This window comes from Tachyglossus aculeatus, chromosome 4 (genome assembly GCF_015852505.1).
Source record: "Tachyglossus aculeatus isolate mTacAcu1 chromosome 4, mTacAcu1.pri, whole genome shotgun sequence".
NCBI classification, from domain to species: Eukaryota; Metazoa; Chordata; class Mammalia; order Monotremata; family Tachyglossidae; genus Tachyglossus; species Tachyglossus aculeatus.
The window spans coordinates 132,589,036-132,660,946 of NC_052069.1; the positions used below are offsets into that span (position 1 = coordinate 132,589,036).

Sequence of the window (71,911 nt, forward strand, 5' to 3'; positions counted from 1 at the left end):
CTCAGTAGGGCTTTAAATGGAGGAAGAGAGCTGGCTTGGCCGATGTGTGGAGGGAGGGCATTCCAGGCCAGAAGGAGGACGTGGGCAGGGGGTCGCTGGCGCGACAAGCGAGAACGAGGTACAGTGAGGAGGTTAGCGGCAGAGGAGCAGAGGGTGCGGTTTGGGCTGTAGAAAGAAAGAAGGGAGGTGAGGTAGGAGGGGGCGAGGTGATGGAGAGCCTTGAAGCCGAGAGTGAGGAGTTTTTGCCTGATGCGTAGGTTGCCTGGTAGCCACTGGAGATTTTTGAGGAGGGGAGTAACATGCCCAGAGCATTTCTGCAGAAAGGTGATCCAGGCAGCAGCGTGAAGTATAGATTGAAGTGGGGTGAAACAGGAGGATGGGAGATCAGAGAGGAAGCTGATGCAGTAATCCAGTCGGGACAGGATAAGAGATTGAACCAACAAGGTAGCGGTTTGGATGGAGAGGAAAGGGTGGATCTTGGCGATGTTGCAGAGGTGAGACCGGCAGGTTTTGGTGACGGTTGGATGTGAGGGGTGAACAAGAATGCAGAGTCGAGGATGACACAGAGGCTGCGGGCTTGTGAGACGGGAAGGATGGTCATGCTGTCTACAGTGACAGGAAAGTCAGGGAGAGGGCAGGGATTGGGAGGGAAGATAAGGAGTTCAGTCTTGGACATATTGAGTTTTCGATGGCGGACAGACATCCAGATGGAGATGTCCTGAAGGCAGGAGGGGACCCGAGCCTGAAGGGAGGGAGAGAGTGCAGGGGCAGAGATGTAGATTTGTGTTTCATCAGAGTAGAGATGATAGTTGAAGCCGTGGAAGCGAATGAGTTCACCAAGGGAGTTAGCTTGGATAGAGAACAGAAGGTGACCAAGAACTGACCCTTGAGGAACTCCTACAGTAAGGGGTTGGGAGGGGGAGGAGGAGCCCGCAAAGGAGACTGCGAATTAAAGGCCAGAGAGATAAGAGGAGAACCAGGAGAGAACAGAGTCTGTGAAGTCAAGGTTGGATAGCGTGTTGAGTAGAGGGGAGTGGTCCACAGTGTCGAAGGCAGCTGAGAGGTCAAGGAGGATTAGAATAGAGTAGGAGCCGTTGAATTTGGCAAGCAGGAGGTCATTGGTGACCTTTGAGAGGGCAGATTCGGTGGAATGTAGTGGACGGAAGCCAGATTGGAGGGGTTCAAGGAGAGAGTTTGCATTGAGGGATTTGAGGCAGTGGGTATAGACGACTCGTTCAAGGAGTTTGGAAAGTGACGGTAGGAGGGAGATAGGGCGATAACTAGAAGGGGAGGTGGGGTCAAGAGAGGGTTTTTTTAGGATGGGAGATACATGGGCATGTCTGAAGGCAGAGGGGAAGGTACCAGTGGAGATTGAGCGGTTGAAGATTGAAGTTAAGGAGGGGAGGAGGGAAGGGGCGAGAGATTTCATAAGATGAAATCATACTCCTTCCACCTGTGCTTCGGACCTCATTCTCTGTCATCTAATGAAAACTTTTTCCCCTTCCCCTTGGATGGAATACTTAACACTCAGTAGGCCCTCAATCAATGCTATTGGATTGACTGATGGATTTCTTTGCACTCAGCAAGTGTTCAATAAATACCATTTCATTAATTGATGGATTGCGTTGGCTTTCAGAAAATACCCTGAGATGGATGGATTTGCACTCAGCAGGTGCTCAATAAATACCACTGATAGACTAAAGGAGCGACGAATTGACTAATTGGTTGACAGATTGACATTTGATTGATGTATTTTGGGCCTGGAATCCCAGTTCGTATGGTGGAGAGTATGTTGATATGAGACCACAGGTCCTAGAAGGGGTCTGAGTTTTCGAGGAGAACTGCAGGGATCATTGGGATTGAGCAAACAACAATAAACGACCGGCTGAGGGAAGCTGTGTAACACCTGGTCTGCTATCCTTGTCGTTGTTCCTGGAAATGTTACGAAGTGGAGAGGCAGATCCCAGCCCTATCCTTCGCTGGTCACCTGAGGACAGGGCAAAGGAGCGTGACCAGCAGGCCCGGGAGGTCCTAGAAGGGAGCGTTAAATTGATTGATTAATTATTGATTGATTGATTGGGAGGGGAGGGCCGACGAAGACCCCGGACGTCAGGGGAGACACCTCAGATTGGAACACCCTCCTCACACGGCGGAGCTCAACATAGGACACCGTTTGAAGCAGGGAAAAGGAAGCCACAGGAGCCCGGAGACTGTCTCCTTGTCAACAGAGCTCCGCGCTCGGGGATCACCTCTCTGCCACGGAGCCAGAGCCTGAGAAAGTTGAGAAAACGAAGGGAAGGAGAAGACACCGCGTATCAAAACTTCAATCAATGGCATTTACTCAACACCTGCTGTGTGCAGAACAACTTTCTGAGTATTTCGGAAAGCCCAATAGATCTAGGAGATGCGATCTATCAGTAATTTTTTATCATTCTCTATCTGCCCTCCTCTCGCTTCTCTTGGTTAAGTAGACAGACTCAGGTGATATAATAATCATAATAGTGGCATTTATTAAGCGCTTACTATGAGCAAGGCACTGTTCTAAGCGCTGCAGAGGTAACAAGGTGATCAGTTTGTCCCACGGGGGGCTCACAATCTTAATCCCCATTTTACAGATGAGGTAACCGAGGCACAGAGAAGTCAAGTGACTTGCCCAAAGTCACATAGCTGACAATTAGCGGAGCCGGGATTTGAACCCATGACCTCTGACTCCAAAGCCCAGGCTCTTTCCACTGAGCCACGCCGCTTTCCTCGATCTTATGGGTAACGAGAACCTGGTTAAAGAAGAGACTGACAGTGGCAGAAAGGGATAGGACGATGAGTGAGGGCGCTGACAAAAGCTCCGCGAAAGGAGAATGACTCTGTCCCACCTTCTGAGGGTGTAAAGTGCTAGTGATGAGTTCCTTTGAAACAGGAGGAGAGGAAGAACCCTGGATCCAAAGCAGGAAATACTTCAATAAATGTTAAGCTAGTTTAAGGTAGGGATCATATCTATTTTTTATGGTACTTGCCTACTATGTACCAAGCATTGTACTAACCGTTGGTGCAGGTACAAGATAGTACGGAAACAGTCCCTGTCCTGCTTGGAGAACATAATCTGAGTGGGAGAGTGTAGAATTCAATCCCCATTTTTCATGATATTTGTTAAGCACTTAATATGTATCAAACACTGTTCTAGGCCCTGGGGTAGATAAAAACTAGGTTGGACACAGTCCCTGCCCCGCCTGGGGCTCATTATAAATAGGAGAGAGTACAAGAGAACTGAGGCACAGAGAAGTCAAGTGTCTTGTCCATGGTTAGGCAGCAGGGAAATGGCAAAGCCAAGATTAGTATCCAGGTTCTCTGGCTCTCAGACCCGTGACCTTTTCCACTTGGCCACGCTGTTTCTCAGCTATATTTTCCATTGTCCTCTCCCAAGCTCTTAGTGCAGAGCTGGGCCCCGAGTGGGAGCTCGGGAATTGCGACAGATGGATTAATTGGAATAACTGGATTAATTAAGTAGTAGGTTCCATCTCCAAAAGAGCCCAATATTTCAACCACCCCTGGGCCCAGCCACTATTTGTAGAAGGAAGATACACTTTTTTCCATTTCACTTGCTGTCCTCTTGGTCTGCCCTCTTCTTTTCCTCTTCTCCTACACCGTTCTGCGTCGACTTGATTTACTCCGTTTATTCATCCTGTCTCCCAGCCCCACAGCACTTACGTACTGTGTCTAATTTTATTTATTTATATTGATGTCTGTCTTCCCCTCTACACATATAAACTCGCTGTGTGCAGGGAATGTGTCCGTTACATTGTTTTCTCCCATGCGCTTAATACAGTGCTCTACACATGGTCAGCACTCAATAAATACAATTGAGTAACTTCAGGATTTGGTCACTTGGATTGGGGATTAATGGTTTTGAATGGCCCTCTGAATGGGGCCCCAATCCTTGTATTAAATGTTCACAGCCAGAGCCACCAAGCACCTACCATTCATTAGTATCTCTCGACTCACCCCTGGGGAGACATTCATTGTTCTCATAATTGGTCCCCGTGCAGCCATCAGGAACCAAAGATAATAAAACTCCACCTCTTGCTCCTGAAGTTTTTAGAGAAGCCCATCTCCTTCCTGAAGAGTACAGAATGACTCTTCCGCTTTGAGCAGATAAAGCTCCTGGTGCCTTCGTTCCATCCCCATTCCCAGAGGATGCCAAAATTTTGACCTCGTGGCTAGTCGTGGTGACGGGAAGGCGAGGAAATGAGCGTGGTTTGGGGAGGTGCATGAAAGCCTGGAACAGGGTAGCAGGTGGAAAATTCTACGAGTGCTAGGGAAGTGAGGATCTGTCAAGGTCAACTTGGTCTGTTTCCTTCCCGTTGTGGATTTCAGAGCCTGATTTCATTGACGACTGCATCCACCTTTCCTCCTTCCCAGAGCCCCGGCTTCCCAGACCCTGTGATCCCGCCCTGGAGCGGGATCAGAACTGGCAATTTTCAGGCAATCAATCAATCGATCAATCAATGATATTTACTGAAGACGTGCTCAAAGAACTTTACGAATTAATTAATTAATGATGGCATTTGTTAAGTGCTTACTATGTGTCAAGCACTGTTCTAAGCTCTGGGGTAGTTACAAGTTAATTAGGCTGCCCCACGTGGGGCTCACAGTCTTAATCCCCACTATACAGATGAGGTAACTGAGGCACAGACAGACTGAGAGAAGTTAAGTGACTTGCCCAAAGTCACACAACTGACATGTGGAGGAGTCAGGACTAGAACTCATGACCTCTGACTCCCAAACCCATATTCTTTCCATTAAGCCATGCTGCTTCTCTCAAGCGCTTGGGATACTTCAACGGAGTTGGTAGAGATGTTACCTGACCACAAGAAGCTTACAGAATAGAGGGAGAGGCAGAAATACATATAAATCCAGAAGTAAACGGAGATATACGTTAGTGCTGTAGTGCGAAAGCTGGGGTAAATCGCAACTGCTTAAAACGTAAGCATCCAAGTGTATACGTGACGCAGAAAAGGGAGAGGGAGTAGGGGAAAAGAGGGCTTCACCCGGAAAGGCCTCTGGGAGGCACACACACACACAAACACACACGCACACATACACACACACAGACACCCCCTACCTCCACCCCCAGAACAAAATCCCCAGTCTGATTTTTGTTATCCTTACTGTCCCAAGCAGAGTCGCTTTGATCCAAGGCGGCTCCCTGATAGCTGGTTAGTATCTGAGCACCCCAGCTGCAACACATATCCACATCCTCTAATCTTCAGTAGCTGTGACACCTAGTGGACCCTAGTGGACCTAGTGACCCCTTTAGGGGTCAGAGGACCTGAGTTCTAATCTCTACTCCACAATTTGCTTCCTGTCTGACCTTGGCTAGTCACTTAATTTCTCTGGGCTTCAGGTCCCTCATCTGCAAAATGGGGATTCAGTTCTTGTTCTCCTTCCTATTTAGATTACGATACCCAAGTGTGACCTGATTATCTTTGATCCACCCCAGTACTAACTATAGTGCTTGGTACACAGTAAAGGACTGACGACATAACTTTTATTATTCACCCAGGGTGTCTACACTGGACCTGTCTCCGGAGGGTCTTCTCCCTTTTCTGGCAGCATCTCCAGCGAATGACGGGGAAATGAGCTCCTTAACACTCACTGGGTACTATGCTTATGGCCCCAATCACTCCTTCTCCCTAAAGGCACCTGACAACCTCAGTTATCCAGGTATTGAGAATTGATGGGTTGGGGGACTGAATTCAGGTGAAACCTTGACATTCTTGGGCTCGGACAAAGGGCACATTTCCCCCCTCTGGCTTAGTAGATACAGAACAGGCTTTGTAGTCCGAAACTCATGGTTCCTAATCCCGCTAGACCACCTATCTGCTGTGTGGCCTTGGGCAAGTCTCTTCCCTTCTCCCTTGCCTCAATTACTTCATCTGTAAAATGGGGATGGAAACTATGAGCCCCACGTGGGACAGGGACTGTGTCCAGCACGATTTGCTTGTCTCCACCCCATCGTTTTGTGCAGTTCCTGGAACATGTAAGCGCTTGACAAATGACACAATTACCGTTATGATTATTACGATTATTATTACTACATAAGGCATTCGTGGACCCATGCTCCAAGTGGACAATCTGAACCCATTGTCAACAATCATGTATATATGCTATTCAAGTTCTCATTTTGAATACGTTATTAGTAGGTACATTTACGTTTGCCTCCCCATGAGAAGTATATATGTTTGTACATATCTATTACTCTATTTATTTATTTATCTTACTTGTACATATCTATTCTATTTATTTTATTTTGTTAGTATGTTTGGTTTTGTTCTCTGTCTCCCCCTTCTAGACTGTGAGCCCACTGTTGGGTAGGGACTGTCTCTATATGTTGCCAACTTGTACTTCCCAAGCGCTTAGTACAGTGCTGTGCACACAGTAAGCGCTCAATAAATATGATTGACTGATTGATTGATGTGAGCAGGAAATGTGTCACCTGTTTGTTGTGTACTTTCCCTCGCGACTAGAGAAGTGCATCAATCAAAATATATTCTTAGTAAACGTAATCTATTCTCCTTCACGCAGGGTTTCGTTAATAAAGCCTGAGGGTCGTGGCTGGGACCTTCAGACTCCCTTTGCCCAGCGGGGAGGTGTCAACCATAAACCCAAGAAGGCATCTCAAGGACTGGGTCCTGACCCTGCATTGCCCGAAGTCTCGCGCACCCTGCCCGGAGTGGAGGCCTCTAGTAACCACAGGGCTGTCCCTGTCCACCTAGTCAGGTGACTGAGTTTATCCTCCTGGGACTCACGGACGACCCGAATTTACACGCTGTGATTCTCCTCTACATACATTCTCCTCTATGTACTGAATATGACCGGAAACCTGACCATTGTCATCTTCACTTTGCTAGACTCCCGCCTCCATACCTCCATTCATTCATTCATTCATTCATTCATTCAATTGTATTTATTGAGCGCTTACTGTGTGCAGAACACTGTACTAAGCACTTGGGAAGTACAAGTTGGAAATGGTAAGCCAATGGTAAAGCCAATGGTAAGGAGTTTCTGTTTGATATGGATTTGGATGAGCAATCACTGCAGGTTTTTGAGGTGTGGGGAAACATGGACTGAACAGTTTTGTAGGAAAATGTCACTTATCATGACAGGTTGCTGAATCCCCTACTAGTTTTAAGACTATTTCTTGTTCCACACATTTGTTTTGTCACGATTTGTTCAATGGCACATTCGACATTCACCCACAACAATGCCAGAGCCCATGAGAAGCTTCTTGGCTCAGTGGAAAGAGCACAGGCTGTGGAGTCAGAGGTCATGTGTTCAAACCCCAGCTCCGCCAATTGTCAGCTGTGTGATTTTGGGCAAATCACTTCACTTCTCTGTGCCTCAGTTCCCTCATCTGTAAAATGGGGATTAAGAGTGTGAGCCCCCCCGGGACAACCTGATCACCTTGTAACCTCCCCAGCGCTTAGAACAGTGCTTTTCACATAGTAAGCTCTTAATAAATTCCATCATTATTATTATTATTGTTATTTTCAGAATCATCAGGAAGGCTTTGAGAGTTTAGAACATCTATTTATAGCTTTGGAAGAGTCTTTGACCTGGTAGCCATTCCTAGTCCAGAACTGGCACTAAGAATGATTTCCCTGAGGCTACTCTGACCCGCTTGTAGGAGCAGAGGTGGCTTTGGAGTGGCGATGGGGACAATCACAGTACATGCCAAAACCCTGCTAACGGGTTGGCTGACAGCAAAAAATCATGTCCGTTCTATCTCCAAAGCATCTGCAGAATTTGCTCTTTCCCCTCCGTCTAAACTGCTACATTGGTTCAAGAACTTGACATGTACTTCTTCCTGCGCTGCTTCTCCTTCCTGGAGAACTGCTTCACCTCCGCCTGCATTCCTAGATTCCTGGCTACCATTGTCACCGGGGATAGGACGATTTCCTACAACTGCAGTGCAACTCAGGTATTTTTTGTCATCCTCTTGATATTGACCTAGTTCTTCCTCCTGGCCGCCATGTCTTATGACCGCTACGTAGCCATCTGCCGGCCTCTGCATTCCACGACCGTGATGAGCCCGAAAGTCTGCACCCTGCTAGTCCTCTGCTCCTGTCTGACCGGGTTCCTGGTCATCTTTCTTCCTGTCATCCCTGGCCTCCAACAGGACTTCTGTGGCTCCGTAGCCATTGACCACTTCTGTGACGTCTCTCCTATGCTCCTGTATTCCTGCTCGGACACCGGGTTCCTGGAGCTGATGGTTTTCACCTTGGCCTTGGGGACACAATTGGTCACCTTGGTGTTAGTGGCCATGTCTTACACAGTCATCGCCAGCACCATCCTGAGATTGCTCCCCTCACGTGATCGTGGTCTCCAACACGTTTATGTACATAAAACTGTCTGCCAAGGACAGGGTGGACCTGCCCAAGAGGGTGGTCGTGCTGAACCATTCTGTAACCCCCATTTTGAACCCTTTCATTTACTCCCTGCGGAATGAGCAGGCCAAGAATTCCTTCAAAGACGTGATGCACTTCATTGGATTTTCCTCCAGGAGGTGAGGGCTCCTTGGCGACGAAATCCACCAGGAAAATGTGCAGGAGATGCAAAGGCTCGACCACAGAGACTCGGTGCCGGGACATTAGCTTAATTCTTCATCTGCATTGGTTCTCCATCACTCTGTGTGCCCCCGCACCCGCCCTTCTGGAAATCCCTCCCCTGGCCATGTCCTCCTGCTACCTCAGTCCTTTGTCCTCATCCACTCAGGGGGGAGTCATGCCTTTTCATTCTGCACGGGAGAGATATTCCGAGATTTGTTAAGCAGGTCCGTGCCTAAGCCAATAGAAATAACCAGATTCACGGTGTTTTTTGCAAATCTCTTTCAGTATCCACCTACGTGAGGCCCTGCAGCTGGAGGAGTGACGTCATTGACCATTACGGGGAGGGGAAGCCAAAGGTTCACACTTTTTACTCACATCCTCTAACTCCCCTCTCACAACTCCACTCTATCACTCCCATCTCTTAGTCCCATCCTCCCAATCCCCAGCTCCCCCCAATCTCTCACTCCCCCTCTCACAACAATCTTCAGCATATTTGCATATTTGTCTGTTATACTGTAATTTCACTGATTTAATCTGATTTGGGCAGGCATTCCCATCTGTCTTATTTGTTCTGCTCCCTAGCTGATTCATATTTGACTCTGGCTCCCACTCTTTGGAAATCATCTCTATGTACCTCCTCCATTCGAATGGAAACTATTGGATGGCAGGAAACAAGTCACTTTCGTCAAATGTGCTCTTTCAAGCGCTTAGTATAGTGCCTAGAACTCAGTAGGCAGTCATTAGATGCCGTTTGATTGATTTGATTTGACTGACTGATGGATTGCTCAGTAAACCCTCAATAAATACTTCCCGATTGAGAGGTAGATTTCTTTGCACCCCACACCCATAACCCAGACTGCAGGGGCGACAACGCGGCTCGTATCTCCCTTCCCACATGGCGGGGTTCAACCCAGACCACGGTTTGGAGCGGGGAGAAAATGGCCACGACAGCCCTGAGATGCCCCACGGCAAGAGAGACTCCGCGCGCGGGACTCCATTGTGGAAGCACCCTGGGGCTGACCTCTCTGCCACGGAGCTAGGGCCTGAGGAAGGCGAAATATTGAAGAGAAGAAGGAGCTGCTGCCTACCAGTTTGTCAATCAATGGTATTTCCTGAATGCCTACTGTGTGCAGAACAGCATGCTGAGTGCTTCGGAAAGCCCAATAGATGTAGGAGAAATGATATATCAGTCATCTGTATCATTCTCTATCTCCCTCCTCTCTCTCCTCATGGTTAAATTAGACATACACCGTGACCTCGCGGGTGATGGAATGAAACGACTGGCAGTGGGAGGAAGGGACAGGGTGACGGGTAAATGCGGTGATAGGGGCTCCTGGAAAGGGGAATAACTCTCCTACCTTCTAATGGAGGACGTTGCTAGTGATGAGTTCCACTGAGACAAGAGGAGAGGCAGGACTCTGGGGATAAAAGCAGGAAATCCCCCGATAGATGCTAAAGCTCTTTGAAGGCAGGGCTCATGTCTCTTTCTTACGGTACTTGCCTAATATGTGCCAAGCACTGTACTAACGTTGGGTCAGATACAAAATAATCAGTATGGTCATGGTCCCTGTCCCACCTGGAGAACACAATCTAAGGAGGAGGGTGTAGGATTCAATACACATTTTTTATGGTATTTGTCAAACACTGTTCTAAGCGCTGTAGCAGATACACATTAGTTAGGTTGGACACAATCCCTGTCCTGCCTGGGCTCAGTCTAAGCAGGAGGGAGTACAGGGGAACTGAGGCACAGAGAAGCGAACTGGCTTGCCCATGGTCACACAGCAGGCAAATGGCCAAGCCAAGATTAGTACACAGGTTTTCTGACTCCCATGCCCGGAATCTTTTCCACTAGACCATGCTGCTTCCCAGCTATCGTTTCCATTGTCATCTCCCAAGCTCTCAGTACAGTGCTGGGCCCCGATTGGAAGCTCATGAAATACGATTGGTGAATTAATTAAGAGTAGGTTCCATTCCCAAATAGCCATATACGTCAACCCCCTGTGGCCCCATCCACCATTTGAAGAAAGAAGATCCCCATTGTTCCACCTTGTTTACTCTTCTTTTGGTCTGCACTCGTTTACTCTCCTCCCTCTCCCTTCTGCGTCGCCTTGATTTATTCTCTTTATTTCCCCCCCTCCCAGCCCCACAGCACTTATCAATCAATCAATCAATCGTATTTATTGAGCGCTTACTATGTGCAGAGCACTGTACTAAGCGCTTGGGAAGTACAAATTGGCATCACATAGAGACAGTCCCTACCCAACAGTGGGCTCACAGTCTAAAAGGGGGAGACAGAGAACAGAACCAAACATACCAACAAAATAAAATAAGTAGGATAGAAATGTACAAGTAAAATAAATAAATAAATAAATAAATAGAGTAATAAATATGTACAACCATATATACATATATACAGGTGCTGTGGGGAAGGGAAGGAGGTAAGACGGGGGGATGGAGAGGGGGACGAGGGGAGAGGAAAGAAGGGGCTCAGTCTGGGAAGGCCTCCTGGAGGAGGTGAGCTCTCAGCAGGGCCTTGAAGGGAGGAAGAGAGCTAGCTTGGCGGATGGGCAGAGGGAGGGCATTCCAGGCCCGGGGGATGACGTGGGCCGGGGGTCGATGGCGGGACAGGCGAGAGTGAGGTACAGTGAGGAGATTAGTGGTGGAGGAGCGGAGGGTGCGGGCTGGGCAGTAGAAGGAGAGAAGGGAGGTGAGGTAGGAGGGGGCGAGGTGATGGAGAGCCTTGAAGCCCAGGGTGAGGAGTTTCTGCTTGATGCGCAGATTGATCGGTAGCCATTGGAGGTTTTTGAGGAGGGGAGTAATATGTCCAGAGCGTTTCTGGACAAAGATAATCCGGGCAGCAGCATGAAGTATGGATTGAAGTGGAGAGAGACACGAGGATGGGAGATCAGAGAGAAGGCTAGTGCAGTAGTCCAGACGGGATAGGATGAGAGCTTGAATGAGCAGGGTAGCAGTTTGGATGGAGAGGAAAGGGCGGATCTTGGCAATGTTGCGGAGCTGAGACCGGCAGGTTTTGGTGACGGCTTGGATGTGAGGGGTGAATGAGAGAGCGGAGTCGAGGATGACACCGAGGTTGCGGGCTTGTGAGACGGGAAGGATGGTAGTGCCGTCAACAGAGATGGGAAAGTTAGGGAGAGGACAAGGTTTGGGAGGGAAGACAAGGAGCTCAGTCTTCGACATGTTGAGCTTTAGGTGGCGGGCGGACATCCAGATGGCGATGTCCTGAAGGCAGGAGGAGATGCGAGCCTGGAGGGAGGGGGAGAGAGCAGGGGCAGAGATGTAGAGCTGGGTGTCATCAGCGTAGAGATGATAGTTGAAGCCGTGGGAGCGAATGAGGTCACCAAGGGAGTGAGTGTAGATTGAGAACAGAAGGGGACCAAGCACTGAACCTTGGGGAACCCCCACAGTAAGAGGATGGGAGGGGGAGGAGGAGCCTGCAAAAGAGACTGAGAAAGAACGACCGGAGAGATAAGAGGAGAACCAGGAGAGGACGGAGTCAGTGAAGCCAAGGTCAGATAACGTGTTGAGGAGAAGGGGGTGGTCCACAGTGTCAAAGGCAGCTGAGAGGTCGAGGAGGATTAGGACAGAGTATGAGCCGTTGGATTTGGCAAGCAGGAGGTCATTGGTGACCTTTGAGAGCGCAGTTTCCGTGGAATGAAGGGGACGGAAGCCAGACTGGAGGGGGTCGAGGAGAGAGTTGTTGTTGAGGAATTCTAGGCAGCGCGTGTAGACATATGTACATATCTATAATTTTATTTATTTATATTTATATTGAAGTCGTCTCCCTCTCTAAATTTGTAAACTCGTTGTGGGAAGGGAATGTGCCTGTTATATTGTTAAATTGGTCTCTCCGAAGCACTTAATATAGTGTTCTGCACACAGTAAGCACTCAATAAAACGATTGACTGACAGACGGACTGAGTCACGTGGACTGGGAATTAATGACTTGGAATGGCTACAGCTTGTCCTCCCCGCACCCCGCCCCCTCCAAGCCCCCTGAATGGGACCCCAATCCGGGTATTAAACGTTCACAGCCAGAGACACCAAAGCATCTACCATTCATTAGTATCTCCTGACTAACCCTTGGAGAGACTTTCATTGTTCTCGTAATTGTTCCCCTTATGCCCATCAGGAATCTAAGAAAATAAAACCCTCAATCTTGCTCCTGCATTAGGTAGAGTAGCCCATCTCCTGCTCAAAGGTTCCAGACTGCTATGAGCAGAGAAAAATCTGGATGCTTTCCTTCCCACCCACTTGGCCTCGTGTAGATTTGATGGGGTAGCGTGTCCAATGTTGATGGGAGGACACAAACGAACATCATTTCGAGAGGTGCATGAAAGCACGGAACAGGGGAAAAATTGGGAAATTCCACACAGGCATGACATTATTTCAGCTTCACTTCCCTGCCAACTACAAGACGGGCATTTGGGATGACCCCCGGAATCAGGGCAGAGTACTGTGTTAGGGAAGCGATGACCTCTCCAGAACATTTTGGTCCGTTCCCTTTCCATTGTGGATTTCAATGCCTCAATCCATGGACGACTGCAGCCACCTTCCCTTCAGTCCCCGACTCCCAGAGCCCGTGATCCTGCCGTGGAGCCTCCGTTCAGAACTGGTAATTATTATCCAGTAAATCAGTCAGTCAATAGTGTTTAATGAGAGCTAATTCTGCGCAGAGCAGTTCATGAAGTGCTTGGGAGAGTACAACAAATTTGGTAGGCCCGTTCCCTGATCACAGTAACTTCAAGTATAGAGGGAGTGAGAGACATAAATATAAATCCATATATACATATGATTATATGTATATGTAAGTTCTGTAGTATTGAAGGTGGGGTGAATAGAAAAGGTATTTACTTAAAAGGTAAACATACAAGTATATAAGCAGTGCAGAAGGAAGAGGGAGTAGAGAAGCATCATAGACTAGTGGCAAGAACATGGGCTTGGGAGTCAGAAGTCGTGGGTTCTAATCACGACTCCACCACTTGTCTGCTGTGTGACCTTGGGCAAGCCACTTAACCTGTAGGGACCGTATGTATATGTTGCCAACTTGTACTTCCCAAGCCCTTAGTACAGTGCTCTGGACACAGTAAGCGCTCAATTAATACGATTGAATGAATGAATGGGCCTTAGTTATCTCATCTGTAAAGATGGGGATTAAGACTGTGACCCCCACCTGGGACAAGCTGATTATTTTGTATCTACCCCAGCGTTTAGTACAGTGCTTGGCACAAAGTAAGTGCTTAACAAATACCAAAATTATTATTAAAGGAAAAGAGAGCTTCATCCGGAAAGATCTCCGGGAGAGACAAATACAAACACACACACACACACACACACACACACACACACACACACACACACACACACACACACACACACACACACACACACACACACCAGAACTCAATCCGCAATTTTCTCTTTGTCATCCTTATTGTTCCAAGCAGGGTCGGTTTGATCCATTGAGACTTCCTAGTGGCTGGTTAGTATCTGAGTACCTCACCTGTACCATGTATACAGATTCTGTAATTTTCAGAAGCACTGTTGTCTAGTGGAAATGGCACGTCCTGGATGTCAGAGGACCTGGGTTCTCATTCATGCTCCACAACCTACCTGCTAGGTGACCTTTGACCAGTCATTTAACTTGCCCATGCTTCAGTTCCCTCATCTGCAAAATGGGGATTCAATTCTTGCTCTCTCTCCTATTTGGACTATGAACCTAGAGTGAGACCTGATTATCTTGCTTATTAGGTAGCAGCATGATAAGCAGCGTGGCTCAATGGAAAGAGCACGGGCTTGGGAATCAGAGGTCATGGGTTCTAATCCCGGCTCTGCCACTTGTCAGATGTGTGACTTTGGGCAAGGCACTTAACCTTTCTGTGCCTCAGTTCCCTCAACTGTAAAATAGGGATTAAGACTGTGAGCCCCACATAGTACAAACTGGTTACCTTGTATCCCCCCCAGCGCTTAGAACAGTGCTTGGCACATAGTAAGCGTTTAACAAATACCATAATAATAATAATAATAATAATAATAATAATTATTATTATTATTATTATTATTATTATTATTATTATTATTATTATTATTCACCCAGGGCAGGCATCCCGGACTTGTCTTCTGATGGCCACTTCCCTTTTCTGGCAGTAGCTCCAGGGAATGACTGGGCTATGAGCTGCTTAACACTCACTGGGTTATATGCTAATGATCTCAAACACTCTTCCTCCCTCAAGGTTCCTGACAATCTCAGTTATCCAAGTGTTGACAGTTGATGGTTTGGGGGCACAAATTCAGCTGAAACCTTGACATTCATGGGCTTGGCCAAAGATCAATTTTCCCCCCTATTACATGTACACAAGGCATTCACGGGCCCATGCTCCAGGAGGCAATCAGCACCCATTCTCTACAATCAGGTATATATGCTATTCGAATTTTCATTTTGACCATACTATTGGTAAGTGTGTTTACGTTTGCCACCCCATATGAACAGAAGCTCCCCGTGGGCAGGGAATAGTTGTGGTGTATGTCCCCGAGCTCTTATAGCTGGACCCGCCCAATTGGGTGCTTAGTAAAGGTAATCTCTACTCCAAACATCGCGCAGATATTGGGGGATGAAGCCTAAGGGTCACAGCTGGGACAACCACGCTTCCGTTGTCCCTCGTGGAGGTGTCTGCCATCAATCCATGAAGTCATCTCAAGGATTGGGTTGTGACCCTACCATGTCCGATGTCTCCCACAGCCGGCGCTGTTCTTGCCCAGCTCGTCTAGTGGGAGAGGAGTCACAGCCCTCTTCCCGCCTCTAGTGAGTTGGATTGACAGTCCTCTGGTGTTCTCCAACAGGAGGCATAGGTCAGCCATGAGGAATCACACGCAAGTGACTCAGTGCATCCTCCTAGGGCTCACGGACGACCCGGATTTGCAGGCGGTGATTCTCCTGTACATGTCTGTCACCTACGTCCTGAGCATCACTGGCAACCTGACCATCATCATCATCATCATCAATCGTGTCTATTGAGCGCTTACTATGTGCAGAGCACTGTACTAAGCGCTTGGGAAGTACAAATTGGCAACATATAGAGACAGTCCCTACCCAACAGTGGGCTCACAGTCTAAAGGAGTGGGCTCACAGTCTAAAAGAGTGGACCATCATCACCCTCACCCTGCTGTACTCCCACCTTCACACCCCCATGTACTTCTTCCTGCGCTGCTTCTCCATCCTGGAGATCTGCTTCACCTCCACCTACATTCCCAGATTCCTGGCCACCATCGTCACCGGGGATAGGACGATTTCCTACAAGTGCTGTGCAATTCAACTATTTTTCCTAATCCTCTTGGGAGTGACCCAGTTCTTCCTCCTGGCTTCCATGTCCTACGACCGCTATGTCGCCATATGCCGGCCTCTATACTACACGACCGCCATGAGCCAGAAAGTCTGCACCCTGCTGGTTCTCTGCTCCTGTCTGACCGGGTTCCTGGCCAGCTTTCCTCCTGTCATCCTTGGCCTCCATCTGGACATCTGTGGCTCTGTAGCCATTGACCACTTCTTCTGTGACGTCTCCCCTCTGCTCCTACTCTCCTGCTCGGACACCGGGTTCCTGGAGCTGACGGGTTTCATCTTGGCATTGGGGACACTACTGGTCACCTTGGTGTTATTGGCTCTGTCCTACATAGCCATCAGCTGCACCATCCTGAGACTGTCCTCTACGCAGCAGAAGAGAAAAGCCTTTTCCACTTGCTTCTCCCACACAGTCGTGGTCTCCATCACATACGGCAGTTGTATCTTCGTGTACATGAAACCGTCCGCCAAGGACAGGGTGGACATGACCAAGGGGGTGGCCGTGCTCTACACTACCGTGGTCCCCATGCTGAACCCCTTCATCTACACTCTTCGGAACCAGCAGGTCAAGCAGGCCATCAGGGACCTGGTGTACCGAGTTGAATTTTCCACGAAGGGGTGAGGATTCTTCAGCGACAAAATCCCACAGGAAATCTGCAGGAGACGCAGAGAGTCGACCAGAGAGACGTGGCAGTTGTACATTAGTCTTATACTTCATCTGATGTCTAGCAAACAGAAACTGATGGTCCTGCATCCCTCTATGCGCCCCCATACCCCCCATCCTGGAAATCACTCCCGTGGCAAGGTCCCCCTGCTACCTCTGCCCTTTGTCCTCATCCAATCAGGGAGAATCAAGCCTTTTCATTTCACTTAAGAGACGTTCCTAGGTTTGTTCAGCGGGTCTGTGCCGAAGCCAATAGAAATCTCCAGGTATAATGTGTTTATTTCAAATCTCTGCCCGTATCCGAGTTAGTGAGGCCTTTTAGCAAGAGATCTTTTAGCCATGACCCCCTCCTTTTGCTCTTCCCCCGTCTACCCGCCCCGTGGCACTTAGGTATATATCTGTATTTCTCTTCTCCTCCCTTATTGACACCCATGCCCATCATCCCCGTCAACTCCTTCGTACATTTAACTCCCTTCTCAGGCCCCCTGTTCCTCCTCCTCCTCCTTCCCTCGCCCCAAACGAACTGGCCTCCTACTTCATTAGCAAAATTAACTCTATCAAGTCTGAGCTCCCCAAAGTCACTACTCCCTCTTCGCCAACTCCCCGGCTTTCAACACTCTCTGCTACTCTCTCATCCTTCCCAGCAGTATCCTCAGATGAGATCTCCTCCCTCCTCTCAAGTGCTACTCCGGCCACCTGTCCTTCTGACCCCATTCCCTCTCATCTTATGAAGTCTCTCACCCTGTCCTTCTCCTCTCCTTACCGTGCATCTTCAACCGCTCACTCTCCACCGGTTCCTTCCTCTCTGCCTTCAAACATGCCCACGTCTCTCCCATCCTAAAAAAACCCTCTCTTGACCCCACCTCCTCTTCTAGTTATCGCCCTATCTCCTTCCTACCATTCCTTTCCAAACTCCTTGAACAAGTCGTCTACACCCGCTGCTTCGAACTCCTCAACGCAAACTCTCTCCTCGACCCACTCCAATCTGGCTTCCCTCCCCTACATTCCACCGAAACTGCCCTCCCAATGGTCACCAATGACCTCCTGCTTGTCAAATCCAACGGCTCCTACTCTATCCTAATCTTCCTCGACCTCTCAGTTGCCTTCGACACTGTGGACCACCCCCTTCTCCTCAACACGCTATCCAACCTTGGCTTCACAGAATCCATCCCCTCCTGGTTCTCCTCATCTCTCCGGGCATTCATTATCCGTCTTTTTTGCGGGCTCCTCCTCCCCCTTCCATCGCCTTACTGTAGGGGCTCCTCAAGGGTTAGTTCTTGGTTCCCTTCTGTTGTCTATCTACACTCACTCCCTTGGTGAACTCATTCGCTCCCATGGCTTCAACTATCATCTCTACGCTGATGACACCCAAATGTACATCTCTGTCCCTGCTCTCTCTCCCTCCCTTCAGGCTCGGGTCACCTCCTGCCTTCAGGATATCTCCATCTGGATGTCTGCCGCCATTGAAAACTCAATATGTCTAAGACTGAACTCATCTTCCCTCCCAACCCCTGCCCTCTCCCTGACTTTCCCGTCACTGTAGACAGCACTACCATCCTTCCCGTCTCACAAGCCCGCTACCATTGTGTCATCCTCGACTCTGCATTCTTGTTCACCCCTCACATCCAATCCGTCACCAAAACCTGCCGGTCTCACCTCTGCAACATCGCCAACATCAGCCCTTTCCTCTCCATCCAAACCGCTACCTTGTTGGTTCAATCTCTCATCCTATCCCGACTAGATTACTGCATCAGCTTCCTCTCTGATCTCTCATCCTCCTGTTTCTCCCCACTTCAATCTATACTTCACGCTGCTGCCCGGATCATCTTTGTGCAGAAACGCTCTGGGCATTTTACTCCCCTCCTCAAAAATCTCCAGTGGCTACCAGTAAATTTGCACATCAGGCCAAAACACTTCACTCTCGGCTTCCAGGCTCTCCATCACCTCGCCTCCTCCTACCTCACCTCCCTTCTTTCCTTCTACAGCCCAGCCTGCACCCTCCGGTCCTCTGCCGCTAACGTCCTCACTATACCTTGTTTTCGCCTGTCCCGCCGTCGTCCCCCGGCCCACGTCCTTCCCCTGGCCTGGAATGCCCTCCCTCCGCACATCCGCCAAGCTAGCTCTCTTCGCACTTCAAAGCCCTACTGAGAGCTCACCTCCTCCAGAAGGCCTTCCCAAACTGAGCCCCTCCTTCCTCTCCCCCTCCTCCCCCTCCCCATCCCCCCGCCCTACCTCCTTCCCCTCCCCACAGCACCTGTATATATGTTTGTAAAGATTTATTACTCTATTTATTTTACTTGTACATATTTATTATTATATTTATTTTATTTTGTTAATACGTTTTGTTTTGTTGTCTGTCTCCCCCTTCTAGACTGTGAGCCCGTTGTTGGGTAGGGACCGTCTCTATAAGTTGCCAACCTGTACTTCCCAAACGCTTAGTACAGTGCTCTGCGCACAATAAACGCTCAATGAATACGATTGAATGAATGAATATATGGATTGTCTCGGTTATACTGTACTGCACTGATTTCATCTGATTTGGGCAGATGTTCCAGTCTGTCCTATTTGTACTGCTCCCTAGCTAATCCTTGTTTTTACTCTGGCTCCCACTGTTCGGAAATCATCTCTATGACCTCCATTCGATTGGAAAGTTTTGGAAAGTAGTAGTATAGTGCCTAAGACGCACTAGGTAGTCAATATATCCCATTTGTTAAATTGCTTAATACTCAGTACGCCATCAACGTATGCTATCAGCATTCTGTAGGTGATCAACAAATACCATTTCATTGATTGATGGATTGTTTTCCATTCAGTAGGTGCTCAGTAAATATCAGAGTAGACTAAAGGAGTGAGGGATTGACTGACATATTGATTAATTTATAGACCTTGAAGCCCAATTCGTAGGAGGCGGGGTGGGGCTGGGGATGTCCAAGATCTCATCATTTGCAGACGGCCCTGAGCTTTCCCGACGTGGTCAGGCATCGATGAGTACGTCACACGGTACTAATGACTAAACCCTCATTTCCTCTTCTCCAACTCCCTTCTTCATCGCCCTGATTTGCTTCCTTTATTCATTGCCCCCCTCCCGGCCCCACAGCACCTATTTACACATCTGTGATTTTATTTATTTATATTCACGTCTCTCTCCCGCTCTAGACTGTAAGCTCGCTTTGGGCAGGGAATATGTCTGTTTATTGCTATACTGTACTCTCCCAAGCGCATACTACAGTGCTCTACATTCAATAAATACGATGGAATGAGATACGATTGAATGAATGAAGTGGGACTAAGGGCCGGAGCGATATTTTCAACTTTCCTGGAAACAGCAGGAGAAGAAAAACAGAAAACCAGCAGCAGCAGCTACGTCCCAGTACGGCAAGGGGTACAATGGCCACTTTTACCCCACAGGTAGCCCAGGGACCAGGGACCACTGAGTGATGAGGGGATTGGCGAAGCCAACCTCAGCTCCAGGAAAGAACCCTTCAAGATCCCAATCACTACTCCTTCGGGGTCTTCCCTGGCCCTGCCTTTTTCCCACCCAATTTAAAATTCTTTGCTCAGAGGGGATTGAGAGCCGAGCTCATTAGTGCCTTAGAATAAGCATCTCCATAGTATGTCTCCTTTGTTATCTAAAGAGCCCTCCCCATCTGCACTGAGAAGAACTCACAAAAGGTGCTAAATTTTGTCCCTGTAAAATAAGGGCTAGGGAAGAGAGGAATAATGTCAAATCTCCTTTCTGTGACTGTTAGAAAGCAGCTTGCTGTCTCAACTATCCTCTCTTTCCTTCCCTCTAGAACAGAGTTTTCTCTATCCCCGCTGGTAGGCTGACAGGAAGGATGTCTCCCAGGACCCCAATTCCTCTCCCTTCTGCAAACCGATGGAAGTAGCAGAAGTAAAGAAGTAGAGAAGCAGCGTGTCTAGTGGAAAGAGCACGGACTTTGGAGTAAGAGGTCATGTGTTCAACTCCCGGCTCCGCCAATTGTCAACTGTGTGACTTTGGGCAAGTCACTTCACTTCTCTGTGCCTCAGTTACCTCATCTGTAAAATGGGGATTAAGCCTGTAAGCACCCTGTGGGACAACCTGATCACCTTGTATCGTCCCCCCAGCGCTTATAACAGTGCTTCGCACATAATAAGCGCTTAACAAATACCATTATCATTAGTAGTAGTACGTAGCAGCAGCAGAAGGAGGAGGATAAGGGAGATTCCGTCCTGCCTGGCAGGGCACCGCGAAAATGGGAAGAGATTTGCGCTGTCAAAATGGTATGAAATTCTTCCTGAGAACATGGAGAGGGTCGATTCGGATTTTCAAACGAACAAACCAAACTATTCAGGGTGAAAACTGACCACAACCATCGAGACTGTCAAAAAAGTAAGTACACGTTCTTCCTTAAGTACCTCGGCCCTCCCGAAATCTGATCTCTACTGGTTTTTCCTGTCCCATATCTGACCTTTTTGATTTGGGCAGGGAAGGAGATAGCGACAATTGGAAAGGAATCGGCTGGATTGGTATTTTTGCTAACTGGATCGATTTTTAAAGGGTTGGGATTGGCCCGTGCCTCAGATGATCTGTTGCCCCTGGCTACTCTCTCCTTTCAACCAGGCAGATCCTGGCCTGGAGCTCAGATAGGGGTCCATTTGATGGTTCTCAGCTCTGGGATACCTGGGATTCTAGCCCCAGCTCTGCCTGGAGATGGCTGACAAGACTGATGACCTCCCCTGACCCGGGGTTCAAAAATGTGGGTGAATTCCTTGTTAGCTATTTATTACTGCTGATCTCTCCCATTAGATTGTAAACTCTCCACAGGAGGGGTCTGTAGTCTATTGTTGAGCTCTGTAGGCAGTAGGCACTCAATAAATACCACTAATTGATTGATTATACTTCCCTAAGTGTTTATAAGAGTGTTGTGTACCGAAGAGGTGCCTAAAGAACGCTGATGAGGATTGGTTTAATAAAGACTGCCAGTGTGATGATAAGTATTCGGTCCAGTGAAAGGAGAAGCATTCCAACCGGTTTCTTTGAGTTTCCCTTTTCAGCCTCTCTCCTCATTTAATCGTATTTATTGAGTGCTTACTGTTTGCAAAGCACTGTAGTAAGGGCTTGGGAGAGTATAAATATAAAAATAAACAGAAAAATTCCCTGACCAACTACAAGTGCTTCCTCTTCCATACTCATGTGTGACCCCGGAGGAAATCCAGAATCAGCGATGAGAAATCAGACCTCAGTGACCGAGTTCATCCCCTTGGGGCTGACGGACAATCCAGACTGGAAGAACATTATCTTCTTATTCCTGCTACTCAGTTACCTGTTGAGCATCACGGGGAACCTGACTATCCTCACCCCCATCCTACTGGACTCCCATCTCCACACCCCAATGTGGAGAAATTCCTCCAGAATTTCTCCTTCCTAGAAATTTCATTTACATCAGTCACCTTTCCCAAACTGCTGGTGGGTATTTCGACCGGTGACAGGACCATTTCCTATAATGCTTGTGTCATTCAGTTTTTCTTCGTCATCTTCCTGGGGGAGACAGAAATCGTCCTCCTGGATGCCATGTCCTATTACAGCTATTTTGCTATCTGCCGGCCGCTACATTACTTGACCATCATGTGCCAGAGAGTCTGCACCCTGCTGGTTCTCTGCTCCTGGCTGGTCAGCTTGCTGATCATCTTTACAGGTCTCATCCTGGATCTCCAGCTGAACTTCTGTGACTCGAAAGTCATCAACCATTTCACCTGTGACACTGCCCATGCTGGACCTCTCGCGCATTGACACTCAGTTATTTGAGCAGATGAATTTTATATTAGCAGTGGGGACACTCCTGGTAAATGACACTAGTCGCCAGCACCCACACCTGATACTGCACTCAATCCAGCAAAGAAAAAAGGCCTTTTCCACCTGCTCCTCCCACATGATCGTCATCTCCCTTTCTTATAGCATCTGCATATTCATGCACATCAGCCATCCCACAAGGAAGGTTTAGACTTCAACAAGAGGGTGCCGGTGCCAAACATCTCCTTGGCCCTCATGCTGAACCCCTTTATCTACACCCTATGAAACAGGCAGGTGAAGCAGGCCATCAAGCCCACTGTTGGGTAGGGACTGTCTCTATATGTTGCCAACTTGTACTTCCCAAGCGCTTATTACAGTGCTCTGCACACAGTAAATGCTCAATAAACACGATTGAATGAACGAATGAATGAATCAAGGGCGTAGTCAAGAGGGTAATTTTCTTTAAGAAGAAAGAAGAGGCTTTGGACCCTTGTTTGTGATTCTGTAACAGAAAACGAAATTGAATGGCAAAATCTTTCCTTAGTGAGGATGGACTTACAGAGCCCCCCGCAGGTCCTCCTTCTTCATCCTCCTTTTCTGTTTCCACTCCCAAGTCTGAGCCGCCCACCACTAGACCTGCCCCATCCCTTTCTGTAATACCTTTAGAGCTAGTTGTGATCGTATGTGTAGTAGAATAGTAATTGTGGTATTTATTAAGGTCTTACTATCTGTACTAAGCGCTGGGGTGGATACAAGCAGATCGGGTTGGACTGAGTCTCTATACTGCATGGGGGTCAGAATAGTAGTAGTAGTAATACTTTCCCATCACTGTAGACAGCACCCCCACTATCCTTCCTGTCTCACAAGCCCGTTACCTTGGCGTGATCCTTGACTCCTCTCTCTCATTCAACCCACAAATTCAATCTGTCACGAAATCCTGAGGTCCCACCTTCACACCATCGCTAAAATCTGTCCTTTCCTCTCGAGCGGTACTGCTACCATGTTAATACAATCACTCATCGTATCCCGCCTGGATTACTGCATTAGGTTTTCCATGCTGACCTCCAGGCTCCTATCTCTCCCCACTCCAGTCCATACTTCACTCTGCTGCCCGGATCATTTTTCTACCAAAACGCTGTGGACACATCACCCCTCTCCTCAAAAAACTACAGTACTTGCTCATCTACCTCCTTCTTAAACAGTAACTCCTCTCCATTGGCTTTAAACCACTCATCACCTTGCCCCCTCCTCCCTCATCTCGCTTGTCTTCTACTACAATCCAGCCTGCACACTTCACTCCTCCAGTACTTCCCAACTCACTGTGCCTTGATCTCAATCAATCAATCAATCAATTAATCGTATTTATTGGGCGCTTACTGTGTGCAGAGCACTGTACTAAGCGCTGGGGAAGTACATGTTGGCAACATATAGAGACAGTCCCTACCCAACAGTGGGCTCACAGTCTAAAAGGGGGAGACAGAGAACAAAACCAAACATACTAACAAAATAAAATAAATAGAATAGATATGTACAAGAAAAATAAATAAATAAATAGAGTAATAAATATGTACAAACATATATACATATATACAGGTGCTGTGGGGAAGGGAAGCAGGTAAGATGGGGGAATGGAGAGGGGGACGAGGGGGAGAGGAAGGAAGGGGCTCAGTCTGGGAAGGCCTCCTGGAGGAGGTGAACTCTCAGTAGGGTCTTGAAGGGAGGAAGAGAGCTAGTTTGGCGGATGGGCAGAGGGAGGGCATTCCAGGCCCGGGGGATGACGTGGGCCGGGGGTCGATGGCGGGACAGGCGAGAACGAGGTACGGTGAGGAGATTAGCGGCAGAGGAGCGGACGGTGCGGGGTGGGCTGTAGAAGGAGAGACGGGAGGTGAGGTAGGAGGGGGCGAGGTGATGGAGAGCCTTGAAGCCCAGGGTGAGGAGTTTCTGCCTGATGCACAGGTTGATTGGTAGCCATTGGAGATTTTAGAGGAGGGGAGTAACATGCCCAGAGCGATTCTGGACAAAGACAATCCGGGCAGCAGCATGAAGTATGGATTGAAGTGGGGAGAGACACGAGGATGGGAGATCAGAGAGAAGGCTGATGCTGTAGTCCAGACGGGATAGGATGAGAGCTTGAACGAGCAGGGTAGCGGTATGGATGGAGAGGAAAGGGCGGATCTTGGCAATGTTGCGGAGCTGAGACCGGCAGGTTTTGGCGACAGCTTGGATGTGAGGTGTGAATGAGAGAGCGGGGTCGAGGATGACACCAAGGTTGCAGGCTTGTGAGACGGGAAGGATGGTAGTGCCGTCAACAGAGATGGGAAAGTCAGGGAGAGGGCAGGGTTTGGGAGGGAAGACAAGGAGTTCAGTCTTGGACATGTTGAGTTTCAGGTGGCGAGCAGACATTCAGATGGAGATGTCCTGAAGGCAGGAGGAGATGCGAGCCTGGAGACAGGGGGAGAGAGCAGGGGCAGAGATGTAAATCTGAGTGTCATCAGCGTAGAGATGATAGTTGAAGCCGTGGGAGCGAATGAGGTCACCAAGGGAGTGAGTGTAGATCGAGAACAGAAGGGGACCAAGCACTGAACCTTGGGGAACCCCCACAGTAAGGGGATGGGAGGGGGAGGAGGAGCCTGCAAAAGAGACTGAGAATGAACGACCGGAGAGATACGAGGAGAACCAGGAGAGGACAGAGTCTGTGAAGCCAAGGTCCGATAGCGTGTTGAGAAGAAGGAGGTGGTCCAGAGTGTCGAAGGCAGCTGAGAGGTCGAGGAGGATTAGAATGGAGTATGAGCCGTTGGATTTGGCAAGCAGGAGGTCATTGGTGACCTTTGAGAGGGCAGTTTCCGTGGAATATAGGGGACGGAAGCCAGACTGGAGGGGGTCGAGGAGAGAGTTGTTGCTGAGGAATTCGAGGCAGCGCGTGTAGACAACTCGTTCGAGGAGTTTGGAAAGTAATGGTAGGAGGGATATGGGGCGATAACTAGAAGGTGAGGTGGGGTCAAGAGAGAGTTTTTTTAGGGTGGGATAGGTTGATAGATAGAGGCATTTAGATAAATGGCCAACAGTTGGAGGTTCTTTAGGAAAGAGGAGATACGGACTGAGTCTTTTTCAAGAGAAATGATCCGCATAATAGCGTGAAGTATGGACTGAAAATGGGAGAGACAGAGAATCACTATTACTACAATTATTTATTTATTTATTTATTTATTTATTTATTTATTTATTCATTCATTCATTCATTCATTCTCATTCGTTCCTTCAATCGTATTTATTGAACGCTTACTGTGCAGAGAGCACTATACTAAGCGCTTGGGAAAGTACAATAGAACAATAAAGAGTGATAATCCTTGACCACATTGAGCACGCCGTCTGGGGTGGGAGGAGACAGACATCAATACAAATAAACAGACATCAATACAAAAACATAAAATTACGGCTATAATCATAAGTGCTGTGTGGCTGGGAGAGGGGGGAAGAGCCAACGGAACAAGACATAGCAATGTAGAAGGGAATAAAAGTTGAGGAAAAGTGGGACTTAATCTGGGAAGGCCTCTTGGAGAAGATGTGCCATTAGTAAGATTTTGAAGTGGTGGGGGAGAAGAATTGTCTGGGGGATTTGAAGAGGGAGGGAGTTTCAAACCAGAGGCAAGATGTGGGCTAGGGCTCGGCGGTGAGACAGGCGAGATCCTTTCCTGCCTTAACTCAGTCCTCTCCTCTACCAGACAAAACTATTTCTCCTCCCTTATTGGCACCCATGCCCATCACCCCCGCCAGCTCTTCCGTACTTCAACTCCCTTCTCAGACCCCCGGTTCCTCCCCCTCCTCCTTCCCTCACCTCCAGCGATCTGGCCTCCTACTTCATAAACAAAATTAAATCCATCAGGTCCGACCTCCCCAAAGGCACTTCCCCCCCTTCTCCAACCCCCCGGCTCTCGACACTCTCTGCTACTCTCCCATCCTTCCCAGCAGTATCCTCAGAGGAGCTCTCCTCCCTGCTCTCAAGTGCTACTCCGGCCACCTGTGCTTCTGACCCCATTCCCTCTCATCTCATGAAATCTCTCGCTCCATCCCTTCTCCCCTCCTTCACTTCCATCTTCAACCGCTCACTCTCCACTGGTTCCTTCCCCTCTGCCTTCAAACATGCTCATGTCTCTCCCATCCTGAAAAAACCCTCTCTTGACCCCACCTCACCTTCTAGTTATCGCCCCATATCCCTCCTACCATTCCTTTCCAAACTCCTCGAACGAGTTGTCTACACACGCTACCTCGAATTCCTCAGCAACAACTCTCTCCTCGACCCCCTCCAGTCTGGCTTCCGTCCCCTATATTCCACGGAAACTGCCCTCTCAAAGGTCACCAATGACCTCCTGCTTGCCAAATCCAACGGCTCATACTCCATTCTAATCCTCCTCGACCTCTCAGCTGCCTTCGACACTCTGGACCACCTCCTTCTTCTCAACACGCTATCGGACCTTGGCTTCACAGACTCTGTCCTCTCCTGGTTCTCCTCGTATCTCTCCGGTCGTTCATTCTCAGTCTCTTTTGCAGGCTCCTCCTCCCCCTCCCATCCCCTTACTGTGGGGGTTCCCCAAGGTTCAGTGCTTGGTCCCCTTCTGTTCTCGATCTACACTCACTCCCTTGGTGACCTCATTCGCTCCCACGGCTTCAACTATCATCTCTACGCTGATGACACTCAGATTTACATCTCTGCCCCTGCTCTCTCCCCCTGTCTCCAGGCTCGCATCTCCTCCTGCCTTCAGGACATCTCCATCTGAATGTCTGCTCGCCACCTGAAACTCAACATGTCCAAGACTGAACTCCTTGTCTTCCCTCCCAAACCCTGCCCTCTCCCTGACTTTCCCATCTCTGTTGACGGCACTACCATCCTTCCCGTCTCACAAGCCTGCAACCTTGGTGTCATCCTCGACCCCGCTCTCTCATTCACACCTCACATCCAAGCTGTCGCCAAAACCTGCCGGTCTCAGCTCCGCAACATTGCCAAGATCCGCCCTTTCCTCTCCATCCATACCGCTACCCTGCTCGTTCAAGCTCTCATCCTATCCCGTCTGGACTACAGCATCAGCCTTCTCTCTGATCTCCCATCCTCGTGTCTCTCCCCACTTCAATCCATACTTCATGCTGCTGCCCGGATTGTCTTTGTCCAGAATCGCTCTGGGCATGTTACTCCCCTCCTCTAAAATCTCCAATGGCTACCAATCAACCTGTGCATCAGGCAGAAACTCCTCACCCTGGGCTTCAAGGCTCTCCATCACCTCGCCCCCTCCTACCTCACCTCCCGTCTCTCCTTCTACAGCCCACCCCGCACCGTCCGCTCCTCTGCCGCTAATCTCCTCACCGTACCTCGTTCTCGCCTGTCCCGCCATCGACCCCCGGCCCACGTCATCCCCCGGGCCTGGAATGCCCTCCCTCTGCCCATCCGCCAAACTAGCTCTCTTCCTCCCTTCAAGGCCCTACTCAGAGCTCACCTCCTCCAGGAGGCCTTCCCAGACTGAGCCCCTTCCTTCCTCTCCCCCTCGTCCCCCTCTCCATCCCCGCATCTTACCTCCTTCCCTTCCCCACAGCACCTGCATATATGTATATATGTTTGTACGTATTTATTTATTTATTTATTTATTTATTTATTTATTTATTTATTTATTTTTCTTGTACATATCTATTCTATTTATTTTATTTTGTTAGTATGTTTGGTTTTGTTCTCTGTCTCCCCCTTTTAGACTGTGAGCCCACTGTTGGGTAGGGACTGTCTCTATATGTTGCCAACATGTATTTCCCCAGCGCTTAGTACAGTGCTCTGCACACAGTAAACGCTCAGTAAATCAATCGTATTTATTTATTGAGCGCTTACTGTGTGCAGAGCACTGTAGTAGGCGCTTCTACGATTGATTGATTGATTGATTGATTGGACTGAAATATTCTTGAGGAGAGGGGACGTGTTTGTGTATTCTATTGAAGTATCTCAATAATTTAGCACTTAGTAGGCACTCAGTAAATGACACTGATTGGCTGATTGATTGGGTAAGGAATACTACAGTTAACCTTTCTCTGGAGGAGCTCATAACTTTTACTACTTCTATTTCTGCAGCTACTACTACTACTAATACTACTGCTATTACTACTACTGTAGTAGATCTTCTATTTAAGCCCTTACATTCCTATAAATATACCTTTCTATCTTATCCGTAATTCATTTTGGGTCTGTTTCCTGGCGAGATTGTAAACTTCTTGTCTCCTACTCCTACTGTGGGTTTTTTTTGTTTGTTGGTTTTTATTTTCTCAGCGTTTAACACCGAGATCTGCACACAGTTAATGCTCCTAATGGATTGGGTTTGTGTGTTTTCTTCCTGGGAAGGTTTTAGGAAAGAACTGGTGGCTGTGAATTCCTGAGGGCAGTTCCTGGGTGGGACCAGTACTGATATTAACAACTGGAGTCCAGGCGCAAATTCATTAATTCAATCAATCGTATTTACTGAGTGCTTACTGTGTGCAGAGCACAGTTCTAAGCACTTGGAAAGTACAATTCAGCAACAAATGGCTGAAGCCAGAAAGCGGGGCCCAGCCAGAAGGTCCTATTTTAGGGTGGGGCAGCACCGGACTGATGGAAGATCCTCTCCCCTCCCCTAGGCCAAGACCGGTGTAACTGTCCCTCCCCAAGGAAGAACTCAACCAGAGTCCCCAGGCTGCGTCCTTGCAGTTCCCGCTTCATTTTGGGCGCTGAGCCACCGGCTCTGCCCTTCGAGGCCCTACCTGCCCCGTTGTCTTCGGGCCCCGGTCTCCACTGGCTGCCACTGCGGGGAACGGTGTAAGCTCATTACTGCTCCTGACTCCTGGCACCGGTTCACGGAGTACGTCGCGACAGAGTGGATAAAACCAGCCTGGCTCCTGCCACGTTGGTCTTGAGCATCACCAGCCTCTCCGCACGGAGAACCGGGGTCCGTGATTGTGGCTGTTGGAATCCGGGCCAGAAAGAGGCTCTGGCAACCATCCGCTGTTGCTCCTGTCTTATTTGTCATTGCCCTTATGTTTACGGCGCCAGCCCTCTGCCCAATTATGCTTAGATAGGGAGCCTGCCAGATACCGTGTCTAATTCTCCCCTGGATAATTTTCCCAGTTCCTAGTGTAATGTTTGCCCCATTGCTACTCCTTGCTCCATTGCTGGAGGAGGGAGGGAGCCTACTCTCTGTGATCTCTGAAAGCCTTTCGCGTTCCCCGAGGGTCTGTAGCATGGGAAGGTCACTTGGGGTGGGCGCTGACCCTCTGGGGTCTGGATCGGATCTGTTCTTGGAAGTGTGGTGGGGACCAAGGGAGGGAATCTGACCTTCGGACGACCTGGGTGGGGCCCCGAGAGAAGGTCTGCTTGTCGAGGAGTCATAAGGAGAGGGCCGGCTGTGGGGAGGCAGCCCGGATTTGAAGAGGTTAGACAGTGCTCCTTGGTGATGACCCTCTCTTCCTCTGGTGCAGCAACACCATACCGGCTTCAAGGGGGACCAAGTGCGGTCCTCTGGGTTCAGCTTCTGAGGGGCGCCATCAGGGACCTGATCCTCCGGGAAGTGAGTCTGTCACTGTTCTCCTCCCTCCTCTTCCCCCGTCATCATCCTCTCCCCGAAAGGGTATGTGGAGCTCATGGGAGCTGACTCTTGTGCCCTCATGTCTCTGGGACCCACACACGCATTAGTCACGATGACAATGGACATGAATTATCGTTATTATTTTTATCGTTATTATTATTTTTATTTCAGTGGCTGTTGTTATTGTTGTTATGGCACTTAATAAGCACTTTCTGTTTGCTGAGCGCTTGGATAGATACATGGTTATGCTTTTGGACACAGTTGCTGACCCACATGGGCCACACAACTTTATCCCCATTTTACAGAGGAGAAAATGAAGGCCCAGAGAAGTGAAAGGACTTCTCCGAGGTAATGCAGCAGGCCAGGGGCAGAGTTGGAATGAAACCCCAGGTCTCCCAGAATCTAGATACAAGCTGTGATTCTTAAATTAACGAGTCCTCTTCATATCTTCCGGCCCAGGGAAGGCCATCAGCCTAAGTAAAGCGAGTGAGCAGAAGCAATAGGCATCTCCGCGAACAGGGGAAGGGGACGTTTCCTGCGATGATGTCATTCCACATGGAACAAGATAAATTTTTTACCCCCACCCAGGAGATCCCGGGCTCCCTGTTAGAGAAGTTGTCCAGTCAGGTCAGTAATCACATCTTGCCTGAAATGGGGCTGTCTTTACTCTTCGCCAGGAGGCAGGAGGCAGAGCATCCTAGTGAAAACAGCACGGGCTTGGGAGTAAGGAGGCCTGGCTTCTAGACAAAATTCTCACTCGGGCCTACTGGGGGACCCTGGGCAAGAACTTCACCATTCAGCTTCGTCCTCTATAAAATGAAGATAAGATAGACTGTGAGCCTCCAGAGGGACAGAAATTGGGTCCGATCTGACCATTCGAATCTACCTCAGTACCTCAGGCGGTGCTTAGCACATAGGCCGTGCTTTGTTAATGCTGTAACTGATTCATTCATTGCACAGGATAATTCATGAACCGTGTATAACTGCTGCTCAATAGAAAAGGACACCAGAGAAGTGGAGAAGGTGTATGACCAGGAGCAGGAGTAGGAAGGGGAAGAGGGGATAAGGAATACAGAAGAAGGGAAGAAGAGGAAGAAGTGGCATAATGGGAGGAAGAAGGCAAGGGGGAAGAGGAAAACAAGAAGAGGAGAAGAAAGGGGAGGAAGAGAAGGAGTAAGAAATGGGAAGAGGAGATAGAGGAGAAAGTGCAATGAGACGAGGAAAAAGAGAAAGAAGAGTAGGTAAATGAGAAAGAAGGAGGAAAAGGAAAAAGAGAAGGAGGAAGAGGAGGAAGGAGGAGGGAGGTAATGGAAGCTAGTTGTCCACATCTTTGACCCTGTTTCGTAGGGGGCCCCCACCCCTGTCCTAGGCTGTATAAATCTTGGCCTCAGAAAGTCGCTACCAGATCCTGGCAGAAGCAGACAGAAGAGCAGAAGCAGGCAGTCGAAAGAGTGAGAAATAAACTGAGAGGTGGGAGCCAGAGAGAACTAGGCTGCCAAAAGTACGTGGAGTCTTCAGGGGACAGCGGGATCACCTGTACTGTGGGCAGGGGAAGGGCCAGAGGTGGACTAGAAAAGAGGGGTCAAACGGGTGCCCACGAGACTCCAGTGGATCGGCTGGAGTCCAACCGGGGACATTTTCCTACCAAACCCTCTCTGACTACAGTATTCATGGTTGGGTCTTGTGGCAACTGGATCCTGAACCAATGAATGTTCAGGGGAGGGTGAATCGCTTGGTGGTTGGTCCATGGGCTCTTCGCCCCGTTTTAGGCTATTCCTGCACCTGCCCTCAGCTCTCCCATCTCTCCCATTGCTTCTGCAGATTTGACTGACTCCGCCAACCAATCATGGAAAATGGCATGGGGGTAACAGAGCTTATCCTCGTGGGGCTCACAGATGACCCCACCTGCAGGGTCTGATCTTTCCCGTCCTCTTTCTCACCTATGCGGTGAGCAAGACTGGGAACCTGACCATCGTTACTCTGACACTGCTGGACTCCCACCTTCGCACCCCCATGTACTTCTTCCTGCGCAGTTTCTCCTTGCTGGAGATCTCCTTCCTGGTCACCATCGCCACCGGAGAAAAAATCATTTCCTTTTCCAACTGCTTCACTCAGCTGTTCTTCATCTTCCTGGAGGTGACAGAGTTCTTCCTCCTGGCCTCCATGATCTACGACCGCTTCATCGCCATCTGCCGGCCCCTGCATTGCACTACAGTCATGGGCGGGGACATCATGCTGGTCCTCTGACCTTTTCTCGCCAGTTATCTGATCGTGTTCCCCCTGGTTGTGATGATCGTGCAGCTAGACCCCTGCTCCTCCAAAGTCCTCAACCACTTCATCTGTGATTCTTCCCCCATAATGTTGCTTTCGTGCACAGACATCCGCTACCTGGTGCTGATGGGTCCTGGCCTTGGGGACACTCATCACCCTGGTGCTGATGACCATGTCTTATACGGCTATCATCTGCCCCATCCTAAGACTGCTCTCCGCCCAGCACAGGAGAAAAGCCTTTTCCACCTGCTCCTCCAATATGGTCGTGGTCTCCATCACATTTGGCAGTTGTATCTTCACGTACATCACACTGTCCGCCAAGGACAGGGTGGAATTGAACAAGGGGGTGGCGGTTCTCAACACTTCTGTGGCTCCCATTCTGAACTCCTTCATTTACATGCTGCGGAACGAGCAGGTCAAGCAGGCCGTCAGGGACTTGTTCAATGAGTTGGGTTTTCCTCCAGGATGTGAGGGCTCATCTGCGATAAATTACCACGAAAAAAATCCGCAGGAGTCGCAAAGGGCCACAGATACTCGGTACCTGTACGTTAGCCTAATGCTTCATCTGCTTCCCGCTAAACAGGACGTGGCAGTTCTCCATACCTATGTGCACTCCCGCACCCACCCTCCTGGAAATCCCTCTCCTATCCCGGTCCCCTTGCTACCTCAATCCTCCTCCCTGATCCACTCAGAGGAGAATTTAGCCTTTTCATCTGCATAAGAACATTCCGAGGTTGACTTAACGGGTCGGTGTCGAAACCAATAACCAACCCTAGGTGCAATGTGTTTTTTACTGCAAATTTCCCTCCGCGCCAGAGCTAAATTACTGTGTCCAACCTGAATAACTTTTACCTACCCCAGCGCTTACAGCAGTGCTTGGCACATAATAAACACTTAACAATTGCCATTATTATTATGATTATTATTAATAGTCCTTGCTCCTGTAGCAGTGATGTCACGGGTCATCAGGGGGAGGTCACCTGTTCTCCACCTCTCAATCTCATCTTCTCACTCTCACCTCCCACTCCTCCCTCACCCCACCTTCCCGCATTCCCCCTCTCTTTCCCAACTTCTAACATCGATTCTCTGCATTTACCTATATGAATATGTTAAATTATAATTTCAGTGATTTAATATGATTTGGGATGACATTCCAATCTGTCTAATTTTTCTGGTCCTCGTCTGACGCTTGTTCTTACAGAAGTTCCTACTCTTTGGAAATCATCCCTGTCTGTCTCCCCCATTCGATCGGAAACATCAGGATGTTAGGAACCTATGTCCTTCTACACTTGTCTTCTCCAACGCACTCCATACAGTGTCTAAGACTTAGAAGGCTGTCTATAAATTCCATTTGATTGATGGATGGATTGATTAACACTCAGCAACTATTGCCTAGTGGAAAGTACACAGTCTGGGAGTCAGAGGACTTGGGCATTAATCCCAGCTCGGACACTTGTAGACTGTGACCTGGGGTAAATCACTTAATTTTTCTATGCCTCAGTTACCTCATCTGCAACATGGGGATTACGACTGTGAGCCTTACATGGAGCTGATTAGCTGTGTGTAGTCCAGCACTTAGTATAGCGCCTATCACATAGTAAGTGCTTAGCAAATACCAGTAAAAACATTTTTCAAAATGCTATCAGATTGACATTCCTTAGCTGTTCAATAAACGCCGTTGATTGACTAGTGGAGTTACTGATTGACTTGTTTAACTGATTGATTAAATGATAGGCCTAGCATCCCATTTAGTATTGGGACAGTGGAGTACCTCGATAGAAAAGCAGAGGTCCTAAAAGGAGGTTGAGGTTTCGGCAACCATGAAGCATGGGACTCAGGGAAGTATTACCAGATGCCTGACTGAGGGAAGCTGGTCTGCCATCCTTGTTGCTGTTCTGGAAAATTATACCAAGTAGAGAGGCTGATCCCAGCTCACTCCTGGAGGTCCTTGGCGGAGGGGCATAGATTTATTGATTGACTGCTTGGTCAGCACGTGATGCTGTCTCCCACAAGTGGGGTCAGCTCAGGGCAGCCGCAGGAACTCGGCCCGACCCAGGGCCGAGGGTCAGTATGTTTCCCCGTGAGGAATTTAAGCTATCACGCGAGCGGCAGCCAGGGGACAGAACACTGGTAACCTCCATGGAGACTCTCAAGAGAGGCTCTGGTCATACTGAGCTCCCAAAAAACTGAAGAAAAGTGCCAGCTACATCCTCCAGCCCACAACCACCGAGTGGGTTTTATGGGAAGGAATGGACCTGGGGGTGTTGCTCTAGGGGGCCCCCAATAAGAGGAAATGAGTGTGTCTGAATCTCTCAGTCAGGTGTCCCTGTCTCTACCCGAATTTTTCTGAACGGAGGCCTGTGGTACCCCATGCAAAAGAAAGTGGAGAAACAGACTGTAAGAGGTGCTGAGGGACAGGAATTCTGTCCAGAAACTTTCCCCGGTAAGCTGGAGACTCAGAGCTAGAGCTGCCCCGGGATAGAGTCTTCCCCACTTTGGACCAGGATCCCCTAGATATCTTCATAGCCACAGGTGCATCCTGGGTTCCCTCATTCTCAGGGAAGAGAGAAAGTGGATCCCATTTCCTTTCCACTTGATGGACAGAGATGCCTGAACTCCTTTCTGTTTCCTTCTTAAATAAGAGGAAAGAGCACAGAGGTTAAGGAAGGGAGAGCTGAGGAGGGAAAATAGGCAGAGCCTGGGTGGGGAGAACTTCACTCCAGTATAGGTGGGAAAAGGAGGACACATATGGGAAGGGAGGGAGAGAAGGGAAGTAGAGAGGACCTGAAGGATGCTACCTCTCCCATGGGGATATTATTTAGAGACCAGCATCATTATTATTATTAACACAGATTCAACCTTTAGCTCCCAGAAAGGGACCTTATCCCACACCTTCTCAGGTAGTCTCAGTGCATGGCAGATCGTCCAGGTACCGAGAGCGGGCCGCTTACACGGGTGGGGTTTCAACACATCCTTTCATTTTCATGATCCCGCCATGAGATCTATTAGCACAGGAGGAGTGACAGGTCCCCGGGGATTAAAGCAGGAAATCTCCCGATAGATGGTATGCTTTGTGAAGGCAGGGATCATGCCTATTATTTTATGGTACATTCCTATTATGTGCCTAGCACTGTTCTAGGCACTGGGACTGATACAAAATAATCATAACGGACACAGTCCTTGTCCCACATGAGCCTAAGAGGGAGGCATCCATATTAATCCCCATTTTAATGATATTTTGTTAAGCACTTACTATGTATCTAACACTGTTCTAAGTGCTGGGGTAGATACAAAATAAACAGGTTGTATCCAGTCCTTTTCCTGCATGGGGTTCACAGCCTAAGTAGAAGGGAGAACAGGAGAACTGAGGCTCAGAGAAGTTATGGTCATGTAGCAGGCAAGTGGCAGACCCAAGATTAGAACTCAGGTTCTCAGACTTCCAAGTCCGTGTTCTTTTCTACTAGACCATGATGTTTCCCAGCTATTGTCTCAAGATACACAATTAATGGATTAATTGAGAGTAGGTTCGATCTCCAAAAGAGATTCAACCACTCTGGACCTAACCACCTTTTGCAGAAAACAGATCTCCGTTGCTTCACCTCACTTGCTCTCGTCTTGATCACTTGGACAGGGAATTGATGGTTTGGAATGACTGCAGCTGTGCCCTACCCCAAATCTGCAGCCCCTATCTGGGTATTAAAGTTTCACAGCCAAAGCCAACAAATCAACCTCAATCAATTTGTGTCTCCTGACTTACCCTTGGGGAGACTTTCATTGTTCTTATAATTGGTCCCCGTGGGCCTATCAGAACCGAACAGTACAAAACCCCGATCTTGCTTCTGCAATAGGTAGAGAAGCCCGTCTCCTGAACCAGGAAGCCAGATTGCCTCCGCTTCTGTGAACAGAGAAAACTTGATGCCTTCCTTTCCTCATGCTTCCTAGAGGACGCGGAAACCTTGGCCTCGTTGGGAGTAGATGGGGCCACGTGACCAATGGTAATTGGAGGGCGAGGAAGGGAGTAGGGTCTGAGCAGTTTCCCGTCAACACGGGGCAGCGGAACAGGTGGGAAATTCCATGCAGGCATGTCCTATCTCAACACTATTACCCCAGCCCCAGGCCACGACAAGCGTTCGGGGTGACCCTCAGAATCAGGGCAAAGTCCTCGGGAAGTGAGGATCTCTCGGTCGCTTTGGCCCTTTCCTTTCCCATTGTGGATTTCAGAGCCTCAATACATGAATGACTGTGTCCACCTTCCCTCCAACCCTGAATTCCTGTAGCTTGAGACCCTGTCCTGGAGCCCCCGTTCAGAACTGGTAATTATCAGAAAATCAATCAATCATTCAATGGTATTTATTGAGGGTTAACTGTGTGCAGAGCACTTTACGAATGCTTAGGAGAGTACAAAGGAGTTGGTAGACACGTTCCTTGACCACAAGAACCTTACAATATAAAGGAAGAGACAGACATAAATATAAATCCATACGTAAATGACGGATATGTACGTAAGTGCTGTAGTACTGAAGCTGGGGTGAATAGCAAGTGCTTAAAATGTAAATATTCAAGTGTATAAGCTACGCAGAAGGGAGAGGGAGCTTGAGAAAAGAGGGTTTAATAGGGAAAGACATCAGAGAGAAACAAATGCGTGCGCACACACACACACGCACATACACATATACACACACACTACACCCCAGAACTTTATCCCCAGTCTGCCCTTTGTCATCCTTACTGACCCAAGCAGTATCCCTTTGATCCAGGGCGGCTCCCTGGTGACTGGTTAGTCTCTGGGCATCCCACCACTTCCTGTGCCCAGATCCTCTACTCTTCAGAAGCAGTATCGCCTACCGAAAAAAGAAGGCCTGGAATTCAGAGTCCCTGCGTTCTAATCCCAGCTTCGCCACTTACCTGCTTTGTAACCTTGGTCCAGTCATTTATATTCTCTGTTACAGTTCCCTCAACAGGAAACCGGGGATTCAATACTTATTCTCCATCCTACTTAGGTTGTGAGTCCCATTAGAGACCAAACTATCTTCTATCTACTCCCAGCGCTTTATAAACTGCTTGACACATAGAGCTTGACTTCCTCTCTTCCCACTCCTTTTTGTATCGCCCTGACTGACTCCCTATATTCAGCACCATCAACCCCCCTCCTCCGTCCCAGCCCCACAGCACCTATGTACATATCCGTAATTTATTTATTTACATTAATGTCTGTCTCACCCTCTAGACTGTATACTTTTTGTGGACAGGGGATTTGTTATATTGTTGTGTTTTAATCTACCAAGCGCATAGTACAGCTCCCTGCACACAATAAGGGCTCTGTATATACGACTGATGGATTGACAGAAATCCACATTTGTAATTCACTCAAGACAGACATCCCGGACTCGTCTACCCCTAGGGTCTTCTCTTTTTTCTGCCAATATGTCCAGGGAATGGCTGGGCCATGAACTCCTTAACAATCACTGGGTCCTATGCTCATGGTACCAAATTCCCTTCCTTCCTCAAGGCTTCTGAAGGAATCAGTTCCCCACGTATTGGCAGTTGATACGTTGGGTGCATATATTGCGATGAAACCTTGACATTCATGGAGCGGTCAAAAGGCACTTTTCCCCCCTAGTCACATATACACGAGGTATTTATACATCCGTTGTCCAGGGGGCATCTGCACCCATTCTCAGCAATCATGTATACATACTATTCAAATTCTTATTTTGACCATACTACCTTGAAATACGTTTACATTTGCCTACCCATGAGAGCGAAAGCTCTATGTGGGCAGGGTATTTGTCACATGCTTGTGTGTACTTTGATGAGAGATTACAACAGTGTCCTCCTCCAAATGGGTACTCAGTAAATACAATCTCCATTCCAAGTATTATCTCTATTTCGACCTTCACGAAGGTTCCGGTGCTGACACCTACGGATCGCTGCTGGGATCATAATTCTTCTGTTGTCCAGCGGGGAGGTGTCAGCCAACAACCCATGAATTCACCTCAGGGAATGAGTCCTGATACAGCCATGCCCAAGGTCTCATGCACCAGGCCTGGGATGGAGGACCCTGGGCATATCTGGAGCTGCCGCTACCCACTTAGTCTGGAGGGAGAGGAGAAACAGCCCTCCATCCCCGTCCACTAGATCACACTGACGGTCCTCTTGGCGTTATCCAACAGGAGTCACCAGTCAACCATGTGGAACTACAAGCCAGTCACTGACTTCTTCCTCCTGGAGCCCACGACCGACCTGAATTTACAGGCGGTGATTCTCCTTTGTATGTCTGTCACCTATGTAATGAACGTCACCAGCAACTTGACCATCGTCAACTTCACCCTAATGAATTCCCGCCTCCGCACCCCCATGTACTTCTTCCTGCGCTGCTTCTCCTTCCTAGAAATCTGCTTCACGTACACCTGCATCCCCAGCTTCCTGGCCACCACTGTCACCGTGGACAGGACCATTTCTTACAACTGTTGTGCAACTCAGCTATTCTTCTTCATCCTGCTGAGGGCGACCGAGTTCTTCCTCCTTGCCGCCATGTCCTATGACTGCTATGTCTCCACCTGCCGGCCGCAGCACCACACAACTGTTATGAGCCAAAGAGTCGGCACCCTGCTGGCCCTTTGTTCCTGTCTCACCGGGTTCATGGTCATCTTTCCTCTGGTCATCCTTGGTCTCCAACTGGACTTCTGTGGCTCCATAATCATTGACCACTTCTTCTGTGACATCTCCCCTCTGTTCCTGCTCTCGTGCTTGGACACCTGGTTCCTGGAGATGATGGCTCTTGTCTTGGCCGTGGGGACTCTCCTGTTCACCCTGACATTAGTGACCTCGTCCTACATGGCCATGTCCCGTGCCATCCTGAGACTGCCCTCCACCCAGCAGAGGAGAAAGGCCTTTTCCACATGCTCCTCCCACATAGTCGTGATCTCCAACATATACGGCAGCTGCATCTTAATGTATATCAAACCATCTGCCAAGAAAAGGGTGGAACTGATCAAGGGGGTGGCGGTGCTTAACACATCCTTGGCCCCCATGCTGAACTCCTTCATCTACACCTTGTCGAACCAGCTGGTCAGGCAGGCCTTCCAGGGCATGGTGCACCAGGTTGTATTTTCCTCCAGGAGGTGAGGCTCCCTTGGCAACAAGTTCCAGCAGGAAAATTGTGCAGGAGACGCAGGGGCTCGACGACAGAAACTCGGTGCCTGTAAAATAAAACAATTATGGTATTTGTGAAACGATTACTGTGTGACAAGCACTGTTTTAAGCGGTGGTGTAGATACAAGGTAAGCAGATTTTCCTACGTGGGGCTCACAGTCTTAATCCCCATTTTACAGATCAGGTAACTGAGTCACAGAGAAGTTCAATAGCTTGCCCAAGGTCCCACAGCAGACAGGTGGTGGAGCCAGGATTATAACCCATGTCCAGTGACTCCCAGTGCCATGCTCTTTCCACTAAGCGACGCTACCTCTCCGTACATTAGCCTAATGCTTTATCCGTTGCCCAACAAATAGGAGCTGGCATTTATCCAACCCTCTGTCCGCCCCCGCACCCCCGCTTCTGGAAATCCCTCTTCTGGACAGGTCCCTCTGTTCCCTCGTCCCTTTTCTCTCATCCACTCAAAGAAGAGTCAAGCCTTTTCACTCTGAGTGTAAGAGACATTCCAAGGTTTACTCAGCGAGGCTTTGCCGAAGGCAACAGAAATCCCCAGGTGCAATGTGTTTTTGCAAATTTCCTAGCTAATTGAGGGTCTGCAGCTAGAGGATTGACATCAGTGGTCATTATGGGAGGGGAAGCCAAAGGCCCACTACCTTTTATTCCCATCCTCTCACCTCTCCTCTCTCACTCCCCACCTCTCTCTCTCCCTCTCACAACTAACCTCAGCATATTTTCATAAGTCTCTGTTATACTGTAATCTGTCCTATTTGTTCTGCTCACTAGCTGATCCCTGTTTTTACTCTGGCTCCACTCTTTGGAAATCATCTCTTTCTATGTCCTCCATTCCATTGAAAACTACTGGATGTCAGGAACCATGTGATTTTCATCAGTTGTCTTTGCCCAAGCACTTAGTATAGTGCCTAGGGCTCAGTAGACAGTACATAGCTTCCATTGATTGATTGATTGATAGATTGCTTACCATTCATTCATTAATTCCTTTGTATTTATCGAGCGCTTACTGTGTGCAGAGCATTGTACCAAGCGCTTGGGAAGTACAAATTGGCAACATAGAGAGACAGTCCCTACACAACAACGGGCTCAGTAAACCCTCAAAAAATGCTATCCGATTGATCGATGGGATATTTTGTATTCAGCAGGTGCTCAGCAAATGCCATTTCATTGATTACTTTTCACTCAATAGGCTTTCAGAAAATATCATGAGATCAACTGAAGGATTGCTTTGTACTCAGCGTGTACTCAATAAATGCCACTGATGTACTAAAAAAGTGACAGATTGATAGATTTATTTATAGGCCTGGAATTCGAGTTCGCCTTTGGCGGGGAGTATGCTGATATATGACCACAGGTCCTAGAAGGAGGCTGAGTTTTGGGGGAAAGCCACAGGGAGCACTGGGTTCAGGGAAGCACCACCTGAAGACTTGCTGAAGGAAGCTGGGTAATACCTGCTCTGCCATCCTTGTCATCATTCCTGGAAATGTTACCAAGTGGAGAGGTGGATCCCAGACTTTCCCTCTCTGTTCACTCGGGGATTGGGCAAGGGAGCCTGCCTAGCCACCCCTGAAAATCCTAGAAGGAAGCGCTAAATTGACTGATTGATTACTGATTGTTCGACTATAAGTCAGCCCGTGATCCTAGATTCCCAAAGAAGGGACAGATCAGGGCGGCCACGGGGACTTGGCCAGATCCTGAGCCGAGAGGCAGTCTGTGTCTGCGTGGGGAGTATATATGAATAATAATAATAATAATGGTATTTGTTACGCACTTACTAGGTGCCAAGCACTGTTCTAAGCGCTGGGGTAGATACAAGGTAAGCAGGTTGTCCCACGTGGGGATCATAGACTTAATCCCCATTTTACAGACGAGTTAACTGATGCCCAGAGAAGTTAAGTGGTTTGCTCAAGGTCACACAGAAGAGGAATGGCGGAGTTGGGATGAGAACCCACGTCCTCTGACTCCCAAGCCTGTGCTCTTTCCATTAAGCCACGCTGCTTCTCATGTTGTCATGCAAGCTGTACATGTTCTCTTGTTGCTCCGTGAGCTGCAGCAGGTGGACAAGATGCTGGAAACTCCCGTGGCGTCTCTTCAGCGGGTCTCTTGTCATCCTGAGTTCCCGGCAGGCTGAATAAAGCTCCAGTCAGGGGCATGCAATCCCACACCTTCCCAGGAGATCTCAGCACAAAGTCGCCTATCCAGGTACTCGGCTGTGGCTTTAACACGTATTTTCATTATCATGAACCCACCCCAAGTTGACATAGTCCGTTCCCTTTGGCCCTCCTCAGGATCGTTCCCCCATCACGAACCATCATTAGTCCCCTAAGAGGTCAGTCGTTTTCGTGGCTTCTCACTGGTAGTTGAGCTATCCCTCGGTCTCCAGTGGTACCCGTTCACCATCGTAGTACGTTTTCTAACGATTAATCAATCGATCAATCAATCAGATTTATTGAGCACTTACTGTGGTGCAGAGCACTGTACTAGGTGCTTGGAGAGTTGGTAGATAGGGTCATTGGCCACAACGAGTCTACAGCATAGAAGGGAAGACAGGCTTTTTTTCTTTTTCCTTTTTCCCCCCTTTTTCCTCTCCTCCTCCTCCTTTTCCCCCATCGTCCCCCCTCCCTCCCTCCGCCGTACCCCCTCCCCTCCCCACAGCACTTGCATATATTTGTACATATTTATTACTCTATTTATTTTTTGCACATATTTATTTCTCTAATTATTTTATTAATGATGTGTATATATTTATAATTCTATTTATTCTGATGGTATTAACACCTGTCTAATTATTTTGTTTTGTTGTCTGTCTCCCCCTTCTAGACTGTGAGCCCGTTGTTGGGTAGGGACCGTCTCTATATGTTGCCTATTTGTACTTCCCAAGCGCTTAGTACAGTGTTCTGCACACAGTGAGCACTCAATAAATACAATTCAATTAATGAATGAATATAAATCGATAAACTACGCATATGTACGTAAGTGCTGTGGGGCTGAGGAGGGGTAATAAACGGTGCAAATACAAGTGCAAGAATGAAGCAGAAAGGAAAGGGATAAGAGGAAATGGAGACTCAGGCAGGAAAGGCCTCTTGGAGGAGATGTGCCTTTGAAGGTGGTTGTGCGGGGGGAAAGGGGTGATCGTCTGTCGGTATCAGAAGAAGGAGGGTGTTCCAGGCCAGAGGCTGGATTTGGGCAATTGGTCGGCGGCGACTGATTTCCACCTCGTGGCACAATTCACCATGTTAGAGCCCGAAATTCCAAAGCGTTAAGGAAACATGGGACGCTATTATCAATTCTAAAGTGCGATCGCGTGGGGTATAGAGTTATCCTGTAATGGCAGCAACTCCAGGAGACAGGGGCCGGATCTGGGAGGCACGACATAGCTCCTAGAGTAGGGGATTGTGTGTGTGAAGGGGGCTGCGGGTCAGGGCAACTGGAGCCAGTCCAAAAGTAAAGCCTGGACCTGCGACGAAGAGTGTGAGGGTCGGGGGGAGGCCTCCTGAAGATACCGAGCAAACCGTAGACCAGGGAGGGGTTGTGAAACACATCAAGTCAAGCCCTGAGGGGGTGTCACAGGAGAAAAGGGAGAGCGGGATAGGAGGGGCGGCGAGAGGTCCGCAACGGTGACAGCTTGGATCCGCCTCTCCCTACGGTGGGGTCCACACCGCAGACCACAGAGGCGACAACGAGGGTCGGATTTCCTTCCCAACATGGCGGATGACCAGAACACGGACACATCCTCCCCGCCCTTCCCGAAACCTGGATCATCCCGGGTGACACGGTCTCTTCTGCGGCTGTCTCCAGCGGAGGCCTCTTCTTCTCCCACTCCCCCAGACTAACCGGAAAAAGGAGGATGTGTCGGCTTCCTTCTCGCACCACAATGTCATTTGGCACTATCCCTCCTCCTCCTTCCCTTTCCTTCGTCCCCCTTGAAACCCATATTATTCGCCTCTACCACCTCCTCCAGATTCTTGTAGCCGTCATCTACTGCTCCTGTCCCCACCTCCAACTTTTCTTTAACAATTTTGACCTATGATTTTGACCCCTTTCTCACCTTTCTTCTCTCCTTTTCCATGCCCACTCTGATCCTCGGAGACGTCAACATCCACATAGATGTCCCCGGTGACTACTCTGTTGCCCGCTTTCTATCTCTCCTTGACGCTGCCAACCTCCTGCCTCACCCCACCTCGCCACTCATCAACTTGGTCACACCCTCGGCCTTATCATCTCCTACCGTTACACTATTTCCACCCTCACCAACTCTGAAATCCTTCTCTCTGATCATAACCTTCTCACCTGCCTCCTCAGTCACACTCCTCCCCCCTGTAAATCTATATTACTACCTCACAGAGACTTCTGCTCTCTCGACCACATCTCAGGGAATCACATCCCAACTCGCCTCCCTATTCTGTTTGCCCACTCTTGATGACCAGTGTACTGCTCTCAACTCCACCCTCTCTACTCAACTAAAGTCGCTTGCTCCCATATCCCTTCGCTGCTCTCGCACCACTAACCCACAGCCTTGGCTCACTGGCACTGTCTGCCACCTTTGCTCTTATGCCCAAGCTGCTGAATTCTGCTGGCGAAAGTCTAAACACCAAGCCAACATTGTTCACTTTAAATTGATCATTTCCTGCCTCAGCTCTGCCCTCTCCTCTGCTAGGCAAAACTATATTTTCTCCCTTAATGACACCCATGCCAGTCACCCCCGTCAGCTGTTCCAGGCATTTAATTCCCTCCTCAGACCCCCTGTTCCGCCCCTTCCTCTATCTCTCCAACCTCCACCTCCTACGTCATTAGTAAATTTAACTCCATCAGGTCTGAGCTCCCCAGTGTCAGCCCTCCACCTTCTCCATGACCCCGATTTCAACCCTCTCGGCTACTCTCCCATCCTTCCCAACAGTACCTTCAGATGAGATTTTCTCCCTCCTCTCAGGTGCTACTCCATCCAACTGCGCTTCGTAACCCATTCCCTCTCATCCTATGAAAATTCTCTCCCCTTTCATCCTCCTCTCCTTAACTTCCATCTTCAAACGCTCACTCTCCACTGGTTCCTTCCCCTCTGCCTTCAAACATGCCCACGTCTCCCCCATCCTAAAAAACGTCTCTTGACCCCACTGCCCCTTCTAGTTATTGCCCTATCTCCCTCCTACCCTTTCTTTCCAAACTCCTACAACGAGTCGTCTACACTCGCTGCCTCGAATTCCTCAACTCCAACTCTCTCTTAGACCCCTTCCAATCTGGCTTCCGTTTCATACACTCCGAAAAAAGGCCCTTTCAAAGGTCACCAATGACCTCCTTCTTGCAAAATCCAATGGTTCCTACTCTATGTTAATCTTCTTCCACCTCTCAGCTGTCTTCGACACGGTGGACCACCCTCTTCACCTCAACACGCTATCCAACCTTGGCTTCACAGACTCCGTCCTCTCCTGGTTCTCCTCTTATCTCTCCAGCCGGTCATTTTCAGTCGTCCTTCCCCTCCCTCCCTTTACTGTAGGGGTTCCAAAAGGGTCAGTTCTTGGTCCCCTTCTGTTCTCTATCTATACTCACTCCCTTGGTGAACTCATTCGCTCCCACGGCTTCAACTTTCATCTCTACGCTTATGAGATCCAAATCTCCATCTCCCCCCTGCTCCCTCTCCCTCCCTTCAGGCTCGTGTCTCCTCCTGCCTTCAGGATACCTTCCTCTGAATGTCTTCCCGCCATCTAAAACTCAATGTGTCCAAGACTGAACTCCTTATCTTCCCTCCCAAACCCTGTCCTATCCCTGACTTTCCTGTCACTGTTGACGGCACCACCATCTTTCCCATCTCAAAAGCCTGCAAGTTTGGTGTCCTCTTCGACTCCGCTCTCTCATTCACGCCACACATCCAGTCTGTCACCAAACACTGCCGGTCTCACCTCCGCAACATCGCCAAGATCTGCCCTTTCTTCTCCATCCAAACCGCTACCTTGTTGGTTCAATCTCTCACAGTATCCTGATTGGATTACTGCATCAGCCTTCTCTCTGATCCCATCTTCCTGTCTCTCCGTGCTTCAGTCTATACTTCATTCTGCTGCCCGGTTTATCTTTCTACGGAAAGGCTCTGGGCATGTCACTCCCCTCTGCAAAACTCTCCAGTGGCTGCCCGTCAACCCACAAATCAAGCAAAAGCTCCTCACTCTCGGGTTCAAGGCTCTCCATCAGCTCGCCCCCTCCTACTTCACATCCCTTTTTTCCTTCTCCAGCCGAGGTCGCACCCTCCGCTCCTCTGTCGCTAATCTCCTCACTGTGCCTCGTTTTCACCTGTCCCGCAGTCGACCTCTGTCCCATGTCTTTCCCCTGGCCTGGAATGCCCTCCCTTCACACATCCGCCAAATTAACTCTCTTCCTCCCTACAAAGCCTTCAAAGCTCACCTATTCCAGGAGGCCTTCCCAGACTGAGTCCCCTTTTTCCTTTCCTCTCCATCTCCCCTCCCGCCCTACCTCCTTCCCCTTCCAACAGCACTTGTATATATTTTTACAGATTGATTACTCTATTTATTTTACTTGTACATATTTGCTACTCTATTAATTTTATTAATGATGTGCATATAGCTATAATTCTATTTATGCTGACGGTTTTCACACCTGTCAACATGTTTTGTTTTGTTGTCTGCTCCCCCTTCTAGACTGTGAGCCCATTGTTGGGTAGCAACCGTCTCTATATGCTGCCGACTTGTACTTCCCAAGCGCTTAGTACAGTGCTCTGCACACTGTAAGAGCTCAATAAATGCGATTGAATGAATGAATGAATCCTCATTCCGGTTATTAAATATTAGCAGAAAGAGCCACCAAATCATCTTCCATACGTTAGTGTCACCCAACGCACTCCTGGGGAGACTTTCATTGCCAGCACACAGCGATTGAATGAATTAAGAAAGATCCAACTGAATCAGCTACGTAGAAGGGAAACGGAGTAGGGAAAAGTGGGATTTCATCTCTAAAGACCTCTGGGAGAGAAAAATATAACACACACACACACCAGAACTCAATCCCTAGTCTGCACTTTGTCATCCTTACTGTTCCAAGCAGGGTCCCTTTGATCCAGGGAGGCTCCCTGATGGCTGACTAGTCACTTACCAGTACCATGTATCCAGATAATCTAATCTTCAGAAGCAGGGTCGCCTAATGGAAAATGTCTTGGGAGTTAGAGCACTTGCACTCTAATCGCTGCTCCCACACTTACCTTCTGTGTGAATTTGGATTAATCAATTAACTTCTCCGTACTTCAGTTCCCTCATCAGAAAAATGGGGATTCAATTCTTGGTTTCCGTCCTACTACGATTTTGAGCCCCAAGTGAGACCTGGTTAACTTTGTAACCACTCCAGCCCTTAGTACACTCCTTAGTAGATAGTAATGAATGAAGAAAAACACATTTATTATTCACACAGGCAGCCATTCCTAACTTGTCTCCTTCTCCCTTTTCTGGCAGTATTTCCAGGAAATGATGGGGCTATGAGCTTCCCAACACTCACTGGGTCCTATGCTCATGGTCCCAAACACTCTTCCTCCCTCAAGGCTGCAGGCAATCTCAATTTCCCAGGTGTTGACATTTGATGGGTTTGGGGCATGTATTCAGGTGAAATATTGACGTTCATGGGCTTGGAAAAAAGGTACTCCCTCCCCTCCCCCATGTACACAAAGTAGTCATGTACCCATAATCCAGGGGGGCACTCCGTACTCATTCTCGACAATCATAAATATATACCTGTTAATTTCTTATTTTGACTATGCTATTGGTAAGTATGTTTACGTTTGAATGAGAATGGAAATTCCATGTCACTTGCTTGTAGAATACTTTTCGGAGTGACTAGAGCTGTGCCCTCTCCCAATGGGTGCTCAATAAATGTAATCCTTACTCCAACAGTCAAGCAGTTTCTCTGTAATGAAGCCTAAGAATCGCGGCTGGGACCACCACACTCCACGATTCCGCGGAAAAATGTCAGCCATTAACCCATGAAGACTGGGTCCTAACACTACCATGCCCGTGGTCCCACACACTCTTCCCGGAGTGGAGGACTCTAGGCATATCCGGAGCTTCCCCTGACCACCTAGTCTGGAAGGAGAGGAGACACTGCACTCCATTCCCCTCCAGTCAGTTAGACTGACAGTCCTCTGACGTTATACCAACAGGAATCACAGATCAGCCATGAGAAACCACACTGGGTTTACCCTCCTGGGCCTTACGGACAACTCGCACTTACTGGTGGTGATTCTCCTCCAAACGTCTGTCAACTACACAATGAGTGTCAATGGCAATCTGACCATCGTTACCCTCAACTTGCTGGAGTCCCGCATCCACACGCCCATGTATTTCTTCCTGCACATCTTCCTCTTGCTGGAGATCTGCTTCACGTCGGCCTGCATTCCCAGATTCCTGGCTACTATCGCCACCAAGGACAGGACCATTTCCTACAACTGCTGTATAACACAGTTATTCTTCTTCTTCCTGCTGGGGGCGACCGAGTTCTCCCTCCTGTCCGCCATGTCCTACGACTCCTATGTCGCCAGCTGCCGGCTGCTGCATTCATTCATTCAATCTAATTTATTGAGCGCTTACTGTGTGCAGAACACTGTAATAAGCGCTTGTGCCAAGGTGACCCTAGGCACCGGCCATCTTGAGGTCAAATGCCACCTCTGAAGCAATTCCTCTGGCCAGAGGGGAGTGGGGCGGAAGGATAGGTGTCCCTCACCTCCGTGCTGACCAAATAAGGTATGGAGGCAGGAAGGGGCGGAGATGGAGCAAGCAGAGGATGGAAACAGGAAGGGCCCACGCCACAGGTGATATAAATATCTGTGGCCTCTGACCTTCTGGGCAGAACAGCGAGACGGGCACGAGCAGCAGGAGCAGCCGCAGCAGCATTAGTAGCAGCAGCGGCCCACGTGTCTCTCTCCCTCTGCCCAGAATGCCAGACGGCCGCTCTGCAACCAGACCAACTCACTGAGGGAAGGACCGCGGGACGGGTGAGTGTCCCGCTGAATACCCGTGGGTGGGTGCTAGCTGCCCTGCTGCGGACGGGAAACAGAAGTGGGTTCCTCCCATACAGGGAGCGCACGTGGCGAGAGCCAGACGCCTCACTGCGTGCACGGGCAACACGTACAAGTGAATTCTCCCGGGGTGGGTGACCACGTGGCAGAGGCCGGCCGGCAGCCCGCCACGTGCGTGGGAAATCAAGTGGATTCCTCCCGTGTAGGGAAGCTCTAATATCGCTAATTGATTATATTCCTCCCGAAAGGGAAGCTCAATTACAAGTGAATTCTCCCGGCGTGGGGACCACGTGGCGGAGGCCGGCCGGCCGCCCGCCACGTGCGTGGGAAATCAGGTGAATTCCTCCCGTGTAGGGAAGCTCTAATATCACTAATTGATTATATTCCTCCCGAAAGGGAAGCTCAATCCATTGCGCACTTCGCGGAATAAATTTTACATAAAACTTAGGCTTTCCGTCCCCGGCCTCTCTCTCTCTCTCTCGCCTCGCCGATCACTGAACGAACCCGTCACCGAACGACGGGTGACAGCGCTACACGACCGTGATATACCAGAGTCTGCACTGTGCTGGTGCTCTGCTCTTTGCTGGCTGGGTTCCTGGTCATCTTTCCTCCTATTATCCTTGGCCTCCAAATAGACTTCTGTGGCTCTGTAACCACTGACCATTTCTTCTGTATTGTCTCCCCTATGCTCCTGCTCTCCTGCTCGGACAACTGACTACTGGAACGTATGGCTCTCTTCTTGGCCGTGGGGACAATACTAATCACTTTGGTGTTAGTGGTCATATCGTACACGAACTTCGCCTGCACCATCCTGAGACTGCCCTCCTCTCAACAGAAGAGAACAGCTTTTTCCACCTGCTTCTCTCACATGTTCGTGGTCTCCATCACATATGGGAGCTGCAACTTTATGTACATCAAACGGTCTGCCAAGGACAGCGTGGGCCTGACCAAGAGGGTGGCCGTGCTGAATACTTCCGTGGCCCTCATTCTGAACCTTTTCATTTACACCCTGCAGAACGAACAGGTCAAGCAGGCCATCAGGGACCTGGTGCACCGCGTTGGATTTTCCTCCGGGAGGTAAGGGCTCTTTAGTGACCAAATACAGCGGGAAAATCTACAGAAGATGAGGAAGATCGACTGAAGAAACTTAGTGACTGTAAATTAGGCTAATGCCTCATCTGCTGCCCAACAAACAGGACCTTATGGTTCTCCATCCCTATGTGCGCCCCCGCACCTGCCCTCCTGGAAATCCCTCCCTTGGCCAGGTCTCCCTGTTACTTCAGCCCTTTGCCCTCATCCACCCGGGGTGAGTCAAGCCTTTCCACTCTGCAAGATAAAGATATTCCGACATTTGCTCAGTGGGTCTTTGTCAAAACCAATAGAAATCCCAAGGTGCAATGTGTTTTTTGCAAATATCCTTCCATAGCTGAGCTACGTGAGGTCCAGCTGCTGGGGGAGTGACAGCTTTGGTCAATACGTGGAGGGGAAGCCAAAACTCAACACATTTTTAGTCTCCTCTCTCACTCCCACCTTCACAATCCCCAACTCACTCCCACACTCTCAATTCCCCTCTCTCATCTATCCTCAGAGAAGCAGCGTGGCTTAGTGGAAAGAGCTCGTGAATGGGAGTCAGAGGTCATGGGTTCTAATCCCAGTTCCGCCATTTGTCAGTTGCGTGACTTTGGGCAAGTCACTTCGCTTCTCTGGGCTTCAGTTCCCTAATCTGTAAAATAGGGATGAAGACTGTGAGCCCCACGTGGGATAACCTGATAACCTTGTATCCCCCGCAGCTCTTAGAACAGTGCTCGGCACATAGTAAGCACTTAACATATACCATCATTATTATATTTGCATACGTTTTGTTTTACTGTAATTACACTGATTGAATCGGATTGGGGTAGACATTCCAATCTGTCCTATTTGGTCTGCTCTCAAGATGATCTCTGTTTACATTCTGGCTCTCATTCTTTGAAAATCAACTTTGTCAATGTCCTGTATTCCACTGGAAAGTATTAGATGGCAGGAACCAATTGACTGTCATCAGTTGTGCTCTCCCAATCACTTAGTATAGTGCCTAGGACTCAGTAGGTCGTCAATAGATTCCATTTGAGAGACAAATGGATTACGTAAAACTCAGTAAGCCCTCAATAAATGCTATTGGATTGATTGATTCATTCAGTCATTCATTCAATCGTATTTAGTGAGTGCTTACTGTGTGCAGAGCACTGTACTAAGCGCTTGGGAACTACAAGTTGGCAACATATCGAGACGGTCCCTACCCAACAACGGGCTCACAGTCTCGAAAGGGGAGACAGACAACAAAACAAAACATATTAACAAAATAAAATAAATAGAAGAGTAAATATGTACAAGTAAAATAGAGTAATAAATCTGTACAAACATATATACACGTGTTGTGGGGAGGGGAAGGAGGTAGGGCGGGGAGGATGGGGAGGAGGAGAGGAAGGAGGGGGCTCAGTCTGGGAAGGCCTCCTGGAGGAGGTGAGCTCTCAGTAGGGCTTTGAAAGGAGGAAGAGAGCTAGCTTGGCAGATGTGCAGAGGGAGGGCATTCCAGGCTAGCGGGGGACTTGGGCCGGGGGTCGACGGCGGGACAGGCGAGAACGAGGCACAGTGAGGAGCTTAGCGGCAGAGGAGTGGAAGGTGCGGGCTGGGCTGTAGAAGGAAAGAAGGGAGGTGAGGTAGGAGGGGGCGAGGTGATGGAGAGCCTTGAAGCCGAGAGTGAAATTGATGTATTTCTTTGCACTCAGCAAGTGCTCAATAAATATCATTTCATTAATTGATGGACTGCGTTGACTCAATAGACTCTCAAAAAATGCCCTGAGATGAACTGATGGATGGATTTGCACTCAGCAGGTGCTCAATAAATACCACTGATGGACTAAAGGAATGATGGATTGACTAATTGATTGATTGACTTGACTGATGGATTATAGGCCTGGAATCCCAGTTCGTATGGTGGGGAGTATGTATAAGAGTATAAGACCACAGGTCCTAGAAGGGGGCTGAGCCTTCGAGAAGAACTGCAGGGAGCATTGGGAGTGGGCAAGCAACAACAAACAACCGGCTGAGGGAAGCTGGGCAACATCTTATCTGCAATCCTTGTCAATCAATCAATCAATCAATCAATCAATCGTATTTATTGAGCGTTTACTGTGTGCAGAGCACTATACTAAGCGCTTGTCATTATTCACGGAAATGTTACCAGGTGGAGAGGCAGATCCCAGCCCTTTCCCTCCCTGGTCACCTGAGGACAGGGCAAGGAAGCGTGGCCAGCAGCCCCGGGAGGTCCTGGAAAGAAGCATTAAATTGATTTAATAATAATAATAATAATAATGACATTTATTAAGCGCTTACCATGTGCAAAGCACTGTTCTAAGCGCTGGGGAGGTTACAGGGTGATCAGGGTGTCCCACGGGGGGCTCACACTCTTAAGCCCCATTTTCCAGATGAGGGAACTGAGGCACAGAGAAGTGAAGTGACTTGCCCAAAGTCACACAGCTGACAATTGGTGGATCCGGATTTGAACACATGACCTCTGACTCCAAAGCCCATGCTCTTTCCACTGAGCCACGCTGCTTCTCAATCTATTCATTCAGTAATTTATTGTCTTAATAAATAAATAATTTACTGATAATTTATTAATTTTTGATTGATTAATTGGGAGGGGAGAGCCGACAAGACCCCGGACCTCAGGGACGGCAACTCGGCTTGGAACTCCCTCCCCACACAGCGGAGCTCAACCTAGGACACCATTTGGAGTGGGGAAAAGGAGGCCACAGAAGCCCGGAGGCAGCCCCTTTGGCAACAGAGCTCCACGCTCGGGACTCCACTGTGGAGGCAGCCCGGGGCTTACCACTCTGCGACGGAGCCAGAGACTGAGAAACGCGAGAAAACGAAGGAAAGGAGAAGACATCTCCTACCAATAAGTTAATCAATGCCATTTACTCAACGCCTGCTATGTGCAGAACAGCATACTGAGTGCTTCAGACAGCCCAGTAGATCTAGGTGATACGATCTATCAGTCATTTTTCTTATTCTCTATCTCCCTTCCTCTCGCTCCTTATTGTTAAGTAGACAGACTCGGGTGATCGTTTGGATAAGGAGAACCTAGTGGAAAGAAAAGATTGACAGTGGGAGGAAGGGATAGAACGGCTGGTGAGAGCACTGACAAAAGCTCCGGGAAAGGCGAATGGCTCTCTCTCACCTTCTGAGGGAGTACAGTGCTAGTAATGGGTTCCTTTGCGATAGGAGGAGAGGCAGAACCCTGGATCCAAAGTAGGAAATACCCCAATAAATGTTAATCTCGTTGAAGGCAGGAATCATGTTTATTTTTTATGGTACTTACCTACTATGTGCCAAGCATTGTACCACCCGCTGGGGCAGATACAAGATAGTCAGTACGGACACGATCCCTGTCCCGCCTGGAGGACACAATCTAAGTGGGAGAGAGTGGAATTCAATCCCCATTTTTAATGGTAATTGTTAAGCACTTAATACGTATCAAACACTGTTCTAGGTCCTTGGTTAGATAAGAAATAGGTTGGACACAGTCCCTGTCACGCCTGGGGCTCAGTCTAAATAGGAGAGAATACAAGAGAACAGAGGTACAGAGAAGTCAAGTTACTTGTCCATGGTAAGGCAGCAGGGCAATGGCAAAGCCAAGATTAGTACCCAGGTTCTCTGACTCGCAGGCCCGTGACCTTTTCCACTAGGCCACGCTGCTTCTGAGCTAATTTTCCATTGTCCTCTCCCAAGCTCTCTGTACAGAGCTGGGCCCCGGGTGGGAGCTCAGGAATTGTGATTGATGGATTAATTGAGAGTAAGTTCCATCTCCAAAAGAGCCCAATAATTCAACCACCCCTGGGCCCAGCCACCATTTGGAGAAGGAAGATACCCATTGTTCCATTTCACTTGCTCTCCTCTTGGTCTGCCCTCTACTTTTCCTCTTCTCCTACTCCCAGGTGACTTGCCTAAAGTCACACAGCTGACAATTGGCGGAGCCGGGATTTGAACCCCTGACCTCTGACTCCAAAGCCCGTGCTCTTTCCACTGAGCCACGCTACTATGTATAATTTTATTTATTTATATTGCTGTCTGTCTTCCCCTCTACACATATAAACTCGTTGTGTGCTGGGAATGTGTCCGTTATATTGTTCTCTCCCAAGCTCTTAGTACAGTGTTCTGCACATAGTAAGCACTCAATAAATACGATTGACTAATTTCAGGATTTGGTCACTTCGATTGGGGACTAATGGGTTTGAATGGTGCCACAATCCGGGTATTAAACATTCACAGCCAGAGCCACCAAGCACCTACCATTCATTAGTATCTCCCGATTCACCCCTGGGGAGACATTCATTGTTCTCACAATTGGTCCCCGTAGGGCCATCAGGAACCAAAGAGAATAAAATTTCAACTCTTGCTCCTGCAGTTTTTTCAGAAGCCCATCTCCTTCCCGAAGAGTACAGAATGACTCCCTTGCTTTGAATAGAGAAAACTCCTGATGCCTTCGTTCCATCCCCATTTCCAGAGGATGCCAAAATTTTGACCTTGTGGCTGGAAATGGGGTCGCTTTTCCAATGGTGATGAGAAGGCGAGGAAATGAGCATGGTTTGGGGAGGTGCACGAAAGCCTGGAACAACGTAACAGGTGGGAAATTCTACGAGTGCTAGGGAAGTGACGCTCTCTCAGGGCCACCTTGGTCTGTTTCCTTACCGTTGTCGATTTCAGAGCCTCAGTTCATTGACGACTGCATCCACCTTCCCGCCTTCCCAGAACCCCGGCTTCCCAGAGCCTGTGATCCCGTCCTGGAGTCCCCCGTTCAGAACTGGCAGTTTTCCGTCAATAAATCAATCAATGGTATTTATGGAGGGCTTATTGTCCTCAGAGAACTTTACGAATTAATTAATTAATTATGGTATTTGTTAAGCCATGCATTCTTCTAAAAGCTGGGGTAGATACCAAGTTGTCCCACGTGGGGCTCACAGTCTTAATCCCCATCTTACAGATGAGGTAACTGAGATGCAGAGAAGTTAAGTGACTTAACCAAAGTCACATGGCTGACAAGTGGCGGAGTCAGGATTAAAATGCATGACCTCTGACTCCCAAGCTTGTGTTCTTAACACTAAGCCATGTTGCTTCTCATAAGTGCTTGAGATACTTCAATGGAGTTGGTAGAGATGTTCCCTGACCACGGGAAGCTTACAGCATAGAGGGAGAGGCAGAAATGCATATAGATTCAGAAGTGAACGGATATATACGTTAGTGCTGTAATACTGAAGCTGGGATAAATCGCAATTGCTTAAAACGTAAGCATCCAAGTATATACGCCACTCAGAAAAAGGAGAGGGAGTAGGGGAAAAGAGGGCTTCATCCGGAAAGACCCAAGAGAGACCCAAATAAACACGCACACACACACACACACACACACACACACACACACACACACACACACACACACCGCCCCCCCCCCTCCAGAACACAATCCCCAGTCTGATTTTTGTAATCCTTACTGTCCCAAGCAGGGTCCCTTTGATCCAAGGCTGCTCCCTGATGGCTGGTTAGTATCTGCAACAAGTATGCAGATCCTCTAATCTTCAGTAGATATCTCGCTTAGTGGGAAAAGCACGCTTTAGGAGTCAGAGGACCCGAGTTCTAACCCCTGCTTCTCAATTTTACTTGCTGTCTGACTTTCGGCTAGTCACTTAATTTCCCCGTGCTTCAGGTCCCTCATCTGCAAAATGAGGATTCAATTATTGTTCTCCCTCCTAAAAAATGTTGGCTGTGGGGGGTGGGGAGAAGAAAAATAGCTAAACATCCAGAGAATCCTACTCCTAGAGAAGCACTGTGGCTGAGTGGAAAGAGCACAGGCTTGGGAGTCAGAGGTTTGGATTCTAATCCCAGCTCCACCACTTATCAGCTGTGTGACTTGGGGCAAGTCACCTAACTTCTCTGTGCCTCAGTACCTCATCTGTAAAATGGGGATTTAGACTGTGAGCCCCACGTGGGACAACCTGAATACCAGACTGAGCTCCCCGTTTTCCTCTCCTCCTCCTCCCCTCCCCATAGCTCCCGCCTTGGCCCTACCCCCTTCCCCTCAGCACTTGTGTATATTTGTGCATATTACTGTTTTTAGTTTATTAATGATGTGTATATAGCTTTAATTCTATTTATTCTGATGGTATTGACACCTGTCTACTTGTTTTGTTGTCTGTCTCCCCCTTCTAGACTGTGAGCCCGCTGTTGGATAGGGACCGTCTCCATATGTTGCCAACTTGTACTTCCCAAGCGCTTAGTACAGTGCTCTGCACACAGTAAGCACTCAATAAATACGATTGAATGAATGAATGAATTTAGAAGAGGATACCCAAGTGAGACCTGATTACCTTTGATCCACCCCAGTGTTAACTACAGTGCTTGGTACAAAGCAAAGGAATGATGAAATAACTTTTATTATTCACCCAGGGTATACACCCCGAACTTGTCTTCGGAGGGTCGTCTCCTTTTTCTGGCAGCATCTCCAGGGAATGACGGGAACATGAGCTCCTTAACACTCACTGTGTCCTATGCTTATGGTCCCAAACTCTGTTTCTCCCTCAAGGCAACTGGCAACCTCAGTTATCCAGGCATTGACAGTTGATGGGTTGGGGGCATGAATTCAGGTGAAATCTTGGCAGCTCCCCCCCTCTCTGGTTTAATAGCTACAGAATGGGTCTTGGAGTCTGAAGCTCATGGGTTATAATCCTGGCTCGACCACTAATCTGCTGTGTGGCCTTGGCCAAGTGTCTTCACTTCTCTCTTGCCTCAGTTACTTCATCTGTAAAATGGGGATGGAGACAATGAGCCCCATGTGGGACAGGGACTGTGTCCAGCCCAATTTGCTTGTATCCACCCCAGCGTTTGGTACAGTTCCTGACACATAATGAGCGCTTGGCAAATGACACAATCATCATTATGATTATTATGATTATTATTAGTACCTAAGGCATTCGTGGACTCATGCTCCGGGGGGCGGGCAATCTGAACCCATACTCAACAACCATGTATATATACTATTCAAGTTCTCATTTTGACTAAGTTATTAGTAAGTAATTTACGTTTGCAGCCCCATGAGAATGGAAGGTCCATGTGTGTAGGAAATGTGTCACCTGTTTGTTGTGTACTTTCCCTAGCGATTAGAGAAGTGCATCATTCACAATATATGCTCAGTAAATGCAATCTCTACTCCTTCATGCAGGTTTTCGGTAATGAAGCCTAAGGATCATGGCTGGGACTATCAGACTCCCTTTGCCCCGCGGGGAGGTGTCAGCCATCAACCCATGAAGGCAACTCAAGGACTGGGTCCTGACCCTGCCTTGCTCAAAGTCTCGTGCACCCTAGTAAACAAATGATAATAATAATAATAATAATAATAATAATAATAATAGAATTTGTTAAGCACTTACTATGTGCGAAGCACTTTTCTAAGCGCTGGGGGAGATACAAGGTGATCAGGTTGTCCCTCCTGGGGCTCAAAGTCTTAATCCCCATTTTACAGATGAGGTAACTGAGTCACAGAGAAGTTAAGTGGCTTGCCCAAGGTCACACAGCTGACAAGTGGCAGAGCCTAGATTCGAACCCATGACCTTTGCCTCCCAAGCCCGTGCTCTTTCCACTGAGCCACGCTGCTTCCCCGTAGCTGTCCCTGCCCACCTAGTCTAGTTGGAGAGGAAGCACTGCCCCCCATCCTCCTCCAGTCAGCCAGAATGATGGTGCTCTGGTGTTATCCAGTAGGAGTCACTGATCAACCATGAGGAACTACACGCCACTGACTGAGTTCATCCTCCAGGGCCTTACGGATAATCCAAATTTACAAACGGTAATTCTCCTCTACATGTCTCTCACCTACATGATGAGGATCACCGGCAACCTGTCCATCGTGCCCCTCACCCTGCTGGACTACCACCTCTGCACACCCATGTACTACTTCCTACGCTGCTTCTCCTCCCTGGACCCGGAACAGGACCATTTCCTGAAAGTATTGTGCAACCCAGCTATTCTTCTTTTTTATGCTGGGGGAGACCGAGTTCTTTGTCCTGGCTGTCATGTCCTAAGACAGCTACGTCGCCATCTGCTGATCGCTACAATATATGAGCGTGATGAGCCAGAAAGTCTGCACTCTCCTGGTGATCTGTTCCTGTCTGACCGGGTTCCTGGTCAGCTTTCCTCCTGTCACCCTTGGCCTCCACCTGGACTTCTGTGGCTCCGTAGCCACTGACCACTTCTTCTATGACGTCTCCCTTCTGCTCCTGCTATCCTGCTCGGACACCGGGTTCCTGGAGCTGATAATTTTCATCTTGGCCTTGGGGACAATACTGGTCACCTTGGTGTTAGTGGCCATGTCCTATACAGCCATCGCCTGCACCATCATGAGATCATCATGCTCTCCACTCAGCAGAGGAGAAAGGCCTTTTTCACCGGCTCCTCCCACATGTCATGGTCTCCATCACATATGGCAGCTGAATATTTATGTATATCAAACCATCGACCAAGGACAGGGTGGACCTGATCAAGGGGGTATCCTTGCTCTACACTTCCGTGGCCCCCATGCTGAACGCTTTCATCTACACCCTGAAGAATCAGCAGGTCAAGCAAGCCATCAGGGACCTGGTGCATCGGGTTCAATTTTTCTTCAGGGGATGAGGGCTCTTCGGTGTAAAAATTCAGCAGGAAAATCTGCAGAAGACGTGGAAGTTGGTCCACAGTGGCTCAGTGCCTGTACATTAGTCGAATGCTTCTTCCTCTGCCCAACTAACAGGTTCTAACTGTTATCCATCCCTCTGTGCACCCCGTCACCCGCCCTCCTGGCCATTTCTCCCCTGGCCATGTCCCCCTGTTACCTCAGTTCTTTGTCCTCATAATATTAATTATAATAGTACTTTCCAAGCATTCACTCAATGCCCAGCACAGTTCTAAGCGCTGGGGTACATAACAGTTAATCAGGTTGGACACAGTCCCTGGCCTGCATTGAACTCACACTCTGGATATCCAATTTTACAGATGTGGTAACTGAGGCACAGAGTGTTTAAAGGACTTGTCCAAGGTTGCGCAGCAGACACGTGGTGGAGCATGGATAGCAACCCAAGTCCTTCTGACTCTCAGGCCCGCGATTTAATCTGAATAAATCAGATTTGGGCAGACATTCCAATCTGTCCTATTTGTCTGCACCCTACCTGATCCCTGTTTTTATTCTGGCTCCCACTGTTTGGAAATCAATTCCATAAATTCATTTGTTTGGAAACTACTGGGTGGCAGGAACCTCATGAGTTTCATCGGGTGTGTTCGCCCAAGCACTGAATAGAGTGCCTAGGACTCAGTAGACAATCAATAGATTCCATTTGACTGATTGATGGATTGCTTAATACTCAATAAGACCTCACTAAATACTATCTGTTTGATTGATGGATTACTTTGCACTCAGCAGGTGTTCAACAAATGCCATTTCTTGACTGATGGATTGCTTTGCACTTAATAGGCTCTCAAAAAGTACCATGAGAAAGTCAGAGGTGTTTGGAAAGGGAAAACTTCGCTCCTGTTCAGGTGGTAGGTAATGGAGGGTCCTCGGGGGAAGGAGGGAGGGAAGGAAAGAGTAAGTGAAGCATGCCACCTCTCCCAGAGGAGTATAGCGTAAAGAACAAAGAATCAACCATTAGCTCCTAGTCAGGGACTTTGAATCCAACCTCACCTTCTCAGGAGATCTCAGCATATGGCCACCTGTCTAGGTACTGAGCCTGGGCCGCTTATAAGGGTAGGATTTTAAAACATTCTTTCATTTTCAGAAGCCCGTTCCAAACGGACATGGTCATTTCCCTTTAGCCCTCCTGAAAATGGTCCTCCTGTCGCCAGCTGTCATTACTCCCCGGGAGGTCAGTCGGATTACGTGGCTTCTCATTGACGATAGAGCAATTACTTGGTATCCCTCTGTCTCCTGTGATACCCTTTCACCATGCTAGTCCCTTCTCCAATGGTCAAACAATCAATCAATCAATCGAATTTTTTAAGCACTTAACGTGTGTAAATCTCCGTACTAAACGCTTGGAGAGTTATTAGACATATCCCTGCCCGAAACGAGTTTTGAGTCGAGAAGGGAAGAAAGACATTCATATAAATCGAGAAATTATGAATATGTACATCAGTGCTGTGGGGCTGAGGAGGCTTGTAGAAGGGTGCAAATAAAAGCGCAAGGGTGAGGCAGAAGGGAGAGGGAGAAGAGAAACTGAGGCTCAGTCAGGAAAGGCCACTTGGAGGAGGCGTGCCTTCAATAAGGTTTTCAAGGTGGTTGGCGGGCCGGAGCAGGGACGGAGGTGATAGTCTGTTGGATGTGAAGAGGAAGGGTCTTCTAAGCCAGAGGCAGAACGTGGACAAAAGTTCGGCGGTATTTGATCTCCACCTCGTGGCCTGATGCTCCATGTTAGAGCCCAAACTTTCAAGGCGTTAGGGAAACACAGGACGCTAGAGTAAATCCCAAGGTGCAATGGGGCGGGAGGTAGAGTTATTTTCCAGCGGCAGTGGTTCCAGGAGACGTTTCAGGCTGCGCTCTGGGGCAGGGACTGGGGGGACACGTCATGGAGCCTAGGGGTCGGTGTGTGTGTATGTATGAAGGGGGCTGCCGAAGCCGGTCCAACGGCGGAGTCTGGAATTGGGACATGGGGGAGGCGAATTAGGGGCAGGAGGGGAACAAGCCGCGTGTGACTACTGAGTCAGCTGCAGGCCCTCTGGGTGTGCCGCAGGAGAGACGCGAAAGAGTGAGGGGAGGGACAGTGCTCTAGAGATCCACTGTGGTGGCTTCTCTGAGCCCCCTCTCCGCGTTACGGGGCGCACATCCCAGAGCGAAGGCACGACAACGAGCCTCGGATTTCCCTCCCCACAAGGGGGAGCTCAACCCACGCCACGATTTGGAGTGGGGAAAAAGTAGCCCATGGCTGCTCGGAGACTCCCCACGGAAAAGTGGATCGCTCATGGGACTCCACTGTGGAAGCACCTCAGGGTTGTCTTGTCTGCCACGGAGCCAGAGACAGAGAAAGGCGACAAAGTGGAGGGAAGAAGGAGATGCCTCCTACCTATCAGTCAGTCAAGAGTATTTACTGAAAGCCTGATATGTGTAGAACAGTGTACAGAGTGCTTCGGTGAACACAGTAGGTCGAAGAGTTACGATATATCGGTCATCTTTATCACTGTCTATTTCCCTGCCTCCTCATGATTATGTAGACAGACTCGGGTGGTCTCTTGGCTGACGAGGAACTGGTGGAATGAAGGGACTGGCAGTGGAAGGAAGGGAAAGGACGACGGTTGAGGATGCTGATAGGGGCTCCTGAAAAGGCGAAAACCTTTCTCCTATTTCTGAGGGAAGACAGCGCGAGTGATGAGTTCCACTGGGACGAGAGGAGAGGCTGGACTCTGGGGACCAAAGCAGGAAGTCCCCCTTTAGATGGTAAGCCCTTTGAAGGCAGGGATCACGTCTCTTTTATACGTTACTTGCCTACAGTGTGCCAAGCATTGTACTAAGTATTGGAGCAGATACAAGATAATCAAGATGGATTCATAGAGAACACAATCTAAGTAGTAGGTTGTAAGATTCAATTCCCATTTTTCTATGGTATTTGTAAAGCACTTAATATGTGTCAGACATTGTTCTATATCCTACGGTAGATATAAGACAATCAGGTTGTACAATGTACCTGCCCCGTTTGGGGCTCTGTCTAAGGAGAAGGGAGTGCAGGAGAACTGAGGAACAGAGAAGTTAAGTGACATGCAACAGGTAAGAGACAGAGACAAGATTTGTACCCAGGTTTTCTGATTCCCAGGTCCGCGTTCTTTCCACTAGGCCAAGCTTTTTCCCAGCTATTGATTCTATTGTCCTCGCCCAAGATCTCAGCACAGCACTGACAAAATGAAGGGAAGAAGGAAACGTCACCTACCAATGTACTGAGTGCTTCGGACAGCCCATTAGAGCTAGAAGATAAGATCTATCGGTCATATTTATCGTTCTCTGTCTCCCTACCTCTTTCTCCTCATGGTTATGTAGTCAGACTCGGGTGATCTAGTGGGTGACGAGGACTTGGTGAAATGAAGAGACTTGCAGTGGAAGGAATGGTTAGGACAACAGGTAAAGGCACTGATAGGGGCTCCTGGAAAGGTGAATAACTTTCTCCCACCTTCTGAGGGAAATATTCCATTGGGACAGGAGGAGAGGTGGGACCTTGGGGACCAAAGCAGGAAATCCCCCTATAGATGGAAGGCTCTCTGAAGGCAGGGTTAATGTCTATTTATTATGGTACTTCCCTACTATGTGCCAAGAACTGTACTAAGCTTTGGGGCAGAAACAAAATAATCAGGATGGACATACTCCCTTTCCCACATGTAGACCACAGTCTAAGTAGGAGGGTGTAGGATTCAATCCCCATTTTTATGGTATTTGTTAAGCACTTGTATGGCTCAAACACTGTTCTAAGTGCTGGGGTGGATACAGGATAATCAGGTTGGGCACAGCCCCTGCCCTGCCTGGGGCTCACAGTCTAAGTAGGAGGTAGTGCAGGAGAACTGGGGCACAGAAAAATTAAGTGACTTGTTCATGGTCGCACAACAGGCAAATGGCAGAGCCAAGTTTAGTACACGGGTTCTCTGACTCCCAGCCCATGAGCTTTTCCACTAGGCCACGCTGCTTCTCAGCTATTTGTTCCACTGTCCTCTCTCAAACTCTCAGCACAGTGCTGGAACCCCTGTAGCCAGTCACGAAATACAAATGATAGATTAATTGAAAGTAGGTTCCATCGCCAAAGTGCCCAGTACTTCAACCACCTTTGGGCCAAGACAACCTCTGTTTAAGGAAGATCTCCATTGCTCCATATCCCTTGCTCTCCTCTTTGTCACCTGGACTGGGGATTGATGGTTTGGAATGGCTGTGGTTGTGCCCCATCCCCTGACACTCTAGATATGTCCGCAATCAGATTTTTAAACGTTCACAGCCAGAGCCACCAAAGTATCTTCCATTCATTTGGGTCTCCCGACTCATCCCTGGAGAGACATTTATTGTTCTCATAATTGGTCAGTTGGTCGGAACCAAAGTGAATAATACTCCCACTTCTGGTCCTGTAGTAGGTGGAGAAGCCCATCTGTTGGCCAAGGGTCGAAGTTGTTTTCCCTGAAGAGGAAAGAAAACTCCTGATGCCTTCTTCCACTCGCTTGTCCAGAGGACACAGAAAATTTGATCATGCAGGGAGTGGTTGGGGTCGCATGCCCAGTGGTAATAAGAGGCTAACGAAGCAAACAGGGTCTGGGAAGGTGAGTAAAGACAGAAGCAGGGGACTACGTTGGAAATTCCACGCAGGTGTGACATTATCTCCGTGCCACTACCCTGGGCCTGAGCTACGACGGGGGTTCAGGAAGACTCCCGAAGTCAGAGCAGAGTGCTAGGGAAGGGAAGGACCTCTCAGGGTTACCTCAGGGTTACCATGGTCCATTCCCTTCCCGTTTTGGCTTTCAAAACCCTAATCCGTGACGACTGCATCCACCTTCCTTCCAGTCCTGGACTCCAGGAGCCTGTGCCTGGTTCTGGAGATTCCGTTCATAACTAGTAATTAACAGACAATCAATGGATCAATCAATCAATCAATCAATCAAAGGAATTTACTGAGAGCTTACTGTGCACAGCACTTCACAAAACACTTGGGAGAAAGCAACAGATTTGGTAGACAAATGGCCTGACCACAAGAATCGTACAATGTATAGGGAGTGAAAGACAGAAATATAAATAAATTGGGGGTATGGCCGTACTTGTTATACAACAGAGGGTGGGGTGAATAGCAAGTGTTTAAAAGGTAAAGATCCAAGTGTATAAGCGATGCAAAAGGGAGAGGAAGTAAGGGAAAAAAGGGCTTCATACAGAAAGACTTCTAGGAGAGAGAACACACACACACACACACACACACACACACACACACACACACACACACACACACACACACACACACACCCACCCCTGAACTCTATCCCCAGTCTGCTTTTTGTCATCCTTACTCCCCCAAGCCGGGTCCCTTTATTAATAATTATTATTATTATAATAGCTGTGGTAATTGTTAAGCACTTATTGTGTGTTAGGCACTGTATTAAGTTCTGCGTAGATACAAGGTAATCGGGTTGGACACAGTCCCGGTCCCATATAGGGCTCACAGTCTTAATCCCCTTTTTACAGATGACAAGACAAGCCCTGAGAAGTTAAGTGACTTGCCCAGTGTCACACAGCAGACAAAAGTCCAAGCCGGGATTTCTGACTCTCAGTCTCGTGTTCTATCCTCTTCGATCTAAGGAGGCTTCCTGATGGCTGCTTAGTCTCTGGGCACCTCTCTCACTTCACCCTGCATCCAAATCTTCTAATCTTCAAAGATATTTCGTGTAATGGAAAAAGCGTGGCCTGAGAGTCAGCGGACATGAGTTCTAATCCCTGCTCTGACACCTACCTGCTTTGTGACCTCGGGCCAGTCGCTCACATTGTCTGTGCGTCAATTCCCTTATCTACAAATGGGGATTCAATTCTTGGTCTAACTCCTATTTAAACTGTGAGCTCCAAGAGAGACCTCTTATCCACCCGGTAGCTTAGTCGAGTTCTTGGTACATGCTAAGGGCTTGATCAAAACACATTTATTATTCACCCAGGGCTCTTAGTAAATGTAAACTCTACTCCAACCATCTCGGAGATTCTCGGTGTTGAAGCCTAAGGATAGCGGTGGGAACATCAGGCTTTCGTTGTCCCGCGGGGAGATGTCAGCCATCAACCCATGAAGTCATCACAAGGACTGCCATGTCTACAGCCTCGTGATTCCGGCCCGGAGTGGACGATCCTGGGCACAACTAATGCTGTCACTGCCCACCTAGTATGGAGGGAAAGGAGACACTGCCCTCCATCCCCCTCCAGTAGGTCGAACTGACGATCCTCTGGTACTATGCAAAAGGAGTAACAAGTCAGCCATGAGAAACCACACGCAGAAGATTGTGGTCATCCTTCTGTGACTCACGGACGACCCGGATTTACAGGTTGTGATTCTCCTCTACATGTCTCCGTCCTACGTACTGAATGTCACCGGCAACCTGATCATTGTCATCTTCACTTTGCTGGATTACCGCCTCCACACCGCCATGTGCTTCTTCCTGCGCTGCTTCTCCTTCCTGTAGATCTACTTCAGCTCCACCTACATTCCTGGCTACCACTGTCATCGGGTATAGGACGATTTCCTATAACTGCAGTGCAACTCAGCTATTGTTTGTCATCCTCTTGATATTGACCTAGTTCTTCCTCCTGGCCACCATGTCCTATGACCGCTACGTCGCCATTTGCCGGCCCCTGTATTCCATGACCGTGCTGAGCCTGAAAGCCTGCACCCTACTAGTCCTCTGCTAATTTCTGACCGGGTTCCTGGCCATCTTTCCTCCTGTCATCCCTGGCCTCCAACAGGACTTCTGTGGCTCCGCAGCCATTGACCACTTCTGTGACGTCTCCCCTGTGCTCCTGAATTCCTGCTCGGACACCGGGTTCCTGGAGCTGATGGCTTTCATCTTGGCCTTGGTGACACGACTGGTCACCTTGGTGTTAATGGCCATGCCTTACCAGTCATCGCCAGCACCATCCTGAGACTGCTCCTCCCACGTGATCGCGGTCTCCATCACATAAGGCAGCTGCTTCGTTTATGTACATAAAACTGTCTGCCAAGGACAGGGTGGACCTGACAAAGAGGGTGGTCATGCTGAACACTTCCGTGACTCCCATGTTGAACCCTTTCATCTACTCACTGCAGAACCAGCAGGTCAAGCAGGCCATCAAGGACCTGGTGCACCGCGTTGGATTTTACTCCAGGAGGAGAGGGCTCCTTGGCGAAGAAATCCACCAGGAAAACGTGCAGGAGATGCAAAGGCTCTCCATTGGTTCTCCATCCCTCTGTGTGCCCCCGCACCTGCCCTTCTAGAAATCCCTCCCCTGGCCATGTTCCCCTGCTACCTCAGTCCTTTATCCTCATCCACTCAGTGGGGAGTCAAGCCTTTTCATTATGCACGAGAGAGACATTCCGAACTTTGTTAAACAGGTCCGTGTCTAAACCAATAGAAATGACCAGGTTCACGGTGGTGTTTTTTGCAAATCTCTTTCCGTATCCACCTAAGTGAGGCCCTGTGGGAAATTCCACATAGGCATAACGTTGTCTCAGCGTGGCCTCTCTGCCAAATGCAAGATGGGCATTTGAGATGACCCCCGGTATCAGGGCCTAATGCTAGGGAAGGGAGGATCTCTCAGGGTCACTTTGGTCCGTTCCTTTTCCATTGTGGATTTCAGAGCCTCAATCCATGGACTACTGCAGCCACCTTCCCTCCAGCCCCGGACTCCCAGAGGCTGTGATCCTGTCATGTAGCCCCCATTCAGAACTGGTAATTATCAGTCAATAAATCAATCAGTCAACAGTGTTTATTGAGAGCCTGTGCGTAGAGCACTTCAGGAAACACTTGGGAGAGTACAACAGAGTTTGTAGACCCGTTCCCTGATCACAGTAACCTTCCAGTATAGAGGGAGTGAGAGACATAAATATAAATACGTAAGAGAATTACGGATACATATGTAAGTGCTGTATTATTGAGGGTGGAGTGAATAACAAACACTTAAAAGGTAAACACCCAAGTGTATTAGCGGTGCAGAAGGGAGACGGAGTACAGAAGCAGCATATCCTAGTGGCAAGAACATGGGCTTGGAAGTCAGAGGTCATGGATTCTACTCCCGACTCTGCCACTTGTCTGTTGTGTGACCTTGGTCAAGCCACTTACCGTCTCTGGGCCTCAGTTATCTAATCTCTAAATATTATTATTAAAGGAAAAGAGGGCTTCATCCGGAAAGACCTCTGGGAGAGACAAATACACACACGTGCACGCACACACACCAGAACTCAATCCCAATCCCCACTCCCCAGCTCACTCCAACCCTCTCACTCCCCGCCTCACATGTATCCTCGGCATATATGCATATGTCTCGGTTACACTGTATTGCACTGATTTCATCTGATTTGGGCGGACATTCCAATCTGTTCTATATGTTCCGCTCCCTGGCTAACAAGGGGTTTTACTCTGGCTCCCACTCTTTGAAAATCATCTCCATCTATCTCCTCACTGGAAAGTGGTAGTATAGTGCCTAAGACATACTAGGCAGCCAATAGATTACACTTGATTGATGGATAGATTGCTTGATACTCGGTACACCTTCAATATATGCTATCAGCACTCCGTAAGTGATCAACAAATGTCATTTTATTGATTGATGGATTGCTTTGCACTCAATAGGCTCTGAAAAGATACTGTGAGATCAATTGATGAATTGATTTGCACTCAGTAGGTGCTCATAAAATACCAGAGATGGACTACAGGAGTGATGGATTGACTGACTGATTAATTTATATGCCTGGAATCTCAGTTCATATGAGGTGAGGTGAGGGGTAGGGGAAGGGCACACTAATATAAGACCAGAAATCCTAGAAGGGGACTGGGATTTAGGGGAAAACCATAGGTAGCTTTAGGATCAGGGAAACAGCACCGGCCGACAGGCTGGGGGAAGCTGGTAAGCACCTGGTCTGACATCCTGGTTGTTGTTCCCGGAAATGTTACCAAGTGCAGAGACTGATCCCAGTCCTTTGTCTCCCTGCACACCTGAGGCCTGGGCAAGGTAGTACGGTCATCAGTTCAGGGAGATCCTACAGGGAGGCGCTAGTTTGACTAATGTATTGATTGATTGATTGATTGCCGGTTCAGCCCATGACAGTGGACTCCCATAGGAAAGGCCAACTCATACTGGCCACGGGGATTCAGCTAGACCCAGGACCGAATGTCAGAATGTGTCCCCGTGGGGAACTCATATTGTCACATGACGTGCAGCGGTGGGCAGGACATTATTAACCTCCGAGGTGACTCTCCGAAGGGGCTCTGGTCATTCTGAACTTCCAGGAGGCTGAATAAATGGGCCTGTCATAATCTCCAGTCCATAACCACTGATGAGGCATTCTGGGAGGGAGTGGACATGGAGTCGTGCCCCTGGGAGAGTCCCGATGGCAGAAGCGGGGTGTATCTGGGTCGCCCTGTCTCAGCCATGACCTGATAGCACGGGGACCTGCTACACCCCGGAGAGAAGGATATGGGGAGCAGAGTGTCAGAGGGGCCGAAGCACTGGGATTCTGGCTGGAAACTCTCCCACGCCTGTCGGGCGGCGGCTTCCCTGGCAAGTGGGATTATCAGAGCTAGAGCTGCTCTGGGATAATGTCTTCCCCATTTTGGGCCAGGACACCCCAGCTAGCATTAGAGTCACAGGTGCCTCCAGTGTCCTGTCCTGCACAGGCCAGGGGTACAGGTACCTCATTTCTTTTCCCCGTGGTGGACATAAATACACCGGCCTCTTCCCGTTTCCTTCTCAAACAAGACGATGGGGAAGGAAGAGCTGAGGAAGAAGAACACCCCAGGATCTGGGGAAGGAAGAGCTTTGCTCCTGTACATGTGGTAGACAATGGAGGACCCAAGGGGGATGGAAGGGAGGAAGGGAAGGAGAGAGGATCTGACGGATGCTATTTCCCCCATAGAGGTGTAACATAGAGAAAACAGAGTCAACCATTAGCTCTTAGTCAGGAACCCTTAATCCCACACCTTCCCAGGAGGTCTCAGCCCATGGCCACCTGTCCAGGTATTGAGCGCAAGCTGTTTACACGGGTGGGGTTTTAACACATCACTAAATCCTGTCAGTCCCACCTTCACAACATCGCTAAAATCCACCCGTTCCTCTTCTTCCAAACTGATACCACGTTAATCCAGTCACTCATCCTATCCCGCCTGGATTACTGCATCAGCCTTCTTGCTGACCTCCCAGCCTCTGGCTCTCCCCACTCTAGTCCATACATCACTCTGCTGCCTGGATCATTGTTCTACAAAGACGTTCAGGACATGTCTCCTCAGTCTTCAAAACACTCCAGTGGTTGCCCATCTACCTCCGCATCCAACAAAAACATCTCATTGTTGGCCTTAAAGCTCTCAATCTCCTTTCCCCCTTCTATGTCACCTTACTAGTTTCCAACTACAAGCTAGCCCGCACACTTCGCTCTTCCAATGCCAACATTTTCACTGTGCCTCCACCTCGTCTATCTCTCCACGCAGATCCCCAGGGTCCTGCCTCTCCTCCTATCTTAATGGAGACACTGACCTCCCTTAGAAGGTGGAAAAAAGTTATTCCCCTTTCCAGGAGCCTATCACCGCCCTCACCCGTCGTTCTAGCCCTTGCTCCCACTGCCAATGTCTTCATTTCACTAGGTCCTCCTCACCCACGAAGTCAACGGAGTCTGTCTACTTAACCATGAAGAGAGAGAGACAGGGAGATAGAGAATGATTAAGATGACAGATTGTATCTCCTATTTCTATTGGGCTCTCGGAAGCACTCAGTACACTGTACTGCTCACGGTGGCTTTCAGTAAATACCCTTGATTGACTGATTGGTAGGCGGTGTCTCCTTCCCTTCGTTTTCTCACCTTCCTCAGGCTTTGTCTCCGTGTCAGAGAGGTGAAGCCCGGGGTGCTTCCACAAGGAAGTCCAGAGAGCGGAGCTCTTGCTGCTGGGGGACGTCTGCGGGATGCCATGGTCTCCTTTTTCCCGCTCCAAATCGTGGCCTGAGTTGCGGTCCACCTTGTGGGGAGGGAAATCTGAGCCTCGTCGTCCCCTATGCCGCCTGAGCACCCGCAGCGCGAAGAGGGGGCTTCAAGCTGCCACCTCCTTGGACGTATCACCGGCCCTCCCATCCTGCTTTCCCTTCTCCCCCGCCGCACACTCGGAGAGTCTGGCTGCCGCTGCTTTGGAGCCTCATCCCTGTCTGCAGGAGGCTTGGTGCCCTGTCGCGGCTCTCCTGCAACCCCAAACCCCGGTCTCCTGTCCAGGTTCCACTGTCAGACCACCTCCAACAACCCAGAACAGTAGCCCTGTTCACATGCTAACACACCCTGACCCTTGGCGCTCAGGTATGTCCCCCAGTCCCTGCTCTGGAACGGAGCCTGCAGCGCCTCCTGGAGCCTCTGCAGCTGCAGGATAACTCCAACTCCCACCCCATCGCACTTTGGGATTGACCCTATCGTCCTGTGTTTCTTTAACGCCTTTATATTTGGGGCTCTATCATGGTGGATCAGGCTACGAGCTGGAGATCAATCACCACTGACCTCTTGCCCACGTCCTGCCTCTGGCTTGGAATGCCCTCCCTCTTCATATCCGACAGTCGATTACCCTCCCCACCGTTCAGGCCTCCCAACCACCTTCGAAGCCTTATTGAAGGCACATCTCCTCGTTTGTAACAGGTGAGGACGCTGATGGTGGCTCCAGGAAAAGCTAATGACGTTCTCCCACCTCTCCTAGGGAAGTCAGTCCTAGTGATGAGTTCCACTAGGGCAGGAAGAGAGGTAGGACCCTGAGGTCCAAAGCAGGAAATCCCCCTAAGGGCGATAAACTCTTTGAAGGCAGGTATCATGTCTCTTTTTTATGGTACTTGCCTACTATGTGGCAAGCACTGTACTAAGCGTTGATGTAGATACAAGATAATCAGGATGGACAGCTTCCGTGCCCCAGTTGTTGAACACAATATAAGTAGGAGGGTGAAGGATTAAAACCTCCGGCCTGGAATGCCCTCCCTCCTCACATCTGTCAAACTAGCTCTCTTCCCCCCTTCAAAGCTCTACTGAGAGCTCACCTCATCCAGGAGGCCTTTCCAGGCTGAGCCCCCCTTTTCTCTGCTCCTCCTCCCTTCCCCATCACCCCTACTCTTTCTCTTTGCTCTACCCCTTTCCCGTCCCACAGCACTTATGTATATTTGTACGTATTTATTATTCTATCCATTTTACTAATGATGTGTATATATCTAGGGAGGCCTTCCCAAACTGAGCCCCCTCCTTCCTCTCCCCTCCTCCCCTTCCCCTCATTCCCCTCCCCATCCCCCCCGCCTTACCTCCTTCCCCTCCCCACAGCACCTGTATATATGTATATATGTTTGTACGTATTTATTACTCTATTCATTTATTTATTATATTTGTACATATTTATTCTATTTATTTTATTTTGTTAATATGTTTTGTTTTGTTCTCTGTCTCCCCCTTCTAGACTGTGAGCCCACTGCTGGGTAGTGACCGTCTCTATATGTTGCCAACTTGTACTTCCCAAACGCTTAGTACAGTGCTCTGCACACAGTAAGCTCTCAATAATTACGATTGAATGAATGAATGACAGAATGAATCTACAATTCTATTTATCTGTTTTGATACTATTGTTGCCTCTCTACTTGTTTTGTTTTCCTGTCTGTCTCCCCCTTCTAGGCTGTGATCCCGTTGTTGGGTAGGGACTGTCTCTATCTGTTGCCGAATTGCACTTTCGAAGCACCTGGTACTGTACTCTACACACAGTAAGCACTCAGTAAATTCGATTGAATGAATGAATCCACATTTTCCTGGTATTTGTTAAGCGCTTTACTGTGTGTCAAACTGTTCTAAGATTGGGAGTAGATAAATATTATTCAGGTCGGACAGAGTCCTTTTCTCGCCTGGAAGTCGCAGTCTAAGTGGAAGAAGTATAGGAGAACCGAAGCATAGAGAAGTTAATTGACTTGTCCATGGTCACGCAGCAGGTAATTGGCAGAGTTAAGATTAGTATACAGGTTCTGTGACTTCCAGGTCCCGGTTGCTTTCCATTAGGCCACGATGCTTCCCAGCTCCTAATTCCATTATCCTCTCCCAAGTTCTCAACACAGTCTGGGCCCCCAGTGGGAGCTCAGGAAATACGATTGATGGATTAATTGAAAGTAAGTTCCATTCCCAAAAGAGCCCAATACTTCAACCACCCGTAGGCTTAGACATAATTTGAAGAAGGAAGATCCCCATTACTCCGTCTCCCTTGCTCTCTTCCTGGTCACCTAGGCTGGGGATTGACAATTTAGAATGGCTGAGGCTGTGCCCCGTCTTCTTACCCTCTGGACATGTTCCCAATCCGGGGATTAAACCTTCGCAGCCAGAGCTATTCAAAGAATGGTTCAAAGAATCACCCATCCATTAATATCTCCTGGCTCGCCCCTGGGGAGACTTTCATTGTTCTCACAATTGGTCCCCTTGTGTCTATTCTGAACCAAAGAGTATAAAAGCCCCATTCTTGGTTCTGCTTTAGGTAGCGAAGCACATCTCCTGCCCATAGTGTCAAAATTGATACCCCTGTTATCAGCTGAGGAAAGTCCTGATGTCTTCCTTCTCTACCCCTTACCAGAGGATGCTGAAATTCTGGTCTTGCTGGGCGTAGATGGAGTCTCGTCCAATAGTGATGAGAGGGAAAGGAAGTGAGCAGGATCTGGAGAGGTGCATGAAAGCCTGGAGCAGGGGAATAGGTGGGAAATTCCACCCAGGCATGAT

The 71,911-nt window shown here is 48.8% G+C and overlaps 2 protein-coding genes across 2 annotated transcripts; both read left to right on the forward strand.

Annotated features, from left to right (window-relative positions):
* The first annotated feature begins 15,459 nt into the window (after window positions 1-15,459).
* On the forward strand, window positions 15,460-16,579 carry LOC119927177 (olfactory receptor 6C74-like). The gene is made up of 2 exons (XM_038745708.1): window positions 15,460-15,611; window positions 15,775-16,579. The coding sequence occupies exons 1-2, from the start codon at window positions 15,478-15,480 to the stop codon at window positions 16,577-16,579; spliced, it is 939 nt and encodes a 312-aa protein (XP_038601636.1). The 5' UTR covers window positions 15,460-15,477.
* A 13,944-nt stretch (window positions 16,580-30,523) lies between these two features.
* LOC119927178 (olfactory receptor 6C3-like) lies at window positions 30,524-39,379 on the forward strand. The gene is made up of 6 exons (XM_038745709.1): window positions 30,524-30,607; window positions 31,372-31,481; window positions 32,242-32,349; window positions 32,540-32,718; window positions 35,152-35,180; window positions 38,390-39,379. The coding sequence occupies exons 1-6, from the start codon at window positions 30,524-30,526 to the stop codon at window positions 39,377-39,379; spliced, it is 1,500 nt and encodes a 499-aa protein (XP_038601637.1).
* Window positions 39,380-71,911: the final 32,532 nt, after the last annotated feature.

What these genes read in the sequence shown, in the direction of transcription:
- LOC119927177 (XM_038745708.1), top strand. Translation starts at nt 15,478, where the DNA reads ATGAGGAATCACACGCAAGTGACTCAGTGCATCCTCCTAGGGCTCACG. An exon ending in GGCAACCTGACCATCATCAT is followed by an intron (nt 15,612 to 15,774) that starts CATCATCATCAA and finishes GACCATCATCAC; the next exon opens with CCTCACCCTGCTGTACTCCC.
- LOC119927178 (XM_038745709.1), top strand. Translation starts at nt 30,524, where the DNA reads ATGTCATTCCACATGGAACAAGATAAATTTTTTACCCCCACCCAGGAG. An exon ending in AGAGAACTAGGCTGCCAAAA is followed by an intron (nt 31,482 to 32,241) that starts GTACGTGGAGTC and finishes TTTTCTCGCCAG; the next exon opens with TTATCTGATCGTGTTCCCCC. An exon ending in TCCCCCATAATGTTGCTTTC is followed by an intron (nt 32,350 to 32,539) that starts GTGCACAGACAT and finishes CACATTTGGCAG; the next exon opens with TTGTATCTTCACGTACATCA.